General features: G+C 45.2%; 1 protein-coding gene across 1 annotated transcript; it reads right to left on the bottom strand.

The window, feature by feature from the left end:
• Positions 1 to 31,519: 31,519 nt before the first annotated feature.
• NR2E3 (nuclear receptor subfamily 2 group E member 3) lies at positions 31,520 to 62,667 on the bottom strand. Its single transcript, XM_086959855.1, has 8 exons — positions 62,509 to 62,667; positions 57,679 to 57,829; positions 50,922 to 51,025; positions 41,527 to 41,793; positions 36,399 to 36,577; positions 35,071 to 35,311; positions 33,951 to 34,056; positions 31,520 to 33,000 (listed from the first exon to the last, which is right to left on the bottom strand). Exons 1-8 carry the CDS (start codon positions 62,564 to 62,566, stop codon positions 32,868 to 32,870), a joined length of 1,239 nt encoding a protein of 412 aa, XP_086815981.1. The 5' UTR covers positions 62,567 to 62,667; the 3' UTR covers positions 31,520 to 32,867.
• Positions 62,668 to 72,089: the final 9,422 nt, after the last annotated feature.

The following is a 72,089-nucleotide window of genomic DNA, read 5'->3' as shown; positions in this document are numbered from 1 at the left end:
GAATGGAAATTACCATACACTCATTCTTGCTATAGTGACAGCGACAAAAATGTATTTCTTAGTGGTGACAACTGTAAACACTCACTAAGCGGTATACTTTTGTGTCAGGGTATTAATTTACACGGAGCATGTGATGGGAATTCAAACAACCTTTCATGCCACCAGCTAGTCACACCTGCAACTCAGATAGAGCCCTTCTTTATGCAACTTTCGAACGGGAGTTACATTCTAAGAACGGATCACAGGTGCTGTGGCCTCGCGCCCGGACTAAGTTATCTAGTAGAAGTAACGTCCATGGTCAAATGCTGTATGCAAGCATTGTTTCCGAGCGGGCCTCCAGACATAGTGACTCCCATCTGGCCTCGTCTGAATCTCTATTCTATACGAATTGATACATTAAGCAAAATGAAATCTGTGCTTTTACAGACAACAGTGCCTATAACGTCATCTAAAGAGACGTATGATCTTCTAGTCGCAAGGACGGCTACTGAGGTCCATGACCTTTTATCAACAAATTCCCCCGTGCATTTCGTACAAATGCTCGACCAACTCCTTAACATGTCTAGTGCTACAAGCATCCCAGGCATATTTAAGACAGTCTTTACGGGACTGCTAACACCCTTCCAGGCAATTTTGGGAATCTTTCCTAATTTTGTGCGCTCCATCTTTGGTGGTATTCCACTATTTTTGGGACTCATCGCAGGGATTCTATTTTTGACCCTCCTCCTTCGATATGGCAAGCCTCGGCTCAGACATAGCTCCCATGGGAATGGAAGAGACAATCCTAGCAATGCGCTACAGGGACAGGATAACTAACGTCCTCGGATTGGCCAGGCTGAGAGATCTAAACATGACCTGGTTCCTTTCATTCAGACCGATATGGCAAAATTGCATTTTACCTGTGCTACGGTGTATGCTTTGCGGAGATGAATGCGTGTTGGACATCTGTCTTTCACTTCCATCAGCAGTACCAATGGACGTCGATACCTTGCTAAGTCCAATAACGGCTCACGCATTGTGTTGTCCCCAGCGGCTACCAATCCTGATGACGGCATTCGTGGAGACTCCTGTACTACAGCCAAGTGGTAACAGTGGAGCGAGTGACAAAAGCAACATCATCCAGGTACAACGTGCTGTGAGCATTGCTGGTCCTGCCTTCGATGACAGCAACCATTCTCACACCTGCCAAGTTACAGCGCTATCTAATTTGGTTGAACTATCACCTGATTTTGTAGACCAATTCTTTGCGAGCCTGTCTGATACGATGTTCTCACCCACAGAGAAACAATAACTTTTTGGAAAGCTTTCCGACACACAGCGTTCCCATGAACTCTGAATTCGGCCTTCAGTTTTGATCAACAAAAAACTGCCAGGAGCTTTGGAAATCTATTTTCTTTGAATTGGACAATTTTTTTTAATATTGACCTTTTTTGGCACGAACAATTCTTTGCTTAACGTAAAAACTATTCTTAGAGAACAGAAGCTACACACTTCTATTTCTAAACACATCTAGAGACATAACAACATTACACCAGCCTCTAGCACACATGTTATTACAATGCATTTTTATGTGATGATTTATCTCGCATTTCTTCTGTCAGAGATACTTCATGTGTAATTCTTTATGCATAATCGTTCATTGATTTCATATGCAATAATTTTTGAATGATTACTATGTTTTAAAACTACGTACAGTACCTAAATTCCATGTATTACAAGTACGCCTATTTCGAATGCATTTATGTATTTTGGGGTGGGCTATGTTACACAATGTTACACATGCATCTAATTGCTTAGTTTTAGTAATTTTGATGGACATGAATTCGTGGAGTGGGTGTCATGTGCTTATCTAGGTTCCTGATCGATACTGTGACCTTATGCCCCTATTCGGCTATAAAGCCCTTTATTCCCTATATTGGCATAACCGTTCAAGTGCGATTTTCTGAAAAGTCATCTCTGGCCTCACACGAGCAGAGCCACAGAGCCACATTCCAGCATGACTCTCTGCTACTTCCTTTGCGACCAATTAGTGCAATGACAGAGCAGCAGTCACTATCTGATATTCCTAGATAACACTCCGAGTTCTTCAACAAGATAAAAACTTAGCAAACCTGGAAATCCCCGCTTGCTATGTTTTGATTAGTAATGGAACTCTAATGAGCAACTGATAACTATCACTTCCTAGTGACATCTTTAATTGACGTCTTATGTCCAGCAAACTTGCGTCAAACCCGGCACCTGTCAGGTATAAATATTACCAACGTTGCCTTAAGCAATGAGCGTTGCCTGTTGCTGATGCCAGCTGCCTGCATGACCAGTGTTGGTAACAACTAGCACTCTGTCGCTGCAGCCTGCTATCCTGTGGTGGTGAAGCTACTGATTACCATTATCGCCGCTACAGCGCGAACTGTGGTTCAGTACGCTTGAGGAGCCGTGCAGCCGTCCTCTGCGAAGACATCCAGCCCAGCTTCCCGCGGACGCTGTCACCCCTCCTTCCTCGACGCGCTGAGAGAAGCCGCTGCCTTTCTCGTGCAGAGAAATCCAGTCCCGGCGCTTCCGGTTTACCCTCGCAGGTGACTGGGATATCGAGAGAGACCCCTGAAGGAGATACCAATCCTCCATCATTCTATTCAGAGGTATGGTGTTGACTAAACCCTTAGAAGAGAATTCTTGAAACAAACCTTGGCAAAACCAACTTAACTTAAGCTACTTACTTACTCCCCTTCTCACGTGTTAGGCTTAGGTCAGGCACACCGGGGTAGGCTTAGTTAGAAGCACCAGTTGAGTATGTTAGCCTAATGTATATATGACTGTATATATGTTTTATTACTTTTAAACCATTGTATGGCTAAGAAACCATATCAATGCTTTTACAGTTCTATTTCGCAATTCTTATCTTACTGTACGTACTTTTTATAATAACAGTTATTGCAATTGTGGCAATACATTTCTCTTGTATGAGAAGAAAGACTGTTCAATAAATGTTAACCCTTTATTGATAAACGCCCGTCTCTCTATTCTCTACATACCGTGAAAGTAAACTGCACTAGACTGACTGAGTGAAATCTATGTCTATTGTTTCACACGACCCTAGAGATCGACTCTTGATCTGAGGAGCAAAGTTGTCATGTTGCACGGTTGTTGGAAAACTGAATCCCTTCTTGTCTGTGCCAGGGAAGCTGATCACTTCCTATGCAGAGAAGAAAGTTTCCAGTGACCTCTGAGCTAGTTGGTAACACAACCCAATTAAGTTTAGCATAGTCAGTGGAGGCCTGGAATATAGCCAGTTCCACGTCGATACTACTGTTTATGTTATTCCAATGCGCAGGGCCTAGTGGGAAACTAGGAACTACACTACAACAGAAGCTCATGTCAGAGTCATGTAACCTTGTCTCTGTACACATACATATCCATGATATGTTCCCTATGCCAGAGTAGTTAGAACACACACGTCTGAGACGTGTATCCCTGAGTGATACACATTTATTTTCATTACATAAAACCGTACTCTTGGATTGCATACCTGAACATCAGGAGCATATTACAGTATCCTCTTACTCCTCTTCAGAGTATTAAACATGGCCAATGGATCTTGCAATATTCCAAAATAGTACATATATTACACAGCACTTTTTAGAACATCCCAGGGTAATATATGTTCTAGGCACCTTCACCTTTGACAGAGTGCTATATATGTACATGTGTAAGGCACATGACCCCTTTCAATAGGTAAAATGTTGCTGCAATAGTAAAGATCGAAATAAGGATGAATGAAGTCCTAACTAAGTAGACAGTACACTCTTCAGTGCTAAGACGACTACATATTAATGTATTAATGCATGATTTAGTATGCTGTAAGGCGACTAGCCTACTTCTGCTTCTACTGCATGAGTTTGGCTTGAGAGAATACATTAAAACTATCTTAAAGGAATATTTGAGCCGCTCTGGTGTGAACACAGTCTCTGGAATGCGTGGCTCCGTCCGCAGTGGACATCTCCCCTCTGTTGCATATCACACTACCCACCAGGAATAAGAGATCTACTATAAACATCATGTTATAATGACCACTTGCACCTTCAATGAGCTAATTCACCAATTGAGCACACAAAGTGAAGAAGGATACCTGATGACTGAATTCAATGCCGCGTAGGTCAAGCAATCTCTCTGCAGCGTGCAACATCATTGAGTGCGACAATCTGCTGTTCGGACTGAAGGAGTGGCTAGAGCTATCCGGACATACCCTTACGTTGATTCGATTATTCCGCCAAAGTCAAACTCAACTAGTCCACATATGTACATCACAATCGCTCACCCTCTGAAAGATCACTGCTCATATCTCAAGGATCTGCTCTAGTACTCTAACTGGTCAAGGGCTACATTCGCCCCAAGGACAGCTGTAAGTTCAGGAGAGGGTCCACACAAATGTACTTCTGCAAACTGGCTTTGATTATATTCCACTATCAACCATTGCCTACATCATCTCAAGCATTGGAGGAAATAAAATCCTCTGTATGAATAAAGACTTGTTTTTGTTCCCACAACCATTACTGTGGCTGTCATACCTTCGTTGGTCATGTCTGGTCTCCCTGAGGCGCACCGCTAGGTGAAATTCTCCCACTATGCACCTCTGTTAGGCTCTTCACAGACCAAACTGTGTCCAGGCACCGCTCACTCAATCTCTGAGACTTCACCTGGAATGACAATAGTAGTACTTTTAGATGCTTGCCAGTGGGACCGACATTATGTAAAGAGTGTTACTCTGAGAATAACAGTAAAGAGGGGACTTGGCCAGGCAATTCAGGCTAGACTGTTCCTACTGGAGCAGGACAAAGGCGTGTGTGCATGTGGCTGGTTCCTGTCTGAGGTGAGTAGTGGGCAAAATAAAAAGCGGTATTTAGACACAAATCAGATATCGGCAACAGAAATATTGTGTACCAAAATATCTAGTCAAAAATATCGATTACACAAATATCATGAAGGCAAGTTTCTATTGGTAAGCAAAGTTTTACTATAATAACTCCACATCTATTTAACTTGACAATATATATATCATCAAGTTATGTAGATTTGGAGCTAAGCATATAAAATCTATACTTACCTATTTGCACTTATTTTCTCAATATGTTTGTCCTCGATACATTGACACGATAATATGTCCACACAATATTTCTGTTTCCGATATTCTGTCAGTGATCCGGATCTGAGTAGTTACCAGTGGCTGAGATTGATTCAAACACTCCACCCATAACCTTTTGCTGTCTTCACTTTGAGTTCCATATATGAGTTCCCACATAGAGCAACAGCATTGACCTTCTGCGGCAGGTCATCTATGGAGGGAATGGAAAGAAGTTCCACCTGCGAGGAGTTCATAACCTCTACAAGGGACATAAGAGAAGTGCTCCTTTAATACATCTGGGTTACATTGTTAATTACCTGTGAAATCTAGACAATTAAAAAAATGTGGGTCGGTTTGAGCACTGCTAATTTAAATGTGTAGGTTACACTTTGTTTACTGTGCTCCACGGTCCACTCCCCACTCTGGAGTGGGTAGTTGTGAATAGAAGTAAAGCAAGTCTTTGATCGGCTTGTCTCCCTGGGCACAAGTATAGGCTGGTTCTCCAGCCTAAATTAGTGAGACGACTGTTCAATTCTTCATTTCAATAGTTCCATTTTAATTATAATCCATGGTTTACAACAAAATCCATAATGTTGATTCACATCAATCAAAATATCTGAATTTTCATCAATATGGCTTTCCTTTCATTGTTGGCATTAAATGGCCTCCCTATGCATTTCGGCGCGAGCAGCGCCTTTATCATGGGATCTGTGGGTCAAAATGCGAGTAATTAGTACTACTTTACTATCGCCAACCAAATAGTGCTATAACTAGCTACCAACATCACATAATTGTTACTAAAATAAAATAAACTAAACCAAACTAAAGTTAGCTATATTCATGGCATACTGGTGGTATTCATAGCTTTACATGACATCTCTATAGTGATGGTAAAATTACAACATGTCCCATTATTTTTAAAAGAAGTAGTTCTATTACCCCTGCTGAACGGTTGACAACAATCTTACTGGTAAACACGGAACCGTGTGATGGGCGTTAGTGCGTTAAAACTGCATAAGCTAATGTCTGGGCGTATCTGATCTTCGTTCGAATGGAAACCGCTAGTAGCTTAGAAGACTGCGCATGGGCGTCCGCAGGGGGGGGGGGGGGCAAGGAGGGGCGCTTGCCCCCCCCTGGAGCGACCCTCCTTGCCCCCCCTAGGGACGCCCATGAAAACCATGACTTCAAGACGGGTTCTCACTCTCTTTCCTCTCCTTTCTTTTATTTGCTTCACTGTGAAATGGATCCAAAAAAGAGACGCTTTTGCTGGAAATGTTGCATTTTAATTCCAAAGTGCAGCATTGGGAATAAAAGGCTAAAAATATGAAAAATAGATAAATAACTAAATAAACTGGTAGCAAACTCGCAAAACTGACTTTATTCACACTGAAACACATTAGCGCCACTTTTACAGAGTTTGCCAGTGAAGCGCTATTTTTGTTTTCTTGTCTTTGTTTTCCCTGGACTTGGAACTAGTGCACCAATCCTGGAGGTACTGCAATGTGTGGATTGGAAAATAAAATGTGTGCTGCGGCTCTGTGTCCAGGGATGTGGTCTTTTTACCATACTGCTTACGTTTTGTAAGGATATAAGCAATGGCCATTGGAATGGGTCCATTCAGGGGCCTGTATTTGTGTCCTTAACTTTTCAGGCAAAAGCACTCACTGATTTCTGAATAGTGAGTGTAAAAGCATTAAGGTAACCATGTTGTTCCTGCTTACATTTCCCATGGTTTGCTAAATTTTGCATTCCCTATAAGTGTTTGCTTTTTCCAGGATGTTGTTACTTTTTTTTTTGTAGGCCGCATATTTCTCTTGTCCAGTGCGTAATTTAAATTGAGCTGCATCCAGGTGTGTTTAGCGGGTAACAATTGGGTTGTAGTTGAAGACAGTGGGAGTTTTTCTCAGTGGGGCAGTACGGTGTTCAGTGGGGGAGAGGATGTGGCACTATGGTCAGAGCTGCTGAATTTGGAACTGGGAACCAGGTTCAGCCTTAATAACCAGTCCTCCAGACCACTCTCCTGCGAGAGCACAATCACATGCTAGACCTTAGAAGGCTTCGCCGACACCTTAGAAGTCCAGGTGTCTTTCGCACAAGCAGGTGGACCCTAGCATGACAAGTGTAGGTTAACCTTCAAGGCTTGTCCACCAGGCCTATGAAGCAGCACACCCTAGAACAACAGTCACTGAGGTCACAGGACCCTTGAAGGGGCAGCTCTAGGGTGGTGCAACCAGTGTGACCGCACCGGGTACTGACTTTAGGTGGAGGCATCATGTTTGCAAGTATATTATGGTTTTAAAAATGCTTGCTGCCTCCTTCCTGGTCTCCAGCACTTTTCGGCAACAATAAAAATGTCATGATGACGCTGGTGATTAATCTTCTTCCTAGAGAGAGATCAGAATTTTGTCTAGTGGAAGTTTTGACTCATGGAAAGGTAGCTCAAAGGGTTAATGTACCGGCTGCAAAGAACATGCGCCATGCAGATCACAAAGTGCACATAATGTAAATAGGTCAGTGAGCTACTGCTTTTGTCAGAGAGATCCTTTTGTTACTTGCAGTTTATAAGGTAAAATCCTAACTTAGAACAGTGAGCTATTAACTGTCATCTAAGAGCTGCATACAAGCTGCAAGGTATAAATTAGAGCGTTATTCCCCCCCACCCCCCATTCCCCACAGACTTTGATTATCCTAATGTCCCAAAAAGTGTTCTTTTGGACAGAAATCAATTCTGATTATTAAGGAGAACCCCCAACTATGGTATTATGTTTTAAATTCCGGGTATTGTTTTTCTCCAGACCAATCACTATAAAACTATACGGGCTACTAGTATGGTTGTCATGTGACTCCAACACCTTGTAGTCCTTAGTCTTATGTAACATTTTCTATACAGTGATTTACACACATGTTGATTATCTCTGTGTAATGTGTGTGATGTAAAGTACTCTGACACCCTACAATGGTATAAGTGGCGCTGTAAATCAAATTAAATGCATCTGAGAAAGAGTGGTTATGGAGACTTGGGGGGCACAGTTAAAGGGTGGTAGTGAGGGAATCCATGGCAGAGGTGGTCATTGGGGGGCACTAACAAACATTAATGCACAGGACACCACCAGTGCTATGGCTGGTCCTGCCCTTGAGACCTGTCTGCCTCACCGATAGGTACCTCAATTGGCCTTGTTTCAGCAGTAGTAGCTGCAACTCACCAGGGAATGGCAATGCAGGATTTGCACGTACACCAAACTAAGTTCGCAAACTTCACAGTCTCCCTGCTTCATTCACATGCACTTTTAACATGTGCTGCCTTCTGTGGGGCCACTGGAATTAATTATATAGCAAAGGATGACAACATTATGCCGTAGTGTTGACTAAATAATGCACTATAACAAAGGCTGCAGCGTAATGCAGTATATTTTCAGATATTTTATTATTTTGACGTGTATACACATGCTAACAGTCTCTGGAAAGATTTTGCCTTATTAGTACCAGTGTAACATACAAACGCAGCAGTGAGAAAGGTGACCAGTCAACCTTTACAATAAGCCATCCAATCCGCAGCAACACACGTCACATTTTATATTAACTTTTGATATGTTTGAGCTACAAACAATTTATTAGTTTAAATTTTAAATGTTCAGATTATGCAGCAGATCTTGCATTATGAGGCAAATATGGCAAAGCCATAAATTTAGAGAAAACATTAGCAAACTAGGATATTTTGCCATTCATGTTTGAACTGCTGTTGTGGGAAAAGGGAGAAGTGCTGATGACAGAAACTCCATGGCTCGGAGACAAATGGCTTGTGTTTCCACATTTTATCGTATTTGGTACATTCTGCGATTATTAGAAGCATATCCCACTTTGTGAATATATTTTAATGTCAATAACTCATTATAACCTTAAATAATCATGTGTATCCATTGGTTGATTAAACTGGGCAGTGAAATGCCAAACAAATACTAGAAATTGGGATGTCTGTGCATTCTGGCCTCACCTCTGGCTCCACCCACAGATCCAATTCTTGGCTTATTCCCACCCTCTGATTCTCCGCCCACTGTTCCCCTACTTTTTTTTCCCACTTCGACCACTGTGTAAGGCTCAGCATCCCTGGACCTGTGATGTACCGCCGCTGCGGGCACCGCATGTGTCACACATTTACGGTGCTGGGCTTCTGCATAAGGGAGCTGGCCATTATTGTATCCCTAAACGTTCGCACGGTGTCAGTTTGACATTGACTACACGTAGAGGGACTCTAAGTTTCTTTTCAAAAATATAGCTAACATTTTGACCTATACATTTTATTTTGTATAAATTAATTGAATGTGTGTAAAATTTTGCAATGCCCGGGGAATTCTAGTAAATGGAGTACCCATTGGCGAATCACTAGCGTGTGTGATTGCTGCATTATTTATTACTAACTTTGACGTTGTGCTTTAACTTTGGATAAAAGTTATAATGAATTCTAGCACCAAGAAGCCAGTATTGGTGAATATATGCGCTACAAATAATCCCTAACATACACTTTGCATACAGTATATTTAATCTGTTTTAAAGTATTCTCATAAAAATCGAATCGTGCTGAAGACAGCCTTGATTGGTGTTGGATCGAGGACCCGGAAGTCTGCACACTTAGCAGACAGAGAAGTTTAGCGTTTTTCCTACAGGTGGTGTTTGTTGGCCTGTGGCAGGGTCAGTCACATGTCCTGGATTCCTGGCATTTAATTGAGTCTATTCTAGTTCTGCTCCCCAGTGTTTCTTGTGCCCCACCTGGCACACATCATGTCGGAGGATGATGATGACGTTAACATTTTGCCCCCCCCCCCCCCCCCCCCCCCGGAACAATTTCTGCGGACGCCCATGAGACTGCAGTATAATAGTGTATCTAACTGGCCCGCCAAAACGTTACAATCTAGCATTTACGAATTAAACGGGTGAAATCACATAGAGTAATGTCAATGCTAAAACGCTGCAGTTTACGCGGTTGCCGCTTACCGGTAAACACAGGTTTACTACGTGCCGCTCTGTCTGCTATACCGCTACGCTCCGTTTGAAATCAACGGGGTGGCGGAAAGGTAACCTAGGGGAATAAGTGGGTGGAGTGTATAACTACGCCTAGGCGCTAAGGTTGCTGGAACTTGTATTTTTAGAGCCACAGTGGAAAAAGTATGATAGAAATAGCTAACCAGTATATATCTACTAAGTTGTCTGTGCAAACTGCACTATGTGGGACATACAGAGCGCATACTCAATGAGCATAAAAGCAATATTAGAACGAAAATGCTCAAATCAACGGTGGCCACGCATTTTATGGAAGCCAAACATGAGATAACACAACTAAAGGCATGCATTTTAGAAATCGTGGATAAACATGAAGGCACCAATAACAAAACGTAGCTCTGAAAGAGAGAAAATTACTCGATTTATCGTTTAAAAACTTTAAGACCGGGGGGTCTAAATGAAAGAGTGGAATTTTTTTGTTATCTGTAATTTAATCTAACCTTTAATGTTCACAGGTTCCTTGACATGGAGCAACTGGTTAGCTATTTCTATCATACTTTTTCCACTGTGGCTCTAAAAATACAAGTTCCAGCAACCTTAGCGCCTAGGCGTAGTTATACACTCCACCCACTTATTCCCCTAGGTTACCTTCCCGCCACCCCGTTGATTTCAAACGGAGCGTAGCGGTATAGCAGACAGAGCGGCACGTAGTAAACCTGTGTTTACCGGTAAGTGGCATTCGCGTAAACTGCAGCGTTTTAGCATTGACATCACTCTATGTGATTTCACCCGTTTAATTCGTAAATGCTAGATTGTAACGTTTTGGCGGGCCAGTTAGATACACTATTATACCGCAGTCTTCTAAGCTACTAGCGGTTTCCATTCAAACGCAGATCAGATACACCCAGACACTAGCTTATGCAGAGTTTTAACGCACTAACGCCCATCACACGGTTCCGTGTTTACCAGTAAGATTGTTGTCAACCGTTCAGCAGGGGTAATAGAACTACTTTTAAAAATAATGGGACATGTTGTAATTTTACCATCACTATAGAGATGTCATGTAAAGCTATGAATACCAACAGTATGCCATGAATATAGCTAACTTTAGTTTGGTTTAGTTTAGTTTATTTTAGTAACAATTATGTGATGTTAGTAGCTAGTTATAGCACTATTTGGTTGGCGATAGTAAAGTAGTACTAATTACTCGCATTTGGACCCACAGATCCCTTGATAAAGGCGCTGCTTAATGCCAACAATGAAAGGAAAGCCATTATTGATGAAAATTCAGATATTTTGATTGATGTGAATCAACATTATGGATTTTGTTGTAAACCATGGATTATAATTAAAATGGAACTATTGAAATGAAGAATTGAACAGTTGTCTCACTAATTTATGCTGGAGAACCAGCCTATACTTGTGCCCAGGGAGACAAGCCGATCAAAGACTTGCTTTACTTCTATTCATAAATCTAGACAATTACCATTGAAACGCACAACCCATGCGCAAGAACATGTTCTTTTCAGGCCCTGGACCGGACACACAGTAGCATCCTGGGTTAATAGGGCTGATTATTAAAAATGCCAGCAAGTAGCATCGCCTCTTCGTCTTTCTGAAATACCATCAGCAGATGTTTACACCAAAACAACTAAATTGGATTGATAACTAGAATGGTAAGAATCCTTGTACTTGAAATGAGCTGGGACTGACTTTCCTTAAACAATCTAAAACCAGGATGGTTTCTGTGAGGAATCCTGGCTTTCCATTGGTAGTTTTGGCTTCATTGTCAGACGTCTCTCAGAGAAAGTGCATGCAAAGTAGTATAGTGAACCACCAAAAACACATAATAGCAAAGAAAAACAATTCTCGAATCAATATAGCAAAACAATACTAAATGTAATTATTAAAATTACACCAAAACAACAATAGAGGATCAGGAGTTATGATTTTCTTTTTAAGTTATAAAGCATTTGTAACAAACAATGGTGATTACACAAAGTCAGTTTATGGGGCATGGTTGCCGGGTCCTAGGAAGCTTTTGGGCCGACCTCAATGGAACGAGGAGCAGGTAAAACCCAACAGGTCACTGCAGTTATACCTTCAGACTTAGTATGCGAGATGGAAGTCAGAGTACTACCTTAGACGTGGCAGGTTGTTGGGACTAGTTGGGTCTCTTAGGCTGATTCGGTTAACCCGCTAAATCTCTGAATGTAGATACAAGGGGCCAGATGTAGGACGGCAAATACTGGTCGGTAACGTCCGATTTCGGCCGTTACCGACTGGTATTTGCTATATGACATGTAGGGGGCCCTATAGTTACAGAATCTGTATATTTACTGATTCGGTAAATTTACCGAATCGGTAAATACAGATGTAGGTGGCACTTTAAACAGTGCCACAGGCCCTTACCGATTCGTTATTTACCACCAAATACTATTTGGTGGTAAATAACGAATACCTGTGTACATGCACATCTGTGCATGTACACCTGTGCCATGTGGCACACAGACATGCCCTAAGGGCGTGTCTGTGTGTCAAATGGCACACAAGCCTGAATCAGGGGTGCCACAGGGTTTCAAAGTGACACCCTGTCCCCCTTGCAAAATCGGTAATTTTACCGAATCGGTATTTACCGATTCGGTATTTGACATTGATTCCTATTTGCCTCAATGCCCATAGGAATCAATGGCAATTACCGAATCGGTAAATTAACGAATCATACAGATTCGGTAAAAATTACCGATTTTTTACCTACATCTGATTTACCGAATCTAGAATACCGAATCGATAAAATTCGGTAATCTAGAGTCGGTAAATCAGATTTACCTACATCGGGCCCTAAGCCCCTTGCGACACTTTTACGCCGCTGTTACTTTTGTGATGCAGTGGCTGTGTAAACAATGCAGCAATTTACAACGTGGTGCATCTAGGAAGATGTGTCACTTTGTAGAGCCCTGCGTCACAGCATACCTGCGTCAGGTATAATGTATGTAATGTGTGCAGGGTGGGCGTTCCCCCGCAGCAAAGCCTTGTAGAAATGATACAGTGAAATCTACTAGATTTCACTGTGCTACTTCTAGGATGCCAGGGGGTCAAAACCTTATGTTTGCTTGAAGCAGGCATAAGGAGTGACACAGTACAATGAGTAAAGGCCTCCTCATGCATTGCTGGAGTTGTGTCGTGCTTGCATGACTTTTGGGGCAACAGATGCGTCCCAATTTCTGACGCATCTGGCAATCCTTGCACCATGGTGCGCTGTATTCTAAATACGGCGCATCTATGGTGGCACAATGGTATTACAGGCTGGGTCAGGGAAACTGACACATTTCTACAGATGCGTCAGTTTCTTGTAAATCTGCCCCCAAGAGTTTTGAATGGGATGAATAAGAAAAAGAAGTGGTACATTTACAAGAAACTGACACATCTGTAGAGCTGCGTCAGATGCCCTGCGCCAACCTGCGATACCGTACCGAATTAATACAACAGACAAGCACACAACCGTGAAATCGTTACCTATCATTAGTAAATGCATTATGTGGACTTACTCTGTGACACATAGACATTTTCCACCTGAGAAAAGTTAAAAATAAAATAAGTATTTAAATGTCTATTATTTTTGCCCAACTACATCACTGCTTCGCTATTATCAGTCATCTAATAACCCTGTGCTCCATTGTTGGTATTTCTAGTACATTTACCTCCGTCTTCCCTATGCAAACATATCCTATCTATGAAGCCTGGCATTTGTTTGCATTGCCACCAGCCCTGGCGACAGTACAAGTGTCACCCTTCAGGATGCCCACCCTGGGAGCCCTGATCAGTGACCACCTATGTCAGATGCTTCACAGGGTGGTGCTCTTCAAGCCCATATTGGACTCTCAGGGGCAGATTACAAGCCCCTTGTGACACATTTACGCCGCCGTTGCGTCACTTCTGTGACGCAGCGGCGGCGTAAACTATGTGCCATGTTGCGCTGTATTTACAACGTGACGCATCTAGGGAGATGCGTCACTTTGGAAAGACCAGGGCCACATGAAACCTGTGTTAGGTTTCATGTGGGATTTCCGGTGCTGGGTGGGCATTCCCTCACAGGTGCGCCTCGTAAAAGTGATGCCGTGAAATCTACAAGATTTCACGGAGTCACTTTTACGGCGATGCTGCGTCAAAACCCTGCTCCTGCTTGAAGCAGGCGTAAGGAGTGAAGCAGCATGTTAGGTATAGGGTGCCCCCGAGCCTTGCTGGAGCCGCGTTGCGCTTGCGACGCAACTCCAGCAATGTGCCGCCTTTACGCCGGGGGATGGGACACGCATCTGCCCATCCGTGCACCACGGCACACCGCATTGTAAATGTGGCGCATCAGTGATGGCGCACGGGTGATTTTGCATGTCGCATCTGTTCTTGTGCATCCCTGCTGATTTGCAGAGATGCAGCAGAACTCGTAAACCTGCCCCTCAGTTTGGGGGAACAGTTGTCATGACGAGTTCCCCTGTGGGTGTCTGCTAAGTTGTCAGTGTTTCTGAATTCACTACTCCACTAACAGTTTAAGTTGCTTCACTATTATTCGGAATTATGCCTCTCCTGCTTGTGCAGAAAATAACTCTGTTCTCGAGCCACGCTGCACCTTGGGGAAAGGGCTGAAGAGACCCGCGTAATCCTGAGCTGCGCAGCGACGTCAAGGTGCGGCTTCGAGGCACCTGCTGGTGCAGTTCGTGTACAGTAAGTACGCCCTTAGTAAGATCAAACATGGGGTTGGGACGTCGCGTTTAAAAAGAATAGATTATGTTCCTCAAATATCAATATATTGATCAGCTCCGTTGTGTGAGGGTTTGCTCTGCTGCATAGTGTGCGACTGCTGGATTAACTGCCCTTTTCTTTGGTGAATGAAGGGAGACGTGACTTACCTTGCATTTGTACTGATGTGTAAGGAGGTATATTGTATTCTGATGTGCATGTATCGAGTGAGCTATTCTGGAATATCCTGTGTCTGAGTGTTGGTGTCTGGTACTTGGTACCAGCTTGTCTTCAAACTGGAATAAAAAGGCTATTCTTTAACCGCATCGCTGCGGCGGCTTTTCCCGCTGTGCGCGGCATTTTTTTAAATACCGCGTTACATGACGAGCTCAGCTCGTCATCAGCATACGAGCGCCGTAGCTGATGACGAGCTCAGCTCGTCATCAGCAGCGAAGAGGTTAACACACTTTGAAGCTGTCCATATTTACCAGGTCACCAATAGGGTTGAACGCTACACTTTAAATCTGCATGAATGTAGTCTGCAAGCAAAAAACGTGTAATTGGAAGTGTCCTATTTTATCACAACCTCATGTCCTCTAGAAGGCCATCTCGATGCTGTCAACACATCAAATGATGCAGATGGGAGTGGCCAGTGCATGGTTATTCCACAGCGATTTCTTTTTTTAATTAAAGATTCTGACGTTTTCGATTTCCATTGAAGGTTACCATGCCAGCGGCGCTAGTCTGTAACAGAAGACGTATCGGCATCACACATTGAGCCAGTAAACTTGTTTATACCCCCGAAGTCGTTGTCGAGCAAGGAAAGAACAAACTGCCTTTGTAAAACACCAAGACACTTCAGAACAAAAGCGTTGGGCCTCATTTATGAAAAGTGACACATCGCTGCGTGAAAACAGCGTTGCGTCACTTTTCATTGTGCCCTCCTTGCGACATGCTAGATGCGTCATATTTACAGTACGACGCATCATGTCGCAAGGAGTTACAGACACGTCAGTATTTCTGACGTATCTGTAAGCGCAAAAATTACGCATTGCTGGAGTGTGTCACAAAAGGGACACAACTCCAGCAATGGGTCATTTTAGATGGGCAAGTCTCATTTCAAATGTGCCTGCGTCAGTCTTACGCCAGCTGTGAGGCAGGCGTAAGATATTGAAGCCATTTGCGTCCTAGAAGTGGCGCAGTGAAATCTCATAGGTTTCACTGCGTCACTTCTATGAGGCTTACTGGCGTCAGAACGCCCACCCTGCGTACATTATACCTGGCGCAGGAATAATGTTGCGCAGGGGTTTACAAAGTGACACTTCTACCTAGATGTGTCACTTTGTAAATATGACGCAACATTGCAAATTTTTTTATGCCACTGGTGCTCATCGGCAGTGCAAAAGTGACGCAAGGGCTCATAAATAAGCCCGTCAGTGTGCAAGACCTGAAGGCGCCCAGAGGCCGCAGCGCACTTCACGTGCTGCTAATAGGATAGCTGGAGACAGAAGACGGCTCCCCAGTGCTCCAGAGCTGCTTATCGGGTTATGTACACTTCAGATTTTCGACACATTCTCAAACAAGAGGGATAAAATCATCAGCAGAAAGTACTGTTGGGTTAGGCCGTTCCAACCCTACATCGCAAGCTCCTTTCTGTTAAGATTGACGCCGGAGGACGGACTGAAAAATACATTTGTCCCGGCTGCTTTACATGTGAAAGCGTGCACGCCATGCTGAATGTTTGTGAAGTACCTCATCGTGCTTACAGTAGTAGAAACTCATTAAAGAAAATAGAACATGTACCGTGTTACAACCAAGTAAAGGGGCCAGTAACCATGGGAGGCTACAAATGATGACACAGCTGTAGTAAGGAAGCACTAACAAGCTCATTTCAAAATCTGAAGCCAGCATTTACGAAGGACAAAGACACAAGCCAATTGAAAATATGTGCGGGGGAGTGGGCGGGGCTTCTCTCCCGTACTGAACTATAACAGATTATCTATCGTCAGAGCAGAGCTTGCACGCTGGCTCAAGTTCGGCCTAAAAAGGATGTTGTGCTCTAAAGCAAAGGTAGATGCCCGACTGCAACAATAGCGAAATAGGATTGGTTTCTTATAAGCAGGATTAAACTAAAACCGTTTGCTTTTCATACTCGTTTAAACAACTCCAGGACTTTAAATCATTGAAGTTGAATTGACTAGAAAGGGTACATAGCTATATCCTGTTGTGATCTTCATAAAGATATATTTAGTACTTTAAGATTAAGGATGGTATTAGAGTAAAAAGCGGTCCGATCCATTTGCTCACTTTTAACTGCTTGTTCGATAGAGAATGGTGCAATCAGTATTTTCAATTGACAAACATGACATTTACTATTTCAACTCATTTTAGATGACTATATAATAACAAGTGAAGATCATGCATTTTCTCCACTTTTCACATTGAATGGTGGAGCAAAACATTTTTTCCTTGTATTAAAAAATGTATTTATTGATTGTGGTTTCACAGTTGAAAGTCTCTATATTCATTCATAATATGATATGTGAACAAAAAAAGTGTTGTACATGTTTGGCAAGGTTTGTCAATCTGTCTTTTCTTTTCATTTTTGCCCTAGTGCAAACTCTTTCCAGAACGACAAATTGGGGCAAAACGTATTTACTACAGTCATTTTTAGGTTGAGCCTGGGCGGTGCACGCGCTGCTCTGTGAGGCATGCTGTATTCCGGTATGGACTTGAAGCTCTGCCCACTCTCCACCCATATTTGTAATTGGCTTGTCCTTTGTAAACTGTGACTTTTCATCGGTCAAAAGTCTTAGTAGTCCCTCCTTAGTAACGCCTTGTCTCATTTTGTGATTTACCAGGAGAACACCCCCTGTTACATGTGTTGTTTGCTTCTCGGTAGGCTTTAATTACAGCATCCGAGCACTATTCACTTAAATGGTTTTCTTCTGCCCACTGCTGCAGGCAGGACACGCTCTCCCACAATGCTTTAATTTTTTATTTTTCATAGCTTGGCACACCACGCTCATACATTGGCGGCCTTTGCTTTGGTGTATTTGCAGCACCGAACTCGCCCGCATGTTTATAAAATATTTATTAACTGCCCCATAATGGCGGCTGCGCCTCTTTCCTTGGACGAGCAGTGTCTAAGGAAAGGGGGCTGCTGCCATTAAAGTGAAAGTGCGGAAGGATTAGTTGCTTACCTGTAATCCTAGTTCTCTTCCAGGGGTATCCTCATCAAAGTCATGAGCATTAAAATATTCCCGCCCATGCGCAGGACCCCTTAAACACTATATTATATGTGCCCTACATATATATAACCATATATATATATATATAAATATATATATATATAAAAATAAGCAATTGCAGCCTAATAAACACTGAATCATGCTGTAAAGAATTTCCACCATATATGAATAACATGTATTAGAAACATGAGAAACAACAACAAAGTTTGTTTAGAAACTGTTTTAATGCTTAGAACGCAGTAGAAATTCTCATAAAACACTGAAAGCATAGAAAGCTCCCAGGCTGCATTGCAAACACACAGTCTAAAAAGACTGAAAAGCTAACCTGTAGCTGTACAGCAATAAACTGACACCGTGCCTTTAAGGCACTCATGACCCCCAGCTTCCCATCATGCCCCAGGGGTGACAGTTAGGTCAGTTGTTCTTTGCAGAGACTGAAAAACCATTGAACAAGGAGGTTAACAATCCTCAAATTACAATAGTCCTTTGCCCGGGGAGGCGGGAGGGTTGCTTATGACTTTGATGAGCATACCACTGGAAGAGTACTAGGATTACAGGTAAGTAACTAATCCTTCTCTTACAGGGGATCCTCATCAATAGTCATAAGCATTAGAATAGAATAGCGAGCCTCACCTCATCTCCCTGCGGGCAAAGGACAAAAACAGGCAGGTGAATGAGTGTTAATTGTGCTGGGAAGAAACACAAGTAAATCTCGAAAATTTGTTGAGCTCAAAGGAATAAGATCCTGGTCACACTCCACGGATCAAACACTGTGAATCTGAACGTAACACAGATGTAAAACAGAAAAGCAAGGGGTATATCCTGAGCTCCAAGATCAATTTTATAGTCCATCACTTCAAATAAGATGATTAGTCATCACATTTCATCTTGATTTATTTCAGTCTTCTTCAAACGAACACACACTAGCCGCCAACACGTGTTTCGTCTTGGTGTTGAAACCAAACGACTTCTTCAGGGCTAAAAAGATTACAATACACATGATCACGAAGTGTAAAACCCAAAACCAGTTCATCATTTGAGTAAAACTCAGACTTACTAACAAAGAATGTTACAAAAGAGAACCACAATAATCATGAAAGAATTCATAACAATACAAAGTGGCTTAGGTGTATGGAATCAGACTATCAATGCAAAAATCAGCAATAATGGTTATAATACAATTACAGATCATAATATCATAAATTAGATCAAACATCCTGAATCCAGGATGGAAAACCACTGTAGTTGCCAATCAGAGTTTAAGGCTACCAAAGTGTAAAATGAAGTGAGAGAGCTTGAAACACTAAGTGACGTGACCATGGAGGCAGACAAAGATTGTGTTAAGAACACCACATTATTTGGGAGCCTCACTTGATTCTAAAATGTAGTGGAAATCCCAAATTGATAGAAGTAAATTACTTTTAATTCAGAACAGTCGCCCCATATTAAAAAGGCATGGGGAAAGCCAGAATAAAGCTGTTCTCCCTGCACTTGAGGTGTACCGCGCTAAAGCTCAAGCGGCGGCCCTATATGGGGCGGAATTGTGGGGCCCTGCATGTAAAAAATCTTTTGAGGTGAAAGAAAACATATTCTACAGATCCCTCCTAAGGATGCCTGTACGTACTCCCACAACCCCGATGTTACTAGACCTGAAAATGAGGCGTACTGACCACCACGCAATACTTAGACCATTAATGTTTTGGGTACGGTTATGGACTACACCGGCACTCCTCCACTATAGAACAGAGTTAGAGGAGCTAAAAGATCTGGATACTTCAAATCGTATCACATGGTTCTCTCATATAAGAACATGGTTTGAGAGGGTAGGACTGTTACTCTTCTGGAATAACCCTAATGCATTAACTACTATCTCGAGAAGGACACTAAAAGCCACTTTTTGGGTCTATATGAACGATCACAGAACAAGTGATATATCAAATGGCTCTCTAACAAGAGAATTCCTGTCGTTCAAAGTAGCCCCTCATTACGAATCCTTCCTGAATGAAGTGAACCCTCCATTAGCTAAAACTCTATACCTCAAATTTAGATATAAAATACTCATGCTAAAAACCTGTGTTGCAAGGTGGAATAAAAACAGTGATGATAAATGCACTATGTGCAACGGAGGTGCGAGGGAGGACATTACGCATGATTTATTCTTGTCCTGCTTACAAGATTCAAAGGACAAAGTGGATCAAACCTCTCTGCATAAATCTGGGAATACGGAGGTGTAATAAAGATGCTGAAAGAATTATATTAACAGATACGCATCAGGTTCTTGTATTTGGCATAAGCAGGTATCTCCTTGCAGTGTATTATACAAGGAAAAAAGCGGGGGGAAAATTATGAACTGTAATAAGATAACTGATCAAAGTTGGCTCCGTTCAGGTTGATAGGAAATGTCTATACAGTGTTTTAAATGAACTTTTACATTTTCTTTTAAATAACAAACACATTTTTAACCGTGTATTGTAAAAATTCGATTAACTAAGACATAGGGAATGCCTGTATTTAGTGATGTTCTTATGTATATGATGTTTTTTTTGATATTTTATGATTGTACTCCTGTATTTATGAACTTTTATGATATTTTTATCGAAATAAAGTTAATTGAATTGAATTGAATTGAAACCGTGAATCCATATATTTAATGAAAAACACCAAAGTGTTCGATTATCAACGTTAAAGTGTTATATGTGCACTAGTGACCTGAGCCTCATAAGCAAGTGAAACCAAAGTAAAGAAGGAATACTAATTTGCAATATAGGCAAAAGGGCTCACCTATGGCTAGTTTCCGTATATAAAGAAGCACGAGTGATGGGATTTCTTGAATAAACACCAAAGATATCAGAGCAAACTAGAGCAGATAAAAAACGCAAAAGGGAAATCAAAATTATATCTAGCTTCACGCTTAATACCTCAGCGTTAAAGAAAATAAGCTAACCAATAATCAGTGGGAACCTTTTCTAATCTGAACATATATCAAGAGAAACACTCACTGTAAATGTAAATATTCCAATTGTGATACGGAGATCCAGTAATCATTCAATATTTGATGATGTCGTTCTCCAATCTTCTAATAATTTTACAATTCTCAGATATCAGTCTTGTCGTGTGAAGACATTCCACAAAAACCCAATGTTGTCAGCTTCCTATAAATACACAACGAAGGTAGGTCACTATTATTGTAATGTCCGTATTAAACATTACTTGAGTCCTCACCAAGGTCGTTAAACAACGTTAAATCTACATGCCCGAAACTGTGGGCGCATTAATAATTCACGGTTACAATATTGGTTACAAATAATAAAGTAAAAATGCCGATTATTTTACCTTAGTTACTTGTTACGAGGAAACCAGTAGCGTATTGGTTGCAACGTAAACTAAATTCTCAATTTCGTGAGCCGCGCAATAGACAAAATTGTATTTAAAACTCACCTCCGAGTATGGAAAACGCCAACTCCATGTGATCTTTCAGAGAGGGATCTGAGGTAAGCATGAACCAATATTTTTTGAGAATCTGATATATCTGTGTAGACCCTATAGCCTGAGATAAGTCTTATTGGATTCTTAGGTTCAGTTGATCTGGTTTTATGCTGAAGTGTATCAATTCTTTTTAATTTCAAGGCTCTGTTTTTAGCTCTATGCACCACATCATGTCTGTAACCTCTAGACAGAAATCTGCTCTCGATGTCCGTTCTACTGTAGTTAATGACTTTGCTTTTTTAGTTACAAGTCATTATTGGCATTAAAACTTACTGGCTTTTTCAATCGTAGTACCTTTGTATTTGGCCTCTTAATGTTTTATAATACACACATTGACACTGATACTAATTCAGAAATATACATCCTAAGATGGTGATTATGTTTTCCATACACTCCCCAACTAACCCTCTAGGATTACATTAGTCCTGTTTTCATGTCATTCAACATGGCGCGGATACAAACTACAGATATTCGAATAGTTGGAGTTGGTGTTTTCCGTACTTGGAGGTGAGTTTTAAATACAATTTTGTCTATTGCGCTGCTCACGAAATTGAGAATTTAGTTTACGTTGCAACTGATACGCTACTGGTTTCCACGTAACAATGGTTTGCACTAAGGTAAAATAATCAGCAATTTTACTTTATTATTTGTAACCAATATTGTAACCGTGAATTTTTAATGCGCCCACAGTTTCGGGCTTGTAGATTTAACGTTGTTTAACGACCTTGGTGAGGACTCAAGTAATGTTTAATACGGACATTACAATAATAGTGACCTACCTTCGTTGTGTATTTATAGGACGCTGACAACATTGGGTTTTTATGGAATGTCTTCACACGACAAGACTGATATCTGAGAATTGTAAAATTATTAGAAGATTGGAGAACGACATCAAATATTGAATGATTACTGGATCTCCGTATCACAATTGGAATATTTACATTTACAGTGAGTGTTTCTCTTGATATATGTTCAGATTAGAATAGGTTCCCACTGATTATTGGTTAGCTTATTTCCTTTAACTCTGAGGTATTAAGCGTGAAGCTAGATATAATTTAGATTTCCCTTTTGCGTTTTTTATCTGCTCTAGTTTCATCTGATATCTTTGGCGTTTATTCAAGAAGTCCCATCACTCGTGCTTCTTTATTAACGGAAACTAGCCATAGGTGAGCCCTTTTGCCTGTATTGGGTATTAGTATTCCTTCTTTACTTTAGTTTCACTTGCTTATGCGACTTAGGTCACTAGTGCACATATAACACTTTAACGTTGATAATCGAACACTTTGGTGGTTTTCATTAAATATATGGATTCACGGTTTCACTCTCTTATATATTCACAGGTGTGCTGTTCTTAACACAATCTTTGTCTGCCTCCATGGTCACGGCACTTAGTGTTTCAAGCTCTCTCACTTCATTTTACACTTTGGTAGCCTTATACTCTGATTGGCAACTACAGTGGTTTTCCATCCTGGATTCAGGATGTTTGATCTAATTTATGATATTATGATCTGTAATTGTATTATAACCATTATTGGTGATTTTTGCATTGATAGTCTGATTCCATACACCTAAGCCACTTTGTATTGTTATGAATTCTTTCATGATTATTGTGGTTGTCTTTTGTAACATTCTTTGTTAGTAAGTCTGAGTTTTACTCAAATGATGAACTGGTTTTGGGTTTTACACTTCGTGATCATGTGTATTGTAATGTTTTTAGCCCTGAAGAAGTCGTTTCAACACCAAGACGAAACACGTGTTGGCGGCTACTGTGTGTTCGTTTGAGGAAGACTGAAATAAATCAAGATGAAATGCGATGACTAATCGTCTTATTTGAATTGATGGACTATAAAGTTGATCTTGGAGCTCAGGATATACCCCTTGCTTTTCTGCGGGCAAAGGAGAACACAGAAAACGTGATCAGTAAGCTTAGTAAAAACCAAGCTAGGATAGAGAAAACCACTATCCGAACAGATTTTTCAAGGAGGCCTGGCCTCCTTGAGCATCCGCCCTGGAATCAGATTCTAGGCAGTAGTGCCTCGTAAAAGTATGAACTGATTTCCAGGTTGCGGCCTTGCAAATCTCTGACATAGGGACATCATGCAAGAAAGCAACAGTGGCCGCTTTCCCCCTGGTGGAATGTGCCTTGGGAGGTAAAGGTAAGGGCCTTTTCGCCAGCTGGTAAGCTAAGGTAATGCATGAGACAATCCATCTCGAAATGGATCTCTTAGCGGCTGGGAAGCCTGTTCTCATGCGCCATAATTAACAAATAATTGATCTGCTTTTCTTATTCCCTTGGTGCTTTCCAAGTAGAACTTAAGCACCCTCTTGAGGTCTAAGGAATGAAGCGATCGCTCAGCTGGGGTCGCTGGATTAGAGAAGAAAGATGGCAGGGAAATGGACTGATTGATGTGAAAATCAGACACCACCTTAGGGAGAAAAGAAGGATGCGCCCTTAAGACTACTCTGTTATGGTGGAAAACAGTGTAAGGCTCATTGGTACACAGTCCTTTCATCTCGCTTACTCTGCACGCTGATGTAATTGCTACCAGAAAAGTGGCCTTCCAAGACAAATGCTGCAAGGAAGCTGTGAATTGGCTCAAAAGGAGGGCCCATCAACTTCGATAACACCAGGTTCAACTCCCACGGAGGAGAAGGGTTTCGAACAGGGGGATACACCTTCTTTAACCCCTGTAAGAAGTCCTTGACCACCTGCATCTGGAAAAAGGAGGGCTGACTAGGTGACTTCCTGTACGCCGTAATGGCAGATAAATGCACTCTGATAGAAGCATACTTAAGACCAGATCTTGCTAGATACAGAAGGTAAGGGAGAATGACATCCTCCTGCCCCTTCGTAGGATCAAAGTGATGTTCTCTACACCAAAGAAAAAACCTCTTCCACTTAAACGCGTATGACGTTCTTGTGGAGGGTCTTTTTGCTTCTTTTAAAATATGCATACAATCAGGAGGCAGATTTAAATGACCGTATTGCAGGATCTCAGGAGCCATGCTGTCAAGTTCAGTGAGAGAAGGTTGGGATGAAGAATCCTCCCGCCCATCTTGGTCAGCAGGTCCGGCCTGCAAGGTAGTCTCCTGTGTGGAAGTACCGACAGATGTAGAAGGTCCGGGTACCACCACTGCCGTGGCCAGTCTGAAGCTATCAGAATCATGGTCATGCTGGATCTGAGTAGCTTGGACACCACCTTCAGGATCAGGGGCAGAGGAGGAAAGACATAGGCAAATGTCCCTGACCAGTCCATCAAAAGAGCATTCCCCCTTGTCCCTGGACGGTGGAATCTGGACGCGAAGGCGTGGCATTTTGTGTTTTCGTCGTCCGCGAATAGATCTATTTCCGGACGACCCCAACAATGGAAAAGGTCCGACCCCAACGATGGAAAAGGTCCGCCACCACCTCGTCGTGTAGCACCCAGTCTGGCTGGTCTTCGAAGTGCCTGCCGAGTGCATCTGCCTTGACATTTAGCTCTCCTGGAAGATGCACCGCCACCACCGAGAGGTTCTGGGTGAGCAGCCAGTGCCAGATCGCCTGTGACTCCAGGGAGAGAGTACGCAACAAGTTCCACCCTGCTTGTTCAGGTAGAACATGGTCGTTGTGTTGTCGGTCTGGAATAGGACTAAATCGGACTCGATTTCAGGCAGGAAAGCTTTCAGAGCCAGATGGACTGCTCGTAGCTCCAGCATGTTGATGTGGTAGGTCTGTTCTTTTGCCAACCACCGTCCTTGTATCTGAAGGCACCCCATGTGTGCCCCCAGCCTTGCAGAGACGTGTTTGTCACCACCAATTGCACTGGTAGTGGCTGATGAAAAGGGACTCCCACCATCAGATTCCGCTGCTGAGTCCACCATGAGAGGGAGGATCTCGTCGCCTGGGAGAGAGAGATCTGATCCTCCCAGCGACCTGTCGACTGATCCCACTGATCCTCCAGAGTCTGCTGCAAAGGACGCATCCTCAGCCTGGCGTTGGGAATGAGAAAAATGCAGGACACCATGGATCCTAGCAGGGATGCCACCTGCCGGACTGTCGGATTCTGCACCTGGAGCAGAAGCCTGCATCTCTGTCTCATTGAAGACAGTCTCTCCTCCGAAGGATACGCTCTTCCCACGCTTGTGTCCAGAACGGAGCCGAGGTAGTGGATGGACTGGATGGGCTGCTGCACTGACTTGTCCATGTTGACATGCAGCCTGAGGTCGTGCAGCTGCTGGAGACAGAACTGGAAGTCGTGACTCACTTGCAGTGGGGATGGACCTTTCAGTAGCCAGCCGTCCAAGTATGGATAGACGAAGAGACCTTTTCTGTGAAGAAAGGCTACCACCACTGCCATGCATTTGGTGAAGACTCACGAAACAGACTTCAGTCCAAAGGGCAGGACCTTATACTGATAATGTTTGTGGCCGACCACAAACCGCAGGTACTTCCGATGACGTTTTGTAATGGAGATGTGGAAGTATGCATCTTGGAGGTCCACCGAACACATCCAATCCCCTACTTGCAGATGTGGACATATTTGGTGATGGGCCAACATGCAAAACTTCTTCTTCACTATGACCTTGTTCAGAAATCGAAGTTCCAGAATTGGTCGAAACTTGTCCTCCTGATCTTTTTTGGGGACAAGAAAGTATCTGGAGTAAACTCCTTTTCCTCTTTGAAAGGGCAGAACCTCCTCTATCGCCTGCTTTTGGAGAAGAGCTCTCACCTCTTTTCGAAGCAGCTTTAACTGGTGAGGACGAGACTTTTTTGGTGGTATGTCCTTCGGAAGAGCACGGAAACGTAGCGCATGTCCATTGCGTAGTATATTCAGCACCCAGCGATCTCCTGTGATGCTGGCCCACTCTGCTAGATGTTGAGAAGCACTTCCTTCCACTGGATGGGCAACGGCGGCAGAGGAAGCCACTGCTCATGACTTCCCACCTATCGTTGTGGTAGAGGACTGCTGTTGGTGACCATTTCTACCTCTGTTGGACTTTCCTCCTCGAAACTGGGTTTTCCCCTGGTTCTTGTTCTGGGACCACTGAGGGGGTTGAACCCTCTGTTGAGGCCCCTTGCGCTGGTTGGATTTGTAGCGGCGCTTAAATTCCTTCTTCTTCTCCAACCCAACCGCCTTGATAGTGTCCAACTCGGTTTTCATCCTCGTCATCTCTTCGTCAGCGTGCATGCCGAAGAGAGAAGAGCCAGACAATGGAAGGTTTAGGATTCTTTCCTGTGCATCTGGCTTCAGTCCTGTTAATCGCAACCAGGCCGACCTCCTGGCGCATGTCCCATGCACGTAGGAGTGCGCTGATAGCACTGCACCATCTGACGCAGTGCTTATCATTTGGTTAGCCACCAAAGATCCCTCTGTGACTACTTCAGCGAAATCCTTTTGGTCTTCCTTTGGGAGCTTGGTTTTGAAACACTCCAAAGAGTCCCAGAGAGCTCTGTCATACCTGCCAAGCCATGCAGCCACCCTGGAGACTTTAAAGGATGCAGCAGCAGAAGTGCAGGCCCTGCGACCCCATGAGTCCTGGGACCTGCTCTCTTTGCCTGGTGGAACAGAAGAAGTGGCCGAAACAGCATGCGTCTTCTTCGCTGCGGCCACGATGACAGAGTCTGCAGGAGGATCCGCCTTGACGAAGACCGGATCAGAGGCAGCCGGCTTATATTTCTTCAAGAGACGAGCTGGCACCTCTTTAATGGTTGCTGGAGTTAAAAAAGTGTCCCTGACTGGGTCAAGGATCCCAGGAACCAATGGAAGCAGAGGACAAGATGCTGTCTTCTGATGGGGAGTCTAAAAAATCACTGTTGTCGTGACTCTCTGCAGAACCTTATGGTAGGTGCTAATGTCATCTATGGGCGAGACCCTGGAAATTGGGCTGTCCGATAGTGTGGGGGAGTAATCCCTCCTGGAGGATGGGGTAGAGGAAGTCGAGGAAGTAGATGGTGTTCTCCTACTTCGTCGGTGTACACTACACCTCCTTTCACATGTATCTGCGCGTTCCTCACGTCTCGGAGAACGCGATCTGTAGTGCCTTCTCTCTGGAGACCACTCCTGCCTGTGTCTAGGAGAGCTCGGTCTGTCCACTTCGTCCACCAGTCTCTGAAGAGGAGACCTATGCACAGAGCTGACATACTCCTGCATTCGCTTTGATGCTCCAGTGTCCCGCCAGTGACTTAAGGGCAGCTGCCATCTTGGGGACAACTGACCTGCAGCAGGAGGTCTTGAAGGGGACTTGCGGACGTGTGTAGCAGGTTCCGCAGTGGCTGATCTTGCAGAAGCCCTCCTGGAAGAATGAGAGGACGAATGGCGTGATGCTGACTCCGTCACCAGGACCACTGATCCATCCCCAGACCTCACTGAGGCCTGTCTCGACGTCGAACGTGCTCTCGACATCGAACCTGCACGCACTCCAGACGCCGATCTAGGCTCCTGCCGTCTGCTCGACGTCGAGCGCCGTCTCGACGGCGACCAGTGCTGATGATAAGCCGTTGAGTGCTCTCTCGACGTCGACCGGCGTTGAGAAGCCTACGACGGAGGATTTTTGTCTCTCGAAGCCGAGTGTCATATAGACTACGGCGGAGCTGTATCCACTCTCGATGTCGAAGGTCTGCAAGATGACGGCGGAGGGGTTTTTCTCACCCTCGACGCCGAACGCCGTCGAGACGGCGGCGGAGATCTCATCCTCGATGTCGGTCGTCGCAGAGTTGACAACGGTGGAGGGGTCCTTGTTCTCAAATTTGATCGCTGGTGGGACTGCGATCACAGAAGAGAGCCTGTCCTCGACGTTGAATGCCTTGCCGACGCCGACGGAGGGTCTTTGCACCTCGACGCCGATCGTCGCCGAGTTGACGACGGCGGAGGGGTTTTGTTCCTCGACGCCGATCGTCGCCAGGTTGACGACGGTGGAGGGGTGACACTCCTCGACGCCGATCGTCGCCTGGTTGACGACGGCAGAGGGTCTCTGCTCCTCGACGTCGATTGTCGCTGGGTTGACGACGACGGAGGAGTCTTGTCCCTTGACGCCGATCCTCGCCGAGTTGACGACGGCAGAGGATCTTGAAATCGACGACATCGACGACATACCTCTTCTCGGCGGCGAGCCCGCTGTGGAGGGTCGTTTCTTCGATAAATGACCCACCTGAAGATCCTTTTTCAGCGCCGAGCCCGACGCTGAAGCAGAAGGACGCGAGGACTTACTTCTAGAAGATGTTCTAGGCCTCTTGGAGCCCTTCCTTACTGGAGACCTTCCTCTAAATGACTTATCTGCCAGGCCATGAATGCAAATTCTTTTCCTGTCCTTCAAAGTTCTTCTGGACACGTTCTGGCAGTGAGGGCAGGTCTTCAGATCATGATCTTCAGGTAGACAAAGAATACAGACTCCATGAGAGTCTGTTTTGGCCTTCTTTTTACCACAAGAAGGGCAAGAGTCAAAAAGAGATGGCATTTTCAGATAATCAAAATGCCCAAACCTGTCAAAAAAAGACAGCCTCTCACTTCTACAGATGAAAAAACGTCGAAGTGAGGAATAAAAGTTGTCAAAAGTGAAAAGATTTTCTGAAGAAATCAGAACATAGTGGAGCTGTGTTGCCGGGATCCTTCCAGAAGGAGCCGGAAAGAACAACTGACCTAACTGTCACCCCTGAGGCATGATGGGAAGCTGGGGGTCATGAGTGCCTTAAAGGCACGGTGTCAGTTTATTGCTGTACAGCTACAGGTTAGCTTTTCAGTCTTTTTAGACTGTGTATTTGCAATGCAGCCTGGGAGCTTTCTATGCTTTCAGTGTTTTATGAGAATTTCTACTGCTTTCTAAGCATTAAAACAGTTTCTAAACACACTTTGTTGTTGTTTCTCATGTTTCTAATGCATGTTATTCATGTATGGTGGAAATTCTTTACAGCATGATTCAGCTCTGGTGTTTATTAGGCTGCAATTGCCTATTTTTGTATATATATATATATATATATATATATATATATATATATATATATATATATATATATATATATATATGGTTACATGTATATGTGGGGCACATATAATATAGTGTTTCCGGGGTCCCGAGCATTGGGCGGGAATTTTCTAATGCTTATGACTTTGATGAGGATCCCCTGGAAGAGAATGGGCGCTTTTACAAAAAAAAACATTTGTCCGTCAACTTAACAAACAAATTCTTTTTTTTCTAAAAGTGCCTCATTCCGCACTTTCACTTTAAAGGCTGCTGTGCCATTTTCTTTAGACGCGGCGCGTCTAAGAAAAGGGGCACTGCCGACATTATAGTGAAAGTGCTTCATGGGCGCTTTTACAAGCAAGAATGTAATATAATAGGTCTTGCATTTACAAGAGGTTCGTACATGTGAGATCTATTGCATTGCAAATGCTTGTTACACAAGCAACAGTGGAAACTAGCTTTGACGATTTTAGCAACAATGGTGAAAACAAGCATGTGGCTTGCAGCACCTAATCAGAGGCTCAGAGAGCAGCAAATGAGACTCAATGACGGTCCTCCAGCACTGTAACAAAGTGCAAAGATCAATGGTGACAAAACCAAAAGAAAAATCCAAACAGGTTCAACTTAGCCAAGCAGCTCTATGCAAAATGCCGTCCTGTTCTGCAACCACCAATCATTCTGTAACCAACCATCATTCCGTCTCAAGTCCCAGCCTGCACACTTGGGCTCAGATTTACTAACCCCTTGTGTTGCCATTAGGTTTTGCAAGGCAACGCAAGTGCTTAAGTGAAATCTATTAAGGCACACACAGCCACTTTGTGCGGCTCTACGTGGCTTAGTAAGTCCAGAGTATGCAAGGCTGTGCAAATCACTGCCTTGAGTGGCTCTGCTATGGGAAGGCATCCACCTATTCATTTTTGTGCATTCTCAAATTTTCTAAGGGTAGGAAACCTGGTAATGTTCCAGAGGCGTAACGAGAAGAAATAAGGTTATTTCTCCTCGTTATTTTCTCTTTCTAGTTGTTCTGCTTACTGCAGCACACATAGAAAGAGGAAAGTGCCTCTGGTGATTGTTTTTGTATTCATTCCTGCACAAAACAATCCTGTCTGTAATGCTGGCACCATTTTACCATGGCGTATGGGTGCCTGTGTTGACGCTAGAGAGAAAGAGCAAAAGTCCACCATCTCTTTGTAAATATGGCGCATTCCTGCTCCCACCATTCGACGCAGAGCTGCTCAGCAAGTTGTCTTGCTGCGTTGCGTCAAGATTTAGCAAGTCTGACTAAGACAGGATTTATTAAGGAAAGTAAATGTTCCTTCTGAAGATCCCCAAGGATCTTCTATTTCAAAATCAAACAATTAATCATCTTTCTAAAAACAGATGCAAAAAATTATGATTTGCTCCTTTAAGAGCCAGTCAGAAGAGGGATCATAAGAGACCTCATTGGTCCCCCTTTCAGGCGCACTCTTCTTGATGTGTAGTCCAGATTTACCGAATAATTTTTAATTTTGTCTACCTTTATGTTTTTACAAAAAAAAAAAGCCTAAATATTGAACTATTCAGAAACGCTTTTTTTCTGTGCCCATCACATCTGGCGGTAGCTACTGACAAATATCAGAGCGGGGCCTTCCCAGTGCCGCTTGGACTCGAGCTGGCCCATCACAATATCCAGACTCCCAACCACATGTGGCGCTATGAAGCGATGCGCATTACTATATAAAATCCCAAATCAAGGAAGTTAGTGATAAAATCATATGTTTGCAAATGAAAACAACAGCTTTGCAAATAAATGTTTTAAAACTGCACAGAGCAGTTTGATACCAACGTTATAAATTGTGAAGACAGAAGATGTGGGGATTGATATGGCCCACTTTCTATTTTCACTGGAAAAAGTACTTCAGGTTGAAACCACACAAACGAAAACCAGTTGCAGAGAACATTTTTAATTAAATAATACAGCCAAGGGTTCCAAACTTCCACGGCCCGCTCCCCTCTCTCTGGTAACTACAAATGCCACCAGGGAGCAAAGTCTGAAAGGCCTTAATTAATAGTGCCATTCTCAATTTGTTTTATGAATAAAACTGGCAAGATGACTCGACCATGCCTGGGTTGAGCAGCAGCCCATGGGCTCAGACTAACTCGTGCTAAGAGGTGCAGTGGGCCTAGGGGAGGATGTCCTTCCACCATAGACTGCATGCTACATGGCTGAAAACAAACAGTGCAATATCTACACCTCTGATGAAAGCGCCCTTTCTTAAACGCGTAAGTTAAGTGACATCTCATCACAAATAAATTCATTACAGTCAAAATGTTCATATTTAGTTGTACAAACTGAACCCCACCCCAAAAAAACTCCTACAGTGACACAAGATACACTTAGAGATGGATGACATTATTTTATCCTTTCTCAGTGTGAGGTAAATACAAGATACTAAAATGGACACTTCATTGCAGTGTGCTCTGATCCCATTTTGCACGTGTCAGAGAGGACACAGTTCTTCTGCAAGGATTTTTGGTGCTAAAGGTGGGGTGAAATTGAGCTACACCCCACCAGCAATGAGGCCCATTTCATACTTCTAGGACTTATTCCAGACCACGGGCCCCCGAGGCACCTTCATAGATTTGCTGTGCTGTAGTACAATACTGTCAGGACACTTTAGGGGTCATTTCAGTCCATAAAATAGAGTGTTGTTACCCAGGTTGCCTCATTAAATCTTTTCCTATTGTCCTTAGCGGGTCAGCAGGTCATGACAGCATGGTCAGTCAGTCCTTCGTATCGCTTGATCTTTGAAGTTGGACACGCCCTCTAGATTCCATGTCCGTTACCTTGACTTGCGCTAGTGTGCATGCGCGGAATGATTCTTGGCCCAACCGCTAGTTGCAGTAACTCATATCCCAAGAGGCAGAAATATGTTACATATACATAGACACTATGTCCTTATCACCATAAGCACAATACTTCATTTTCTGCCTTGAGTGACCTGCGAGTCCGGAGCAGGTACTTGTACCCTCTTCTTGTTGATCGACACATAATACTGACTACAAAATAGCAATAAAGATCATCTCTCCTGGGTGGTGTAGTTTGCAGGCCGGGCTGTGTCATAACAGGGTCACAGTTTAAGATGCACAGGAAAGCCTGCTTCTCCTCTATACTGAACAAGCTATCACGCGGGGTGGGCTCCTGAGGACCTCCGCTGCACAGAAGGACCGCGATGCTGGCACAGTCAGGAGGCCATGTTGGATTACCTACTGAGTCCTCTCCACCCAGAGAACTGAGAGTAGGGCAGGATGGATGGAGCACTGCAAGGGGTTTAGTGGAGCCGAAGGCAGAGAGCAAGCAGCATGGTCTAGTTCTTGAACATGTCACAAAGCAGTTTCTCCATCGGGGTATTGCCAATGGTTCTGTGAAAAAAGAGAAGCTCGATGTGGTCAGAAGAAATGAACCTCAGTGAGGGGAGTAGAAGCAGCAACTTCCCAAACCTGGAAGAAACAAGAAAGAGCGAAATCCAGTTACCCTCTAGCTTTATTTTTTAATAGGTTGGATTAAAAAGCTGTTTCAACCTGTTCATACCATGAGTTAAGGCACAGAGACGTCAGATGCTAAACTCACAGGTGGATAAACTCACTCTCAACCCACACACCTGGCATTACCCATGGTTTCACGATGATTTATCAGCCTCTAGCATCACCAGCATGATTGAGGCTCACTGGATCCATCACATGAGCTAATAACTGCAGAAAAAGGTGCCCGTGTTCTTCTCCCGCAGTCCCTATCAGCGTAAAGTTACTTTGTGTTATACTGCAACGTAATGTAATTCTGAGTGACTGAGACTAAGAGACCTCTCACCCAGAGGCTGACGTACCCTTAGTTCGAAATCACAGCTTCTCTATCTGGTCCTATGCCATTGAAAGGAAACTGCTTGTGAAAGGCTATCAATAAAGAGTGATCGGCTACCAAGACAATCAATAGCACCAAGGAGCAACAGCTTAAGGGTAACTGATCAACAGAATATTCCTAAATCAATAGCTAGTTATTACCTACCAAAAACAGTGTAAAAGACCATGTAGAGACATTACTAGTATCTACTATCAATTCATAGAATTTATTACCCGTGAGCAAAAACTGTTTTTTAGTTTTCCCCTTCATTGGTTTTTACAAAGAGGGAAATATCAAATCCTAGCCCACAATTAGTAGGAGGAGGATGTCTGTCTGCTGTCAGATGTTTCATCAGCATATTCCAGGGCAGAAGCAAATCACATGGTAAGAACAAATGTGGGGAGGAGGAAAACAATGTAGTCAAAACCAGCAGACAGCCCATTCCCAACAAAGCATGCATCAGCGACCCTGGAGTGAACATCAGAATACCCGTGCCTGGTACAGTTCGTGCTGATTATCATGCAGGACTCAACAGAGTCATTGACTGTGTTACCTGACAGGCTGGTTTGGGTAGTGTGCCCGGTCGTGTTGCCCCAGCATCATCTGTGACTGGTCCTGCAGATTTTCAACTTGTTCAGGATCCTTCAGGCCTCGCGTTTCTGCACCAAGGTAAGTACATGTTTTAAATTAAACTTATGACATTTTAATGTGTGTTTCCCAGCAGAGTTTAAAGTATCTAATAAAGCTAGGAAGTAAAGGAAATAGTGGAAAAAGCAATAGTGCTCAAATGGTCCGAAAATCCCCAGCATAGCACATTGTTTTATATATGTTACAGATCAAGTTTTCCAGTGAATGCTTCACTCTGGTTTCTTGATACGGAATCTTCATTGAATTGCATATGGTCTATTTTCTCACCCACCAACTCTTTTGGTCACGTATTATCAATATAAGCTAACAGTGTATTTATGATTCTGATTGTTATTTATCACATTATGAACTTTATAAATATCTGTAATAACTGTTGTGAAATTTTCGTATCAAATGCAAATCAGTACTAAACCATGACATGTGCATTGAAAGTTCCCTAATATCCTAAAACGAACTGAAGGAACTATTGAGTACACAATTGTTAATAATCTTTTAACATTGTGACTCCCAAATAGGGACTTAAAAAAAGCCTTAATCCAAAGGGTAAGATTTGTGCGATTTTAAGATTTTCTCATAAGACAGCATGAGATGCTTTATGTCCTCAGATGACAAGCGTGAAGTGCATATCTCTTTGGAAGGCACTGTGCATATTTGGCCTTCTGTGCTTTTCCTCTAAGTGGGGTTTAATAGAAGAGAACCCCCTACCGAACCGCCCATGATCCTGATTTGTTCATTCCAGACTCCTATAGGCACTGTTTAGTTGCTAGCTAGATTTGACCAATAAAGATCCCATTACATAATCACAGAGCGCCACACTATCTCTTCACTTAACCGAAAGCATAATATACTCAACTACGTCCCTCAAGGTTTTAAGTGTGTATTAATTTTTAGCTGTTAAATAACAAGAATGGTTTTCATTGGGTAGGATGCATTACTTCTACCTAGCTAGAGGAGACAGTATATTTGACACAAATGGAGGCATCCCTTTAAAATATTTGCATTGAGGGCTTGAATGATGCCTGTACCTGGCTTGAAGAGCACTATAGCTTTCATACAGGCGAATTCTGTTGGATCCACATTGATAGACTTGAAGCGTGCAATCGTTTCCTGTAGGCTTCGAATATCTATGCCCGATGACACTGCTTTCCCATTTATGCTTGGTGAGAGTTCAGGCACAGAGAGTAGCGGACAGTTTTCCAAAGGCATTGACCACTGGATGGCGCATAGAAGGAACAACTCACTCCAGGCCTCTTCCAACAAGATCACCTTGAAGGGGGAAGAAAGGCAGAGAAAATGGACATTTACCCACAAAACCTTAATTCTTGTTTCATGAGATATCTCTTCAATTATAGAACCCGGTCCAACACCCATACTGGTAAAAAGCTATTCAATGAAATTGTGTCATACTGCTTAGCACTGCACTGCCTGGGAGACAGCTGATTATTATCATGCTATTTATTATTGTAATATAATTCATGTTCTTAAAGCCGCATCTTTATCTCGCCCTTAATTCCTAATTCAGTTTCAGCTTTAATTGTGAGGCAGATCACTACCCAATTCTCAGTTCAACCTGCAATAAAAACCCACAGCCTTTAACTTGTGCTCAGTCTCAAACTCAGCCTAAACCACTGTTTCCTAACTTTCTTATCAACCCGCAACCAAGGGCTGGCTGCTTTCGTGTCATTATCACCTATTTCAGACTCGACTGGAATCAATATGTACTCAAACTTCAGTTCAAGACCCAGCCATGAATGTCCGCTCGGACACAAATTGACACCTCGATTCATACAAATACTGTTTAGTTTGTAAATCAGATACTGACTTAAAACCTAATTTCATCTCCACCATCAGCCTTGTTTGAAGGTTTAAATCATGACTGCCAACATGGGCAACTCAAAGTCAAAAAATCTAAATCCAGATAAATCTTCAATAAAATAATGTCGCAATTGAAAATTCTGACATCAGTCAAACTGCACAGCTCACTTCACTTCACCCCAATTCTCCAGCCCAAGTCTTGATTCCAGTCTAACCATGTCACTAACTTGGTGCTCCATCATTTGCCCAGTTTTGATTTCTGAGAGATTCTCAGATGAACGTCAACCTGATTACCAACTTCAGGATTTGTTTGAGACCAAGGGCCTACTTCCATGTCAATACTGCACAAGCACCAACTACAGGTAATTGTTGTTCCAGGGGGCCAACCCCATCCCAAACTCTAGAAGCTCTCAAACCACATCCCACACAAACCACCTCGCCGACAGAATCCACAAATTCAATGCCACACTATCTGAAACGTTAGAGGAGCATTTAAGGTCAGATGCCCTCTCACCATCCTACAGAAGGCATAGTTTACCTGGTCCCTAAAGGGAAGGTTGGAGAAGACGGGGAGGTTTTTAGCCCACTTGACCGCCATGAAAAGGAGCCGAGCTGACGTCTCGTAGATGCTCTCAGGACTGGGAGGGTATGTTGACATCTGGTACTCTGTTGAAGAACGCTCTGGTTCGTTGCTTGTCACATCAATGTTTTCATCGGCTGACGAGAAGGAAAACATTCTGTCAAGGCTTTGTCGAACCGTCTCAAGAAATAACATTAAAGCGAAAGACCTTTCAGACCCCTGATCGCTGCTGTTCCTCGAGGCCTTATCATGGTTTTTTAGGGTCTGGTGGAGGAATGGTTCCACTGTATCCGTGTGGGACAAGAATATTTTGGAAAATGTCAGCATGATGAAAAAAAATGATGTTATTAGCCTATCAGCACACAGGATTTCCAAGAACGCCCTATGATATCCCATTGTGTGTAGTTGCCATTTCGAGCTCCATTTTACCTCCCTGAACAGCATGGGAAACGGCACTGCAACTTTCCATTTAGGAATCAGCTGTGGACCATTTTGCTAAGAATGAGCAGAAAGAAATGCATTTGGTTTGTTTGTTATTTTTGGCATCTTTCAAATCTACGAAGTATCCAAAATTAGTTCACCTCATTACTTGTTATGAACAAAAAAAAATGGTGCAAATTGAGTTTGCCACATTTTTCCCGATATTTGAACCCATCCTTTTTTATTTCACAAGCGGCAAAAATAGTGCCGACTAATCTGCTCCATTTTTGCCAGGTGCAAAACGGTAGATACTATTGTCGAATGTTTAAATACCTTTACAACGTCTATAAGAAAATATTTTTGCTTTTATTTAATGAGTAAATATGTTGCTCGTTAGTGTTTCTTACTTATTTGAAAACTGTTTTAAGCAAAGTGCCTTGACACAATTATTTGATGTCGTTTTACTATCAGCTAGTGATTCTTACTAAACTGAAGCTTGTTTTAATCAAAGTGCCTTGACACAACTATTTACTATTCGCCTGCCCAAACTTGCTTGAGAATAGATTTTTTTGGCAAATGTCCTATAGAAGGCTACCTGCGACATTTTATCGTTTTAATTCCATTACCGGATGGTAAAAAGCATGAGTATACACAGACAGTATTCACAGTAAGGACTCACTTGTGAGGATGCGTTACAGAATGCCATTTATGTGAAATTAGTCTGGACTTTACTGGAAAGGCATTTATTATGCTTATTGATTAAAATGTGTCGTTGGAGGAAGATGAATTTGGGAAGCAAGTATAAGACCTGTTGTCTGATGTACTTTTTAGTAGACATATTTCCAGGAGGCTTTGGAGTTAACATGCAGGGGCATACATTTTTAATTGGTCAGGTTAAAATGATGGACCCTGATGCAGTGTAAAAAAAATGGTAATGTAGTTTCTTATATAGCACACGTATCACCACAAAGAGTATCTCGGCGCTTGCTTTGCGAACCCGTCCTGGTTTTTCCCTGTGGGATAGCCCAGCTGGGCACCCCCAAGGTGAAAGCCAGGCATCCCGCCGCGGGGGCCGTAGTGGAGATTGAGCAAGCTATTGCCCAGAGTTGCAGAGCGTGAACCCCTGATTCAAGTAGGCACCGAAGCGAGAATTATCAGGTCCGTGGACATTTGGGCTCCAAACCCTGCCGCGTCGGGAATTGAACCCTGGTCCCGGGCCGACCTCTGCTTCTGGGTCTGCCTCCTCCAACCGGTGAGCCACACTTCTCCACTTCTCCACTCCACAATGTCTTGTGGGGACATTGGGTTGTCTTTGGGTATTATTACTGAAATTCTAGACTAGAGCTAAGGCTAAGATTGAATTAGCTTTCCAATGGGGTGACATATACATTGAAAAGTGTGGGGTCGAGCGAGGACTCCTGTGGGACCACGCAAAGGAAGAGAGTACGAAATTGTCCAGTTAAACCGATTGTTCACGTCCATGAAGGAACGAGTTAAGTAAGTTCCATGCAGTGCCTGAGATACCGATGTGAGCTAGACGAGCCAGCAGTCTTCCATGGTTGACGGTGTCAAACGCTGCCGACAAATCGAGTAAGATCAGGGCTGCCCTGCCACCCTAATCGAGGGAAGTCCTGATCTCTTTTGTCACTTTAATTAAGGCCATTTCCAAACTATGCTGCAAAAGCAGAAGCCAAACTGGTTAGCATACATTAAATTGTGGACTTGAATAAACTCAACAAATTGAGTATTCATTACTTTCTCAATAACCTTAGCAGACATAGGTAGACGTGAGATGGGGCGATAACTATTCAGGGTTGAAGGGTCCGGGGAAGGTTTCTTTATGACAGTGATCACTGAGGCTTTCTTACATATAGTTGGAAAAGAGCCAGACTGAAACATTAGATGGAATATATATTCCAGCCAGTCAGTGTCGGAGAAATGGTATTCGCAAAAAGAGCAGTAACCTTGAGTGGACAGGGGTCCCCAGGGATCCAAATCTGGTGGATTTAACCAACCTTGTATCCTTGTCGATGGAGGCTGGAGTGAATACCGTAAAGGTAGAGTCAGCCCGATTAAAGCTAGGGCAGACAGAACTGAAATGGAAAGGAGCATTCATGGTGGAGAAAGTGTTGCAAATATTTTCTATTTTCTGAAGAAAAAAGCTGCCAATGAGCTGCAAAAAGATTGACTGGAGTTCATAGATTGCTCAGCAGAATCAGTTGTGAGCTTGAGCACAGGTTGGAAAAGTTCCTTGGTGGAATTTGTAGCTGATTCAATTCTATTAGTAAAATAGGCATATTTTACCGTGAGTATTTTCCCCTTGTAAATGCTCAAGGACCTTTATACTTTACTTTTCCAACGTCGTTGTACTCTAGTCTCTATTTTTTCACTTGCTTCCTGCCGCTCTACTTGAGAGCCTTCAAGTCTTGTGAGTACCAAGGTGCAGGGACATTATTTCTCTTATATCTGTCAGTTTTAGGTGGAGCCAAGGTGCAGACAGCAGTGTCTACCCAATGTGTATATTGAGCAATGGCCGAAATCATCTCATCGGAGAGGAGGAGTATAGAGTCTTCTAACCATTTGGAGAATTGTTCCAAATCGGCTTTGTACTGTGAATGTTGTACTGGAGGAGGCTCTAAATGGTGATGAGGGGCTATGACTACAATATGAAACAGGATGGAGCTATGGTCTGACCAAGCTAAGGCAAGAATATTTGTAATGCCCAATAGGGTGTTTATGGTAAAAATACCGTCCAAGGTGTGACCCGCCAAGTGAGTAGGGCCATAGACCAATAGTCACCCAGCACTGTATAATTAGTAGAAAGAATATTGGCTTCTAGAAGGCTACTGAATTCTGACTAAATTCCTGCAAGAAAATTAAACATGGGCCAGGTGGGCAGTGGCCCATGCTTCCCTTGAAAAACTTGAACTTAGAGAGTGAAATATTAATGGAGTGCGCCTCGCATGTAAGCAGTTAGACTTGTCAGGCTTAAGGTGGTCTTCGACCAAACTTTTTGCCTTATTTGTTCATTTTTGCTGGTCTTGTTTGTTGGCCTTAGGACACTCTGCACTTCTACAACTTCTAACCAGTGCTAAAGTCTGTGTGCTCACTCCCTATATGGTAACATTGACTTACGCCCAATTTGCACATTCATTTTACTTTAAATGCTACTAGTGGGCCTGCAGCACTAATTGTGCCACCCACTTAAGTAGCCTGTCAAACATGCCTCAGGCCTGCCATAGCAGTCTGTGTGTGCAGTTTAAACTGCCATTTTGACCTGACAAAAATAAACCTTTTGCCAGGCCTAAACCTTCCTTTTCAATACATATGTAATCCGTAGGGTGGCCCTTAAACAATCCATAAGGCAGGGTGCAATGTCTTTAAAAAGTTGGACATGTACAAACTCTTACATTCGTCTTTCATTACTGCAAGGCCTCCCACTCCCATAGGATAACATTGGGGTACCTTATTACATTTAATAAGTGCTTACCTTCAATTGGGAGCAGGTAGGAATATTGAGTTTAGTGTCTAAAGAAGTGTAATTTAAAACCCTCTTTAATGGTAAGTTGGATTTTAAAATCACAATTCCTAAAATGCCACTTTTAGAAAGTTGGAATTTTCTTGTCCCAACCATTTAGTGCCTGCAGCCTAGGAGAGGATGTGGCGTAAAGAAACTGAGATGCCGACTTTGGAAACAGTGGGAGCTAGGTTCGAGTCTCGGAGTCGGCATCAACATCCTGTGAATCTTGGCAAATCACATAATCTCCCTGTGCATACAATTTAGCTCCTTGATACCCTCAAGGGTGAATTGCCACACTGTACAAATCTTGGATTTATTTATCCTGGGTCATTTGGCTAGGTGCAGATGGCAGTTGAACTTTGTGTATTGCTCCAAGACAGTGCGACAAAGGGGGAATAGGTGTTGGCAGGATGTGCCATCTCTGAGTTGACACAGGGAAAGGAGCTGTCACCTACCACACTTGCTTATCACAAAAGCTCTACCTGAGCACAGTCAGAAAGGTTTGGACACTACTCTTTTATATTACCAGACACGCTTGGGCCATGGCAGGGAGGTAGGACCTTCTAAACACCTCTTGGGGTGGAAACCTCCAGAACCTTCTCCTCCTTCTTAGCTAGAACCATGTATGAATAAAGGACCCTCAGACCCAACTCTTCAGGACACCTCTGGAAATGTGGATACTACAGAAGGACTGCAGTGCTGCTCAGCTGCCAGAAGGACTGCTAAACTGCTGCCCTACTACACCACTGTCTTGCTGCCCTACTTGATGAGAAGGAAGATTGGACCAGCACTCTTCCTCCCAGGCTCAAATGACTCCAAGGGTGGGCTGACTGACCTCCTGGCCTGAGCTCCAGCAGCATAACAACCCACAAAGGTTTCCCTGCATTTGCTAACCTGACCTGCTTCCTGCACCTGACTGAGCCCTGCTGGTCTCTGCTGGAGTGAGTTCATGATCCCCCAAGAGATGCCCCTCCGGCCCTGGACTCTTTATGTGGCATACGTTGAGCTCCCTCTTCAAGAAAAGGAGAAATCCTCAAGTTGTGGGCTCTTTCCTACTCTGAAGAGGCTCGTTCGTGCCAAGACCTTGCTCATGTGCCACCCACCAACTCGTAGCTCCGGTTATCTTGACAATGAAATGTAACTCACCATCTTCAGGCTCTAGCTTCGCGCAGGTCTCAGCTGTCATCAAGCTAGCCATGAAGCGGTGGTTGTTGGGAGGAGTCTGTGCCCTGGTAGCCTGGGGTCTGGATATTGTTGCAGAGACTGGTAGCCTCAGGTTTTGCAGTGTAGGACAGGAAGGCAGAGGAGGGTCCCGTGTTGTAGCAAGATGCTCAGATCTGCTGTCGGAGTCCAGTTCGATGCTGTCAAGCCGGACCTGCGCGGTGCTCCGTGGCTGACGCTCATTCTGGACCGCTGTGGGATAAATCACCCGGTACACAACAAGGGTGAGAGAGAAACAGGAGGAAGGAAGGTAAAGGTCAGTTGAGTTACGTGATCTGCAAAGTGGCCAGAAATACAAAGCAAGATACACGAACAATGCATATGGTCACTCAACTGTCAAAATCCTATGCCTGCAACACGCCACATACAGAGAATGCAAAAGGTTATTGGGGTTGCATCAACAATATCATTTGGGGAAAGTATATTTGAAATTCGTTAAAAGCAATGCAACAAACGTTTTGGAAGAGGAAAAATGTGGAACTAAGAATTTTGGGGTGGAGGGCGGGAGGCGGTGACAGGTAGTTGAAGAGACAGCAATATATCATATCAACCAATCAGCATTTGTAGAGCGCAGCACTGTAACCCCTGGGGGTATGTTGGCGCTGGGGAAGAGTTCTCATTAGAAAAGCCTGGTCCTGAGGATATGGCGGAAAGAAGGAAGAAACCAGCAGAAAAAGGCAAAACAGAGGGCAGAAAAACAAGCGAGCAGAAAAGGCTACAAACAGAGGGTAGAAGAACCATTAGAAAAGAGAAAACAGAGCAGACGAGGGTAAAATAGAGGGCCCAAAAACGAGCAGAAAATGCCACAAAGCAAAAAAAATTGCAGAAAATGTAAAACACAGGGCAGAAAAGCAGAAATGCAAAACAGGGCAGAAAAACGAGGAAAAAATGCAAAACAGAGCAGAAGAGGGACAAACAGAGGGCAGGAAATGGAAAACCGAGGGCAGGAAGACAAGTAGAAAAAGCCAAAACAGAGGGCACAAAAAAAAGGCATAACAGAGGGCAGACAAACGAGCAGACAAAGGCAACACAGGGCAGTAAAACAAGAAGAAACGGCAAAACTGAGGGCAGAAAAACGAGCAGAGAAGACAAAACAGAGAAAGATATGAGCAGTGAAGGCACAAACAGAGAGTAGGAGATAGACAGGCAGCAGAGGGTAGTGGACTGTGGGAAAGCTGGACAGGAGAACTGTCGCGGGGGGGGGGGCTGCACGGAGGACTTCAGGGGTAGTGTGCCAATTTATGACACAAGGGTTGTGGGAATATCACACTTCAGATTTGTGGTTGGCTGTGAGTGTCCTGTGCATTAAAAAGACTAAAATATCAACGATTTGGGGGGCCTTGTGATAATAAAGGAGAGCTGTGTAGGGAGCTGTCATATTTTCTAAGGATTGCCTTTATATAAAGGTGACTTTCCAGTTGTCAGCATAGTTCTATTTCGTTGTGCAGGTCCGTGACTAGAAGCTTGTAAATCTATCTACTCAGTTACTTGCAATATCCTAAATGTTCAGAACGTGCACGTTTTTTAATCCTATATATAAAATATATGTCATACTGGCTGGACTTGTAAAAGTGATCCGTCCAGTGGCGGTGCGTCCATTGGGGGCGTTGGGGCGTTGCCCCCCCGCCCGCACCCTTGACGTACTGCTCTGAACTGAAGTAAACTCAGTTTATTTCAGTTCAAAGACGCCGAGGGACAGTGCCTGTCAGTCAGCATGATGCAGACCGCCCACCCCCTTCAGAGTCTGAAGGGGGTGGGCGGTCCTGTGTCATGTTGACTGACAGGCATAAGGCATTGTCTGGGGCAGTGGCGGCTGGTGACATTTGAAAGTGGTGGGGCGTAAATACTGCACTGTGGCGAACGCAGCGCAGCGAGTGAGGCCGAACCACCTATGGGGGGGTTGGGGCTTCTCCCACGAGAACATTTTGAAAAAAGTGGGCAAATGGTGCATTCTCAAGCACATTTGAGAAAGAGGTGGCTTGGCGAATACATCTCTGGGAGTAGCCAGACAAGTCTCTTTACACTTGCACAGATACATCTCTCTCCCTGCATTCATATAGGCACAGTCACCCTCCACTCATAGACCCATCACTCACCCTTCCCTGACACATCAGTAAGCCAGCATTCACCCATCCACATCACTCACCCTGGCCTCACACAGGCACCCTGCTTACCCTGCACTCACACGGACATCACTAACCCTGGACTCACACAGGCAAACTGCTCACCCTGCACTCACACAGACATCACTCACCCTGGCCTCACACAGGCACCCTGCTCACCCTGCACTCACATGGACATCACTACCCCTGGACTCACACAGGCAAACTGCTCACCCTGCACTCACACAGACATCACTCACCCTGGACTCACACAGGCACACTACTCACCCTGCACTCTCACAGACATCACTCACCCTGGACTCACACAGACATCACTCACCCTGGACTTACACGGGCACACTGCTCAACCTGCACTCTCACAGACATCACTCACCCTGGACTCACACAGGCACACTGCTCAACCTGCACTCACACAGACATCACTCACCCTGGACTCACACAGGCACACTGCTCAACCTGCACTCTCACAGACATCACTCACCCTGGACTCACACAGGCAAACTGCTCAACCTGCACTCTCAGACATCACTCACCCTGGACTCACACAGGCACACTGCTCAACCTGCACTCACACAGACATCACTCACCCTGGACTCACACAGGCAAACTGCTCAACCTGCACTCTCACAGACAACACTCACCCTGGACTCACACAGGCACACTGCTCAACCTGCATTCACACAGACATCACTCACCCCGGACTCACACAGGCACACTGCTCAACCTATATTCACACAGACATCACTCACCCCGGACTCACACAGGCACACTGCTCAACCTGCACTCTCACAGACATCACTCACCCTGGACTCACACAGGCACACTGCTCAACCTGCACTCTCACAGACATCACTCACCCTGGACTCACACAGGCACACTGCTCAACCTGCACTCACACAGACATCACTCACCCAGGCTAATTCTAAAATGTGGGAACTCATTTTAGAGATGTTTATAAATAGTCACAAATTAGCATTTCCGTTTTCCCTTATGGACTTTGTACAATTTCTGTGGAAAAATATGCCCTGTGGCGAAGACTCAAAGCACTGGAATGTCAAATTTGCTGCCTTGTACTGTCAAGCCACCTGCTAGTCGAGTGGTGTTTCTTTAAACTCATGTGTAAGTAAGGATACATTAGAATTGCTTGATATTAGGCTGCATTTCAATAAACTGATGCGATAATGCGGTGTCCCATAAAGCAAGTAAAAGATTCGTAATTGAGTGCTATGCTGCGACATGGATGGATGGTGACACTTCACAAAATTATAAAAAACAAAAGCTTAAGCTATAAAACTTCGACACAGGCACAGCAATACTATAATTATTAAAACATATAATATTCATGTCGTACTTCCCTCTAGGGTTAAGGGCTGCTGTTGTAAATATCCCACAAAAGAGAATCGGGGGGAGGGGACAAAAACAAATGAAAGAGTCATTTCCCCCATTTCATATAGTCTCTCTGTATAAATAATTATTGCGTGCTACACCATGAATCGGAAACTCCCGAGTATGTGATCTAGGACTGTGTCTGTTAGTAGAGTGCAAAATGGCATACGGGTTGTTTTTATTTGCACACTATTCACACCTCTCGAGCAAGCAAACGCTTGCAGGCAAGGTGGCGCTTGAGGATGGGGGCGTACCACTGCTGGGCATCAGAGCACCAATGCATACCTCCAATAAGCCATGCTACAATGACAGACACCTTTTGAGCAAGGGACATATATATACCCCAGCCCCTCTGTAAATGTGCCTTCGTTTTCACGTGGAGGAGCCGTCATGTTTATATATCTACTCGTGCTTAAACATGAGCATCTTTTGAAACAGTTCTGAATTCTGAAAAAGGTAGAACTGTACACTCCAGTCCAGATGCAGAAATAAACTGATGGAAGTGAGGTTTCTGCCTGAACTGTGTAAGTCAGGCCTTCAGGGCCACATTACGTGAAGTTTGGATTCGAAACAGCCGAAGAAGCCGCAGATTACAGAGTGTTTCGCAAGACAGAAAACAAAATTAGGACTTCCATTAGATCTCTGATGCAGTAGCAGGGCTACTTTTTTTTTGTTTACAAATCACTCCACCTTCTTCTGCCACAGGCTAACACACCTTCACCTTAAAACAATACAAACATTCCATGATTCAAAGTTTTTCTTTCTAAAAAAACACTCTATATTTATTAAGCGTCTACTGACTCTGGATATTTTTATAAAACTCAATTGTATTAATGTATTTACTTTCAAATGGATACTCACCTTGAACACGTCCTTTCCCCACTCCAGTCACAACATTTATTGACAGTCGGGAGCCGGAGGTCACAGTTTTGTCTGGAGCACCGGTGATTATGTGCTGCTGCTACACCTGTGAGTGCTGGGGCAAGCTGGGAGCGTCTCCGAGAAAGTGAAGGAGGGTGGGGTGGAATAGTCAGGAGCCTAGAGGCCCACGATGGTGAGGACTGAAGAATGGCTACAGGCACGCAGACTGGAATACCAGAGGCCTGCCATGTGAGAGAGTGCGCGCAGGCCACCAAACACATTGCAGCATGTCTCCGTCTAATGAGGGGGCTTTCTCCCTTCTCCCTCCATCCGCTCCACTTGCATGCCCTCGACACTGCAGCAAATCACGTCTTCGGTGCCAAGCGGACTACACCACAATACTTCAAGGCACTCAGAGTGAGAGATGACTGAGGCACCTACAGAGCTCTGGGACAAGTAATGGGCAGAACCCAATGAACACTGCGAAGTGACCTGGGTGACACAGGAGTTTGAGCTCAGTTACACTGCACCACTTCAGGCAACAAGACAATCTGCAAGACAGAAGACCACGTCATCGGGGTGAAGACAATCTGCGTGTGGCCCTGCACAGGAGGATAAGTGCGAAGGTAGTCCGATTTAACTGGGGGAACACCGACAGCTCGCATGGGGTATTGGAGTGCCTGCAGGCAGGCGTTGATGAAATAACCCAGCAAAAAAAAAACACCCCAGAAGACCCACCTGAACATTACTTTTACCCACTGTACACCATGATGGGAGGAAAAGGTGTACGTTACGACTTACGAGAGATGTTCCTACGTAAAAGTAAGGGTGAGGGAGGGATGTAATTAGTAAATGCTCACAGAGTGACTCACAGTATCCGGCTACCGGCTTTGATGTCCCCAGTTTCTTCAGCCCGTCCAAAGGCAGCAGGTCGGCTGGGTCATTGTAATTGTGCATGAACTGCACCAACTTCTTTATCCTCCTCCTCTGTTGCTACTTGCTCCCTGATCTCGGCCTCCTTCCTCTCCGAGTCCGACAGCATGCCCGGCTGCCCGAGTGGAACATCTGGGTGGCGGACCCCAGGGGGGCATACACTTACAGCGCGCCGCTCTCTCATCCATTGTCTAAGCTTTCCTTAACAGCTCATGCCACCCGCCCGCATTATAAAGCAGGAGACTAGGTCGGAATCGGATCTCACCCAGCTGGCAGCTCTACCGGTACGTACTACTCAGAGAGTTTAGGCGGGGCCGCGGGAGTACAGTTTGGCTTTGTTTTTTTTTTTTTTTTGTTAACTTCAGTGCCACATCGGGGCTTGCCGTGCCCTGTCGCTCATCCTGGTGGTGGCATCCTCAGACTGTTCTGGTGGTCGTCTTGCAGGGCAGCTTTCATGAGCTGCTCACTGACTGACACTCGCAGGCGCAGCAATCTTCCGGGCATCGCTGACGCTGTGGGACACCCAGCGCTGGAGATGCGGCCGCAGCGCTCCTCGTGCCTGTGGTGGGCCTAGTTTAAATTCTAGGGCTCGCGCGCGGCGGTAACTCAGCCAATCCTGGCGCAGCATAACATCACCACTGCGCCAGGATTGGTTAACGTGCAGGGCTTATACTGCCCATAATGAGACCCGGCTCCCCCGGGTCTCTGCCTGTGTTCCTGCTAGAGGAGGAGGAGGAGGGAAGGGGCTACTGCGTGTGTGCGCATGCGTGGGCAAGTCAAAAAAAATGACTTGTCCTAAATGCGCACACACTGCTGCTCTCCCTGACACGCTGCTATCTGCCAGCCTGCCACTCACTGCCACAGGCCCGCCCCCACCCTTCCGCCACGCGATGAGGTCACCACAGTTAGTGACTCACACTCCGGAAATAATTCATCATGACTGTCGGCGCTGGCCGCGCTGCGCTCGTAGTTCAAATTTTTGGTATGCCCTGCGCAGTGTCAGTGACGTGACGGTCGTCCATGGGCCATGGCTAGTGGGGCAACGCCCCAACGCCCCCAATGGACGAACCGCCACTGGTCTGGGGGCAGGCAGCAACACACAGGTACGCATATGTGGGGACGGAGGCACATTTTTCACCCTTCCCCACGCATGCGTACTTGTGCCTGCTCGGCTGACGCATGCCCATTAGAAGAGCGAAACCTCGCTCTCCTAATGTGCAGGCGGGCAGAAAGCAGCCATGCCCTGTGTCAATCCTGGCGCGGAGCAGCCCCAGGATTGGTTGAGGACGGAGGTCGGGGTTTCCGCTCCAGCAGTTGAAGGCGCCAAGGTCCCAGAAGATGCGACGCTGACCGGCGGTCAGGTAAGTTTTCTTTCTTAAATTCCCGGTACAGCATGTAATTGCATTTGCTTTTAATTCTAGTTCTGATTAAGTGCGGATGGCACACTTTGCAACAAGGCGCACACGGTGCATTTTATCGTTATGGGCAGCGAAGAATAAAACTCGAGTAGACTTTAAAACAGCGAGTGATATTGCAGCAGAGCATTATGCGGAGCTTCGCGCAGATCTCCAGGTTTGAAAGTGCCTCAGGTGACACGTGTGAATTCATCATTTTTTAAATTCTTTCCCGCGTGGCGAGCTGCAGGGTGGCGCGTGAGGAGAATACTAATATCTACTTGAGTGCCTTCAAAGACAGCTAGCATCATCATCCCATACAATTCCTCTGCTACTGATGGAAAGCTTACTATTAGCTTAAAAATTGTTTTTCTCTGTTACATTGAATGAAATGCACACTTCATAGCAATAGCCACAAAAGGCCCGGCTTCAACAAAATCTTCCCAGCGCACTGATTCAAAGGGCACAATATTTGCATGGTTCGAAGGAGCTTCTTATCAGAGCCCTGTGCGATAGGATTCAGAACTGAACAGCAGTTCAGATTTTTTTGCTTAAAAGCTACAATTTTCTTCAATGGGAAAGAGATTTTCGAGGACAGACAGGGTCAATAATTTCACGAGTTTGATAGAATCGTTCACCCCTAGGTTGCACTGTTGAATCCGACATATTTTGATGGTGATCAAAGTAATTTCTTAACATTTTTGGGGTGATGGCGTACGTGGGATAGCATACACGCCCCTTTCAATTCAGTCACAACCAGAATCACTTTGAGACATCGCAGTAAGGGGCCAGAAAACTGAATGGGCATAAAAAAGATCAGCTTTTCTTTGGAATAGTTGCTTACAGATATCGCCCAGTCACAAGGATAGGGGTGTAAGGTAGGGGTGCGTGGCGTGTCACCTCGGCTACCCACAATCCATGTGAACCAGTAGTTCGGCCTAGCAGATATGGATCGAAATCACAATTGCATTTACACACAGAACATTGTTTCATTGTTTTCAGATGCACTTTCTCCTTCTTGGGCTGCCTTTCCCATTCATTATGTGTGTCGCCCAGATGTTGGCAATGTCACATGTTATTGCACAGATTATATTTTTTTAATTACCCATTATCTGAACTCTGACGCAAGGATAACGCAGCATATGTGAAATATACATAATAATTCAAGGAAAGTTATTTATAGTCGAGCCGGGTACCTTCTCCCTGATTTCGGTTCCTAGAGAAATATAAGTGGAGCTTTCATCGTGGGGCTGGGATTTATGGCAAACAGGCCGAGTGACATTAATAACGCCGCACAATCCCTTTCTAAACATCCCTGAGAAAGAGGTCGTACTTTGCCGTCTGTGGTTGATATTTGAGGTCCGTGGAGTTGTAAACTGCTTAAGAGGCCTTGATCTGCGAACAAGCAGCTATTAAATGCAGATCAGTGTCATGGGCAAAATCTACCTCTAATGTTTGAAAGAACAGAATCTGTGTGTCTAAGGAATTGCTTGGTGAATGGAACGTGAAGGCTTTTACACGCACGCACCTTTACCCACACCTCTAACAAGTGACTGCATTTGAACGCCAGAGAACGCGCAGATCGAGGGGATGGCGGCAGCTTCATCCAGACCAGTGGTCGGTCGTGTGGGTGTTTCTGTTTTCGGTGGTTAATTAGTCGAATGGACGGTTTGAATAGATTTCGGTTTGCAACTTGTTCGGCTGACTAGTCGTGTGAGAGCTGCTGGGCTCATGCGACTGATTGTTTGATGCGGGTCGCGTTGCGTGGCAGACACGTCACAGAGCACTTCTTGAGGGGGTCGGTTACTGCTTGGACTTAGACGCGGCTTGGATTTGCGAAGGTGTTTGTTAGGCATATGTTAGTTTGTGCCTCTTCTTTATTAATGTAGATGGTTATTATGAAGGCTTGCCACAGTGCACAGTTACATAAAATGTACGCCCCACCACTTTCAAATGTCACCAGCCGCCACTGGATCCGTCTCCTTGGTATTATGATGCTCTATTGCAACACGAGCTAATTTCACAGCAACATAGTATTTTGCAGTTCGAAAAGTGTGTATTTCTTTATCTTAAATGGAATAAACAGACTATATGTAGTTCGCCTTGTAGTCAGGGACTGTAAATCGGCAGGTTTACAGAAAAAATTTGCTATTTTACAAGTTGAGGCATGTTTGACAGAGGCTAACGCGTTAGAACATAATTCCCCATGGAGACCAGTGCTGGTCACTTCACAAGAGTGCATGCCACCTGAATATTCAGGGCAGGAGTGTGGGGCATAACTCTGGAGGAAGTCTGCTTTCACTCAAACTCATGCCTGGTCTGGACTCAGAGTCCTCCTGACGTCTGTTCTCAAAAAAAAGTCCTGCCAAAGTCTAACTTCTTCATCCATGGGCGTCCCAAAGTGTAGCCCCACATCCTAAAATGTGTTCTTTCACGTATCCGCCCACTTGCTGAGGTTCACACACATACAGACTGTTCCTGAATCTGTCTTTTCACCTCAATGTGCTAAAAACTGGCCTGTCCGGGACCCACTCAGATTTGAATCAAATAGCCTTGTGCTCCCAACAGATGACGCCCACGTACATTCCATGAACCCCATGGTTTCTGTAGAGCCCCCTCTTACCATCCTTGTTCATGCCTGCCTGGAGGCACTTCTTCAACCTGCAGGCTTGGCACTGGTTTCTGTGAGCTTTATCCACCGGGCACAACCCTGTACCAGCCTGGCACCTGAGAGGAAACACAAGCCCTTGTTAGTTAATGTCAGCCCTGGTGATAAGGGGACAGGGTCAGGCTGTGAACAGAAGTCAATATGAGGTAAAGGACGAGAAAAGACTGAAGGAGTCTGAGGAACCAGAGAAGAGCACTTAGAGGACTGAAGCTGGAAAAGAGAGAAAAGGATACAAAGAGGCAACTTGTGGAGAAAAACACGAAGGGCGGAGGAGAGGCCGGGGTGCCACAGAGCACACGTGTACACCGTATAAGAGAATACACCAGTAAAGAAGCAAACCGAGACCCCGTTAGGTCCCTTACACACCGGCCATTCCTGTATTCCAAGTGTTCATAACATAAAATGAAAACCATGACCAGGTAATCAGCAGTGAGAACAGCCCATAGGACAATAACTACTTCTAAACAAAAAATACTTCAGTCACACCTATGATGAAGGTGCGTTTGTACAATCATGAGAAGTTGTAGCAGAAGTCACTTTTTATTTACAAGAAGCGACCGTACCCTTGTGGTTAGCACGTTGTATATATGCTTAGCAGATATTGACTATTACCTTAATGTGTTGTATTAGAGATCGTTTCTAAGTGTAGTGCTCGTTTCGCTTATGGGCGCAGTTTACTTTAGTGATGGCTTCTCTTTCCACCCTGGCCTGCCCATAGCTAACACTTGTGATACACGCCAGACAGTTGCTGTGAAGACTAAGAGGCGAAGAGATCCTTAGATGGTGGTGTGTCCCTGGGATTGCAAAATGATGGTTTTATCTGTTCAGGTACTTACTGAGCACGACGTTTGCAGTGATACCACAACTGTGAAGATAATTGTTTATTATAGAACTAACACAAATTGTTGCTGCTGATTAGGGATCTACATTCCTAGAAGTCCTCTGTTTTTTTCAGTATTGTCATGAGTAATTTGCACTTGTCTAGCAACAATGAAAAGGTTTGCCAACGTGGCCTTGCCTTCAAGCATTATCACCCTGAGGTTTAGACTTCAAGCGTGTCAAAGGAAAACTGATCACTTTGCAAGACTCCCCTAAATACAATCTGTTATAGGGTCAACCCCACTTTGAGATTAATAATTGTACAGCACTCCATCTTTCATGACAGCTGCCTGCCACCTGAATGTAGGATCACACTATACCTTGGCCCACCGGGTGTCTGACACAAATACAACCAGGATTTCTATGGAGTAACATGGGCGCACAATGGTAGGTTCCCATCCATAATAGCAGTTTTTGAAGCCTCCATCACATGTGAAGTTTCCTTGAGAGTTATCATTCTTCTTAGAGATACAAGAATTATCTTTAACAAAGGTGAAATGCTTATCCTATAAACACAACAAAGTAAAGGGAACCCATTGCACACTTCTACGTTCACAGGATTCGCCTCACCGGTTAGGCAAGTGGTCTTACTCATGGCCACCCTTGATGGTGGTAAAAGTTCAAGCGGTGATAAGGTGCGTTCTCAGTGAGTTTACATGCACAATAATTAATGTCATTCCTTGCATTCACAGAACAGTAGATTCCATTATGTGTTGGCATTTGTAAACTTTACAAAAGTGTTTTCGAGAGACACCATGTACTTTTTTAAAGACCAGTATTTCAAGATTCACATCAAATTGGTATTTTATGTCGTGATTCATCTGTGATTTTCTCATAAAAGTATTGAATTTCTTTTAAATCTGTAGGGCAGAACTCAGCCAACATCTATTTTGCATTGAACTAGTCAACTTCAGTGCTACAAACACTGAACAAAAATATAAAATCTTAAGCTAAATGCAAAAATCTAGAGAGCTATGACTCTGTAATGTTCCGCATTCAAAATCCTGAGCTTAATTAAAATGAAAGGATACTACAAAAGATGTGTGCTTAGTCAAAAAACACACCGTATCCTATATAGCATTTGTGTTTAGGTTGAATGTCCCTTGTTGGTAATATTGTGCATCATTTACATAGACTCAAAATTTGAAACAAATGTTGAAGATACGGGGAGATTATAGCCAGAATGAAAGTCTAAAACTAAAAGGAGGGTAATTTAGAAAATCAGCAACAGAAACCAAAGAACAATATATAGGTAAGATTGGATTATATTAAATGAAGTGTATGTTTTGCATAAAAATAGGTAATGTTAATATATATGTTTGCCAAAAATATGTACAAATAAACTAAATAGAAGGACAGTACAGAATATTTTAATGCAACCAATTAAATGCTTGGAGCAGGTATAGAAAATAAAAAAATTGTTGACTGCTTACTGTGTCTCCCTATTAGGGCATTGTTGCAACATTAAATTCTTTTTACAACTTAGATATTGATAAATGATTTATAATTCTGCGGGCATATGTGTATTAAATACAGGGCTATTCACTGTAAATACAAATAATCTTTGGGATAAGTTAAATAAATATGGAAGTGATACATACCATAATCAATATGGTGTGACTATTTACAAAGGGAAAATTTACCAAGACATTCGGTGGCTGATTTAAGACTTTGGTAAAGTTTAGGTCGCTCATGACTGTGTTGGCTTCGACACTTCGCGCCCCTTCCATCATAATACACTTTTTTGTTGTGAGAACAGTTTCTGTCCAAAGCCCCACATTAGACTCTCTTGAACTTCATTAGTTTATCGGCCCGGGTGTTATGAAAACCAGTGACTAAGACTATTTGCTTCTAGCTTCTACATCAATGAGTAGGATCCTTGAGGGAGGCATGGACTGTATCAGGGAACAGGGTGGAGGATGGTACAACTCAACAGCAGCAGGGTCTTATGTAATCCATCTTACTCAGTGCCTTGCATAGCAGGGTGTTTTACTTATACGAAAATCAACCCAGACCACAGGCAAAGCATGCTCTGTTGCAGAATCGGTCTGCTCTGGTGGGCCAGGTGAATGATGACAGCCGATACCCACTTTTTGGGAAAATGTTAAAAGGCAGAGTAGTACCATGGCTTCATCGGTTAAACACTCACTGCTGACATTTTCTGTGATCTGCAGGCCATCTTAGCCTTGGCTTCCTCTATTCTGAGGTCCGTAAATGGAGTACTATTAAACTGTGTAAAACTAACATCTCTTATTTATAGAACTTAGAAATGGCAGGAGTGCAGTATGAAGGGGTAGTGTCATTACTACGAGTCATGGCGCCTTGTGATTCCTGGTACCTGCTGCAAAGAATGCGCTTTTCCCTTTCAACTATGCCGGAAGATTCATTCTGTGAACCAGGCAGTAGTGTGACCTGCTAAATTCACCAAGAACAGAGTTGAGTAGAGAGCTGTGCAGGTGGTAAAAGAGAAACACACAAAAAGCAGACAAAGGTACTCAGAAAAATGTGGACCTAGGTCGTAGGAAGTCTGCTGCAGGGGGCGCCCTGGGTTTGGGCCCAGCTCGCTCATGCTAGAGGCCTGCACAGGACCAGTAGACCAGAGTTTTAATTCTGGCCTCCGTACTCGACTAAATTGTGTGATCCTATGCAAATCGGTTCAACTTCTTGTACTTGAGTTCTTTTTTGTCGAAGTTCTGCCTCTTCACAAACATGGTCAACACCAGAGTTAAGTTGTCATGTATGTTTCCATGTCCAATTTGTATATAGTGAAGCTAGCTAAAGGGAGGCTGAGCTCTACACAGGGTCAACGACAATCAGTGATTGGAGAAGAAGTTGGACTTTCCCTTCGTTGTGATGTATAAAAGCAGAGCTTTAAATGGGATGAAAAAACTGAGGAGTCTATATTAGGGGCGGGGCCAATGTAATTAAGGGCGTGGCTCAAAAACAAGTAAGCTAAAAATATGTACCTACCATAGTGTGCTGCCCGATTTGTATTTTGCAGTTTCTGTCATTGCATCCAGATATATGATACAACAAGTAACATCATACTTACAAGAACTCAGGACTATTGGCTTTGTCAATGGTTGTTAGTTGCATAAGTTAAATAAGCAGCAACTATGGCTTGTATATAATATTGAAAAAGCTTCCACTTAAGGCCTTGGAGACACCACGACGATGTTGCTGCTCCTGATTTTCAAAAAGAGAAGGGAAATCCAGAAAGAAAATGACTCCCTTTAAAGGATTTCCCTTCCCCTACAAATCTCACCTGACATGACATCATGACATCATGCAGTAACTTCTCAGACCCTCCAGCTTTTCGCGATTTCGCGATTCACGAAAAAAATCGCGAAATCAGCTGAGAAGCAAGATGGTCGCGATATTTACTATTTCGGCCGCGAAAAAGATGTCCCCGCTGCAATAAAAAAATGGTGGCTGTTTTCATCTCGTCCTTGCATAGGCTGAACCACGAACATTTCCAACACTCCCTTTTTTTCCTGAAAACCTCTGAGCCTCGCACCGCCACACCAGTAGTGAGCGCTCAGAGCAAGATCAGACGTGTTTGTTGTTCATCTGTTCAGACCACCAAACCCTGGCAACGCCGTTCCTCAGAGCGCTTCATTTTCCACAAAAGATGTGTTAGGCCTCCTCGGACGGACTGCATGTGCTTCAGGCTGCTGCTCAGGTAGGCGTCGCAATTTGAGAACTGCACCGCTTGTCACTAACAGCTACTCTCCCACTCCCCTACTCCTCACTCAGACCCGCCCGCTTATAAAGGTTTCACTGCAGAATGTAACTTCGGGGTGAGCAATCGGATGCTCGAAGTAGTGTAACAACCTGATTGATGGCAGTATCTCTCTCACAATATTTAATAGATTTTTCAGGGCCATTTTCAAAAGCTGTTACTGTCTCTCTCAGGTTAATGCGTATTGAAGGGAAGGGTGTGTGGCATAATGACCTGAGCTGACGAATTTGGATTTGGGATGCCAGGTTTGAATCTCGGCATGGAGCGACATCCTGTGATTCTGGACCAATCACTCAATCTCGCTGTATCTTAAAGATACACCAGCAAAAAAAGCTGGTGCTCATGTAAAGTGCTGCCGGTCGAGTTCGAGAAACATGTAAAACAAAAAATAACTGAAATGTCTGTCTGGAGTGTTGCTTACTTTGAGATAAACAGGGGCAGCCAGGGGTTTAGCTGTCAACAGAGCAACAGGTGCAGTAGCACAGGGGCCAAGAAGTGTGATGTTCCCTTTGCACCTTAGTTATGGCTGATTTTTCACTGTGTACCACAGGTTGTGGGCTCCTGTTTTCCTTATATTTATTAGGGTCTATGACAACTTTGCAGCACCACTGGAGAAAGACTTGAGATGTTAGTACTGACACATCTCAAATCTGGAAGTCCTTATGAACATCCATAAAATGAAAAATCGCAAGGTTTGAAGTGAAAAAGAAAAGAAAACTGTGTAAAATAGTAATAGTTTAAAAATTAGCAATAATTTACGGACTGGTCATCTGGCACTGCTGAGGAATTCTGATACTACCCGGGATCCTAGCTGGGATTCTAAGACACCATGTAGAAGGTCAAACTAAGAAAATCTTGTAACGCTGACAAGACAGTCAAGAAAAGCTCACACTGCAGGTATCCTACAGCATGAGAACCTACCTGCGAGTGGAGGAAGCTAATAGTTCCTAGGATCACAAAAACACAGAAAAGGCTTTCACACAGGGGCGGTAGCTACCATTGGTGCAACAGGTGCAGTGGTACCAGGGTTAGAACCGTAAAGAGGTGGGATGTAAACTGCACACACATCACCTGTAAGTCACATTGAGGTGGGGCTGTATTGTATAAGGGGTCACACCCACCCCCATGCCACTGATCTGGGTAGAGCAATATTTTTTTATTTTATTTTGATAATCTTTTTATTGGTACGCAAGATTACTGAACTTACAAAAAGCACGCACATTGCATACCCCCATCTCTTTTTAAGATTAGAACAAATCCATCCTCTAGAATATTACAATAATGCGATATTAACTAACAGTGAACAAAACATTACACGTTTTCCCATCTACAGGCCTCAGTATGTCTGCCATGGTATAGAGCAATATTTAACATCCTTACATTAGCCGTGGCAATGCACCTCCACCCACTACGATTCTGTGCCCTAGGGCACCGGAGGAAGAGGCGTCTTGCCTCATGGGTCCAGGAGGCAGCGGTGCCCCAGAAGGGGTGGGTACATGGGTGCTAGAACATCCCTGGGAGAAATAGGACCCCCTCAAACAAGGTTAGGATTGGAGTTGAGCTTCCGTAGAGCAGAAGAACTTTAAACATACCTATTTTAAAGTGGAATACTCTGCTGAAACATTTTCTATTGATTTAAGGCTGAAAATTAATGATTATGAGTAAAATGAAGTGCCACAAAAATGCCGCTAAATTTCCATATTTATGCCGCTAAATTTCCATATTTGTGCCGCTAAATTTGCTAATCCATGCCGCAATATCCTGGGGGGTCTGACTTCTCCACTGGTGAAAAGGGAGCAGAGTGAGCAGCGCACATCGATGTGCCTCTGTCACTGTAGTCCGGGGAAAAAACTGACCACCTGTGCCAGGGCACAAAACTGAGCTCGATAGAGACCCGTTTCGAGGCTCCCTTTCAAAAAAACTACCTGTGCTCAGCACCTGTGAGACCAGGCCCACTTAAAGTCTAAAAGATAATAATAACACGCACTGCCAGTTTCCATCCCTTTACTGTGTGCCCCAACTTTGCGTATACGTATGCTTATTGTGGCAGACACAGCGCGGTGTATTCTGGGAGGGCTCTGGGCCCCTCACCTGTAGATGAGCTTCCTGCGCACGCTCCTCTTGAAGAAGCCGCTGCAGCCGTTGCAGGCGTAGATGCCGTAGTGCTTGCCGCTGCTGCTGTCGCCACACACCTTGCACATCAACACGGGGCTGAGGGCCTTGCCCGGAGAGGGACTGAGAGCTGGGGAGAAAGAGGCAAGCATGTTAGAACTGACGCGTCGTGGAAATAATGGTGGAAGCAGGTGCTTGTATGGCCTAGCTATCAACTATACTATACCGATCTCATGAGAGCAACATTTGTATTTTTTTCTGGCTTTTTAGCCAATATCTCTAAGCATGCTGGGACTTGTAGTTTTCCTTTTTCCCATCATCAGCCTGCCAATCCTTGCCTGCTTACCTAAATGCTGTCAGGAAAACACCCTAATGATAGATGATCATGGTCAAGCATAGCTCTGCAAACCCAACCCCTAACATTGATTTCTGGTTGCGGGAGCCAGTCAACGGGGATTGGCATTTTGCTACTTCTCTCCATTCTTCCAGATATCTAACTAAGGCTTCCTCTTTACGGATTTTTACAGATAAATACAGACAGAAAACAATGTGTTTTCTTTCTGCATTTATTTTTAAAAGTGGATAAATACAGAACGTTGTGGATCTTTAAAGTGACTCTCCGTGCTGTCTATCATGAATTATAGGCCAGCAGCTGAGCAGATGGACAGCTTGGGAAATTAAAAAACAGGGTGAAATTTCTTTAAATAAGGGCATATGTCAACATACATGTATGGTATAATGCTAGTATTTACCAGTGGATGTATTTTTATGTAAAATGTGACAGCTTAAATAGCTAAAACACAACAGTCTTCAAAGTAGGAGTATGCATCTATTAGTTAAATAATTATGGAAATGTACAGTTTTTCAACTTCATTTATACGCAAAACCCAAAATAAAAATGGGTAAATACAGATAGAGTGGTCCAAAAATAAATTTAGATAAATACAGGCAGAAATGATAAAAAAATAAATACCGTAAGACCGGGAGCCCTATATATAACACAAGTAACATTACACCTACAACAATTTCCTCCACGTTTGCCCTATATAAAACTGAAAAATTAGTCTATTTGAAGTTATATCAAAAGCAATTTGGGTAGTACTAGCAGAGTTAAGCTTTTTTTCCACCCTGAAGGTAAAAATGGAAAGCCCGATAGGGGCACGTTTTGGCACCTGCTTTTAAGATCTGCTGGTGCTGAGTACAGACAGGACCGGGCCCACTTAAAGCCCTGGTTACCACTTTCACGTATGAGGTCACCTTCCCTCTTTTAATAGCCACCAGTGTCGGAGGTTACACCACGATATAGGAAGATGTAAACTTCTATGGAGTGAGATGACAGCCCTCTAGTATGAGATGTGAGCCACCTTGAGTCAGATGTCAGCCCCTCCTGCAGAGGTTTGCCACCCTAAAGACAGATGTCAGCCCCTCCTGCAGGAATAGCCTCCCCTGGTCAAATGTCAGCCCCTCCTGGAAGAGGTTAGCCACCCCAGAGTCAGGCATCAGCCCTTCCTGGCAGTGGTTAGCCACCCCAGATTCAGTCATCAGCCCTTCCTGGCAGTGGTTAGCCACCCCAGAGTCAGGCATCAGCACTTCCTTGCAGAGGTCTGCCACACTAGAGTCAGAGGTTAGCCACCCTAGGGTCAGATGTCAGACCTGTCCTGTAGAGGTTAGCCACCCCAGAGTCAGGCATCAGCCCTTCATGGCAGTGGTTAGCCATCCCAGATTCAGTCATCAGCCCTTCCTGGCAGTGGTTAGCCACCCCAGATTCAGTCATCAGCCCTTCCTGCAGTGGTTAGCCACCCCAGAGTCAGGCATCAGCACTTCCTTGCAGAGGTCTGCCACACTAGAGTCAGAGGTCAGCCACCCTAGGGTCAGATGTCAGACCTGTCCTGTAGAAGTTAGCCACCCCAGAGTCAGGCATCAGCTCTTCCTGGCAGTAGTTAGCCACCCCAGAGTCAGGCATCAGCCCTTCCTGGCAGTGGTTAGCCACCCCAGAGTCAGGCATCAGCCCTTCCTGGCAGTGGTTAGCCACCCCAGATTCAGTCATCAGCCCTTCCTGGCAGTGGTTAGCCACCCCAGAGTCAGGCATCAGCACTTCCTTGCAGAGGTCTGCCACACTAGTCAGAGGTTAGCCACCCAAGGGTCAGATGTCAGACCTGTCCTGTAGAGGTTAGCCACCCCAGAGTCAGGCATCAGCCCTTCCTGGCAGTGGTTAGCCACCCCAGATTCAGTCATCAGCCCTTCCTGGCAGTGGTTAGCCACCCCAGAGTCAGGCATCAGCACTTCCTTGCAGAGGTCTGCCACACTAGAGTCAGAGGTTAGCCACCCTAGGGTCAGATGTCAGACCTGTCCTGTAGAGGTTAGCCACCCCAGAGTCAGGCATCAGCCCTTCCTGGCAGTGGTTAGCCACCCCAGATTCAGTCATCAGCCCTTCCTGGCAGTGGTTAGCCACCCCAGAGTCAGGCATCAGCACTTCCTTGCAGAGGTCTGCCACACTAGAGTCAGAGGTTAGCCACCCTAGGGTCAGATGTCAGACCTGTCCTGTAGAGGTTAGCCACCCCAGAGTCAGGCATCAGCCCTTCCTGGCAGTGGTTAGCCACCCCAGATTCAGTCATCAGCCCTTCCTGGCAGTGGTTAGCCACCCCAGATTCAGTCATCAGCCCTTCCTGGCAGTGGTTAGCCACCCCAGAGTCAGGCATCAGCACTTCCTTGCAGAGGTCTGCCACACTAGAGTCAGAGGTTAGCCACCCTAGGGTCAGATGTCAGACCTGTCCTGTAGAAGTTAGCCACCCCAGAGTCAGGCATCAGCTCTTCCTGGCAGTAGTTAGCCACCCCAGAGTCAGGCATCAGCCCTTCCTGGCAGTGGTTAGCCACCCCAGAGTCAGGCATCAGCCCTTCCTGGCAGTGGTTAGCCACCCCAGATTCAGTCATCAGCCCTTCCTGGCAGTGGTTAGCCACCCCAGAGTCAGGCATCAGCACTTCCTTGCAGAGGTCTGCCACACTAGAGTCAGAGGTTAGCCACCCTAGGGTCAGATGTCAGACCTGTCCTGTAGAAGTTAGCCACCCCAGAGTCAGGCATCAGCTCTTCCTGGCAGTAGTTAGCCACCCCAGAGTCAGGCATCAACCCTTCCTGGCAGTGGTTAGCCACCCCAGAGTCAGGCATCAGCCCTTCCTGGCAGTGGTTAGCCACCCCAGAGTCAGGCATCAGCACTTCCTTGCAGAGGTTAGCCACACTAGAGTCAGAGGTCAGCCACCCTACGCTCAGATGTCAGACCTGTCCTCCAGAGGTTAGCCACCCCAGAGTCAGGCATCAGCCCTTCCTGGCAGTGGTTAGCCATCTTAGAGTCAGACTTCGCCCCTCAGGCAGAGGTTAGCCACACTAGAGTCAGAGGTTAGCCACCCTATGTTCAGATGTTAGCCCCTCCTGGATGAGGTTAGCCATACCCAGAGTGAGGCATCAGCCCTTCCTGGCAGTGGTTAGCCAACCCAGAGTCAGGCATCAGCCCTTCCTGGCAGTGGTTAGCCATCCCAGAGTCAGGCATCAGCCCTTCCTGGCAGTGGTTAGCCACCCTAGGGTCAGAGGTCAGCCACCCTAGAGTCAGTTGTCAGCCCCCCTCTAGGCAGAGGTTCGCCACCCTAGACTCAGGTGTCAGCCCCCTCCTGCAGCGGTTAGCCACCCTAGAGTCAGACATCAGCCGCTTCTGCAGAGATAGGCGCCCTAGAGAGAGATATCCCCCCTCCTGGCAGGGCGTGGCCAGCCCAGACTCCTTACTGGAGTCTGAGGTCAGTCCCTTCTGCCGCAGGTCAGACCACCAACAATAAAATGATAAACCCCTCCCGCCTGATGTTAGCCCCTAGACTCAGATGTCAGACACATCCTGTTAGCTCCAGGAGTTTGATGTAAGCCTCCCCCCTCCTGTCAGAGGTTACACCCCCTTTAGTAAGATGTCAGCCGCCTCCTTAGTGGCGCGTCTATAGTAACTGCCCCTCCCCCTCCCTACTTGGTCCACCACTGGTTGGCAATCTCAACCAGTGAAAACAGACATTACTCTCTCGGCCTGAGGACAGGGATGTTATTTCTGTTTCCATTACACGTTTCACTTAATCTTCCATTCCCTAAGATTACCTGCTTTTTCCATGATGTTATGTTTCTGTGGTGATTTCATGGAACAAATCACTCATGTATAGTGCACACCATGAAGAGTCGCCCCTGTGTATCCGAGTTCATGTTGTAGGTGGGTGTTTATAAAATATGTGTCCATCCAATCCTTGGCCTCTCTGCAGATGGCAAAGAGCAATGGCCACGTGTGACAATTGTAACTGTGACTCTATAGGAAAGAGTGGGAAGAAGGTTCTCAGCTGTCGAAATATTGACAAGGCGAAGGTTAAAGAAAATGCAGTGTTTACAGGGTAGTGGGGGAGTGACTGACAACTCGCGGTGCACTAAATCGCAACTCGTGTTCGGAAAGCGCGTTTGCCAACCGCGCGGTTTACAGCACGTGCAAATCTTTCAACTACTGCGAAGAAACAAGGAAGCCGCACTGTGGGGAGTTGATTCCACTGCATTTTATTGCATTCCAGCAACCACTTTCGCAACGCGTTTCCAGTGAATTCTCAGCCTTTTTCACAGGGTTATTTGGGGCCCGTGTGTGCTCTTCCCCTCACAAAAACGAGACACGTCATTGTACCTCTCATGTTCATCCCCAGAAGAAGGTGGCAACCACCTGCTGTCAGATGTGCACCACCCCGAGGACCGCTGACCCCGTCCACCCCCGGCCCCGCACCCCGTGGGTCCCACTCCCGCTTTACCTGCCTGGCTGTCGTCTGCACTGCTGCTTGGCACAGAGTCCGAGGGGGAGGTGGTCATACTCGACCCGCGACGGAAGCGCGAACCCTCTGCTCGCTCCCTTCCAATCCGCAGCCGCTTGTGGCCGAGGGTCTCGCTGACCAGCGCTTTGCACCTCGAGTTCGCTGCATGCGGGTCCAAGCGGTCAGAAGCGTGACTCCCCAGCCTTTTTGTTCATATCCAATGTGTTTGGAAACGTCATCGGTTTTCCAGTTTTCCCAGGGGAGCTCCGCTCATCGAGATGACTCCGGGATGAGGTCTCACGGTTTCTGGTGAGGAGAGAGGTCCATGTCCTGTAGGCCCCGTCAGGCGGGAACCCTGTGCTGTGTTCAGTGAATAGCGACCAGAAGCACGGCGCCGCCCCTCCTCCGGGATCTTTACAGACTTTGAACAATTCTGCAGATTTAGGAAGCGGTTGGTGGCCCAAGTCTCTCAGTGGGCCTGTCGGATGAGGACGTGTGTCCTTGTGTGTCTCTCTCTGCCCGTCCGCTCTGCCCGCCTCGCTGTCCTCTTTTCCGTCCCCGGCTCCCTTGCCTGCTCTCTTCAAGGCTTCTAAGCGCAGGCTGCAGATTAGCTCTTTGCGCTGTGTAAGCAGATGCCTCATCCTCTTAATCTTTACTGTCTCCAAAGGTGGATCAATCAGCCGCACCATGAAGAATTAACAAGGTGCGGGGCTTCACCCGCGAGCCGGAACGCGGTAACATGACCCTTTGCCCCCGTCCAGCCCCCCTCAGACACGAGCCACTGACAGATACGGCCGAAGCAGCCACTGCGCACCCACACACATGCACGCCCGCTCACGAACACGCACCCACAGAGACATCCACAGACCCACACACAGACCCACGCGCACCCGCAGACCCACACACACACAGACCCACACACACAGACCCGCCACGCACACCCACAGACTCACGTATGGGTGACCAACTGGCATAGGTGCAAATTCAGGACAGTGAGTGTAAAAATTCAGGACAAAGAGTCAAAATGCAGGACAAAAATTCAGGACAGAAGGTCAAAATTCAAATTTGGGACAAAAGGTACGTTTTCAGACACATCAGAGGAGGTCGTGAAATAGTGTATAAGTAAGTAAATAGACAACCAACATAAGTACATGTCAAAATACGTTTATATTAAGTTGAGACAATCGTCCACCTCACCATCTTGGTATGTGCACAGCTTTGAGCAACTCTGCAGGTCTTTTTGTGGTATTTCATATGATATTTTGTTTACAGTTTGGGGTTCCTTTGAAGTGTTGTCCCACCTGCACTGCAGGGAACACAGAGACCATCAGCCTTCATGACACACCCTTCACCAAAGACCTCCCTCTGCACAGATTCCCTCATTATCAACCTCCTATGGTGCCCCTCATGTCTATATAGATGTGTATTTCATTTATTTTACAGTGTTGCTCAGCCCAATGTAGGGTGTTGAGCACTTTAGCTCATACACTTATTGTCCAGAGGCAATGACTCATATAAGTATGTACATCTATGCATAGGAAATGTTACTAAAGGCAAGGAGGGCTACAAGGTGTAGGAGTCACATGGCATCCATACTGTTAGGTACTATATGCAGGGCCACTGGAATTATGCAGCAGGGAGGGCCACATTATGCTGCAGGGTTGACTAAATTATTTGGCAAGAAAAGGGAATTTATGAAGCATAATTCTGCAAATTTTGTCATAGTTGTGGGAAGTTGGCCTGGTATATGATGATCACTATTCTAGTGAGCACCTTGCACCAGTCCAAACGATCCTTATGGTGATTGGTTGTAAGTAAACCTTATAGACCAGCTATCCTAATGTTAGCATGGACAAAAGCAGTCTTAGGCAAAACTCAGAGGGCATGTGAAGCCAGCTGTTTTACCATATGCAATCCTTTTAACAGCAAATGAAAGGACACCACACAAGTTATATATTATAAAATATATGTATTTATTACTAGAATAATCCCCTGTACTCTTTATGAGGACAGAAGCACAAGCGTTAAACAAAGAACTTCATATAACATACAAAAGTTGCACAAATATGGATAAGCCATGGTGGCCACTCAAACCATATACTAAAATAGTGGTATAAGAACCACGTCACGAACAATGGTAAGGCCTAGGGCCTTGAGAATCGCTGGGGCTAAACTGGACTAACAAAGGTTAGGTCGGGGGAGGCCCACAGGATGCGGGTGCAGTGTCTATAGGCACACGTGTTTACCATTAGAAGTCAATGGTGCGTAAAAGTTAGAGAGTTACTGATTCGGGAGTCTTCCGACTGGACTAGAACGTAACCACTTAAAACTAGGACACCAGAGGTGTAAACCACTACAGGAGCACCGGAGTACTCTCGTTACCTCACCCACAGGAAGCGGGTGCATAGGTGTCAAAGTGCGTTGGGTTTCGTCGTGGAGTTATATGAAGTCTGGAGGAAAAGATGCTGCAGGCGACCAGGAGAGAAGAGTCCGGTTGGATCCAAGGGTGGATCGAAGATGTAGAGTATCTGAAAGCAGAGGGGACAGAGTCAGGGTCACTAGCCAGTGACCAGGAAGGAACCAGGAAGGAACCAGGCGATGTGTGTGTGTGTGTGTGTGTGTCTTGTAAAGCGCACTGCTACCCGGAGGCGTCCTGGCGCTATAGACCGCTGGGGAACCCGTCCTGGCTTTCCCTGTGAGATGTTCCCTCCTGGGTATCTCCAAGGTGAAACCAGGCATCCCCGGCTTTTGTGGGGGGCCGTTGTGGAGATGAGGTAAGCTAATGCCCAGAGTTGCCGAGTGTGATCCCTGGTTAGAGTAGGCACCGAGGCGAGAATTATCGAGTCCGCTGACCTTGGTTCACGACCCTGCCGCGTCTTGAATTGAACCCTGGTCCCGGGCCGTCCTCTGCTTCCGGGTCTGCTGCCTCTAACCAGTGAGCCACACCACTCCTGATGTCGGGTTGTGATCAGGTGATGTCGTGAAGCTTGTCTCCGCTGCCACGTGGACCAGGAGGTATCGACGATGACCAGGTGGTGGACACGGACTGTCCCACAAAGGCTCTCGCTGTCGGCGGTGTCGGTTCTCGAATCGGAGTCAACAGGCCTTGGCAAATGCAACCCACGCAGGAATCGAAGATGGCTTCTGGATCAGAACAGCAAGGTCTGATGGGCTGCTCCTTTTCAGGGGAGCAAGGGCCAGTCTGGAGCAACCAAACCTGCGGTGAAAATTCGAAGGTTCGTGGTCACAGAGGCCACTAGCCAACGGGCAAGTGACCGGACAGCGCGTCAAGCAGGAAAAATGCAAAAGGGCTGGGGCTTCTCAATCCCCAATGCACAGCTTCGAGGGTGCCTCGGGAGCTGCACAGGAAGCACTTCGCTGGCTTTCCAAGATGGCCGGTCCCACATCTCACGGCGCCTTCATGGGTCGCAGCTTTGCTGGGACTGTGGATCGGGCTGTTGGAAGTCTGGAAGTTCAGGTCTTGTCGGTCTCTGTCGTTTGAGCTCCGGCGGGAGCAACAACAAAGAAAACCTTTGAGCGCTGATGGTGCCTGCTTGTGCAGGGTGGTCACTCCTTGACCACAAGGGAGATTCTTCAGTCTTCTACGTCGAGTAGGATGTCGAAGGGTCCAGAGTTTCATATCAAAGTTTCAGTCAGGATGATCTAATGTCTAAGAGCACAGCTCCTACCTTTATTCCAAATCAAGGGGCTGGATCACCTGCTAGGTCCCTCCTATGGGTGGGACCCAGGAAGGGGGTGGTTACACCCCTTTCCCTTTGTCCAGTTTCGCGCCAGAGCTGGGGCTGGAGTGCCCCAGCACCGATTTGAACTGGACTTTGCATGGGACACCTTGTGCGCCCCAGGCAGTGTCTAGTTTCATTCAGCCCTCCCTGCCCCAATCCACTATCTCCTGTCTGGGTGGTGCTAGCACCTCCCTGTGACAGAAAAACTTTTGTCCAGGCCCCCCCCTGCCGGAGTTTTGGTCAGCAGCAGGAGGCCAGACTTGTGTCTGTGGCAGCAGCATCCATTTTGTGATGCTGAGGCTCTGGTTAGATTTAACCACGTTTAAGGAAAGTAACATGTCTTCTCCCCCTAGAAGGGTGGAATGCTACCCCGTCACCAGACTGGCGAGGTGGTAGTATTCCAAAGCGTATAACACCTTACACAACATGTTTTGATAAAGCCAAACCAAAGATAGCATTGAACCGCGAGGTTCATAATGCACTTAAGAGTATATGGTATGGCAAAATCCGAGAACAGCTATAAGGACATGGTTCCGAAAGCTGCAGACAGGCTCAGCTCATGCTAGAGCACCATCTCACATAAAACCAAGCACTCTGCCTCCAGGATTGTTACGGCCTGCCATAGGAGTGACTTATAGGTGCATATGTGTCCAGATATAGGGTTAGACATAGGTATACTATATCTAAGCAAGGGGTGATTACACCACCTTGCCCCAGCTGAGTGATCAGCCAGTTGTGTCAGTTTGGTAATGTACCTAAAGTACATGGTTGTGAATTTAGAGAGAGAACAGCAGGGTTGTGGGTCTGATTAGCAGGCCCACAGCCACATTAAGTCGAAAACCAGTGAAGCAAAAGCAAAAAGTGGGGTGACCATAGGAAAGCAGACCCTACTCTCCTACACCGGGCCTCCGCATACTCTTCCCCGGGTCCCGCCCCCACCTCCCTCACTCCCCCGCCACTCCCATCCTACTGGAGCGGCCGGGCTTCATTTGTGGTCCCGGCGGGGAGACGCATGGAGCGCTCCCCCGCCGAGCCTTCTTCCCACCTGCCCCCGGGCCTCTCCCTCCCCAGCGCCCCCGAGCCCCGACGGCAGCACCTCCAGGGCCGTGCTCTTTGCATACGTGTGGCCCTGATCGCTCACCTGTTTCTTGGAGTTTTTGCGGGGGTCGGGCAGGCCATTACGTCGGCCGCCACACCCGCCGGCGCGCCCCTAACGGGGCGCGAACCGGCCGAAGGGCCCGCCACCAATAAATCCATGCAGCCAGCATCACTGAGAAGGCGAATGGCCTCGCCTCAAGCACTCTGAAATCCTCGCTGGACATGCTCAATTAACACAATAACTCCACTCCACTCCATGCTATAAACTAAGCATCCAACCCACACCAGGCTTCCTGACAAAACCCTATCACTACAGCGCTCCCAGCCACCAGGTCACCAAACCAAAAATGGTGGCTGGGAAAGCGCGAAATCCCCCTAAATAGCTTGGGCTGCTAACTGTAAATTGGGCAAATGTAGCCCAAGCCACAAAATGGCCACGCCCTGCTGGCCCCTCCTCCTCCCAATATGCCCGGGGGCAGACCTCGCGGTTCTCGGCTGCCCCCAAAACCCCCATGCGGCACATTTTATTTTAAACTCAAAACGCACAGTGGGAGAATTTCGCATTAATGTATAAAAAAAGCACGTCAAATGGAGCCGGGTCGGCACAGTGGGGGGTTTGCCCAATGAATTCCAGCATTCGCTCACATCACCGGGATCAGCCGAGCTTGGCGCTCGTTACTGAAGGACAACTTCTGGGCGCATGATTCCCTGGGGGCAATACAAGCCAGGGGACTTTCTGCTATATTATTGGCAACCGGACTAGATAAAAACATTTAATATTTCCCTAAACACGCTTACGTCTGCATATTGACTGAAGCAGTCTGCCCATTCTTAGACTGTCACCTCGATTCAAAGCACACCAGATGAAGCCGCGTCGGCACAGTGGGGGGTTCGCCCGATGACTTCCTACATTCGCTCACACTGCCGTGACCAGCCGAGCTTGGCGCTCATTTATTTAATGCTTATTACTGAAGGAAAGCTTCCGGGCGCACGATTACCTCGGGGCAATACAAGCCGGGGGACTTTCTGCTATATTATTGGCAACCGGACTACATACAAACGTTTAATATTTGCCAACGCGCTTGCGTCTGCATATAGATAATATTTGCCTAAACGCATATATGTCTGCGCATTGTATTGTATTGTAATTGCATTTATGTAGCGCTTACTATCCCTGACGAGGCGTCGAAGCGCTTTTTCGGCGGGTAGCACGCTACTCCGGGACCCATAGAGGATTAGTGTTTTATTAGTATAGTGAAACATGCAAGTACATTTTAAGTTGTGGATAGGTTAGTCAGTTATTTGGATTTGGAATGATAGCAGAAGGATAGAGTAGGACAAAGGTTTGTATTTATTTATCGCTTGACGCACGTTATTCAGGAAGCCTATAAAGGATTAGTGGTGAATTAATATGGTGAAATATGAGGTAATTTCAGTGGTGGATATTAGTCTGTTACTTGGAGTGAGAAGGATAGCCGAGGGATAAAAGGGGAAGAAAGATTTGCATTCATATAGCACTTGTTACCCCTGATGGGCGTTGAAGCGCTTTTCAGGGGAGTAGCACGCCACCCATAAAGGATTAGTGTTGAAAATTAGTATAGTAAAAATATGAAGTAATTTGAGTAGTAGATATGTTATTCAGTTCTTTGGGCAGTATATTAGTATAGTTAGATATGGAATTTGAGAAGTGAACATGTTAGTCTGTTAATTTTGATTGAAAAGGATAGTGGAGGGGTAAACGAGTGAAGGATTTTTTTTCTTTTCGGTCTCAGCAGTAGGAAGAGGCTTTTGGATGAGTAAAAAGGAGTTGGAGGGGAGGAGTCAGAGGGGCCAGCTTAGAAAGGTTTGTTTTAGGGGATCGGTGTAGTAAAAAGAGGTGTCAGATGATGCAAGGAGGGGTAGAGCAGGGAGAGTCTAGAAAGGGTTATTTTTGCGATCATAGTAGTGGTATGGGGTTTGAGATAAATGAGAGAGTGGATGCAGAGGATATATTAATAGATGTTTAGGATGAGAGATAGGGTAGTGCATTGGAAGGAGTAGTAGAAAGAAGTTTGAGATGAGTCAGTAGGTTGGGCTAGAAGATATATTGAGCGAAGTATAGGCTGAGAAATAGGGTAGTGCATTGGAAATGTTAAATTAGAAAAAAGTGATACATATAATGATCCATAAGTACATTGAAAGTATATAGATACATAAAAGAAGTAAGTATATTTAGATTAAATATATTGATAGAGGCACAGGATGAGAAATAGGGTAGTGCATTGGATATGCTTTTTCAGGAGAAAAGTAACAGACACACAGATTCTGGCCCCAGTCCCGCCCAGTCTCGAACAGGCTCAAACAGGGATCTGCCCTTGTCCTCTCCGCCCTTAAAAGGCTCAAACAGGGAACTGCCCTTGTCTTCTCTGACCTTAACATGCTCAAACAGGCAACTACCCTTGTCCTCTCCGCCCTTAGCCTCGACGCCCGGGCTGAGACGCCCTAAACCTGGCCTTTTATAGCCCTAGTAATCAGGTGACCCTTTCAGCCAATGTGAACCCTAGCCCTAACACTATCCAATCACAACACTCGCCCTAAAATCTAGAACCAATAGGAGACCAGGACCTTACAGCCAATCTTAGCCCTAGTCCAAGCACCCAATCAGTTCAAAAACCCTGATCTCTACATCCAATAAAGGCCTTAGCCCTACCAGTAGTCCCAACACAAGTCCAAACAGCCGATGGTACAGGTAGCCCTAGTCCCTACTTCCAATAGAAAGCCTAACCCTACTTTTAGTCCCACAGCTAGTCCACCAACCAATCACACCAGAAGCCCTAAATAGCTATTTCCATTTAAAGGTCTAGCCCTAGTCCCACCTTACTCCCAACAACCAATAACATAGGAAGCCCTAGTCCCTATTTCCAATAGAAATCCTAACCCTAGCCCCAACCCTACAATGATTGAATCACAGACCCAGAAACCAATCACATCCCTCAAATACCCAACCAATGAGGATATTAACCCTAACCCAATAGAAACACCAGATACAACCACCAGTGTACACATGTGCCAATCACTAGCAGACCATATAAGGTCCCAGCGACCTCAGACAAAGTTCGCTGGCCAGGGAGTTGGAAGCTGCTTCTCCTGTTCAGAATCTACTAGGAGACAGACAGGCTCAATCCACACTCCAGACTTCTGCAGGTAATGGCCTAACTAACTCGAAATCCAACCATACTGCTTGAATAGAACTTTACTCCCCCTGCTGGCCAAAAAACAAAGTGCACAGGCCCCAGCAAATACATTCTAAACAGCTCACAGAAGCACCCCAGGCTGTAGAATATTGTATTGTATTGTAATTGCATTTATATAGCGCTTACTACATATCTACTATCATATGTCTACCTACCTACCTATATCCACCTCGATTGGCAAAGAAAGTCCTGAAGCAAGCCGCTGTCGTCAATGCGCTACCGCCTTGTCTCCTTTTCTGATGGCCCTTCTGGACTGGATCCTATGATCCACGGCTTGTTTACATAACACGCCTACTTAAGATAAGAAATTGCTTCACGACAGCCGTGAAGCAAACGATCCAGTCCGGATGGGCCGTCTAAAAAGGCGAAAGGGCGGTAACAAAGAAGCCTCATTTTCAATGGGAGGCTACCGTTTACCATAAACGATGATGCCTTCCAATGCAAATGTGGGGTGGGGCTTCAAGCCCCTTTCTTAACTTTACTCTCTCACTATAATCCTCGCCAAGCGAGCAACGCATGCGCTGCAACGCTAGGCGAGACTTAAAAAAGGGCAGCGTCGACGAATAAGTAATACGTTGAAACATGATTTACTTTTTCCCAGCCCTTCTGTTATTCAGGAGATTATGGTAGTCTGGACATCTCACATAATCCACGTAGGACAGTCTCCCTCCTAGGGCTCTGGGGGTTCTGGCCTTTGGAATAAAAATGCAATGGTGACCTTGGCATGCATCCTACCCATAGAGGTGTACACAACAAAGGGACCATTTGTATGAAAAACGTGAAGACAGGAGACCAAAACAACCACCCTGGAAACACTGTGCTCTGGTTAATTGCTCCATGCTTCTTCAGATGTGCTCTTGATTGGGTAATGACCAATGGCACTGACATCCAATAACTGTCACAAGTTGTCATATAGAATCTAGACAGTTTGAAAGAAATGTACTAACAGGAGCAGAGGACGGGGCGAGGAGGGTGAAGAGGAGAGGCATATGGATAACCCACTGTATGATACTGAGCATATAGCAGGTTGATGGCACGTCTGGGGGAGTATCTCTCGCTCCACAACTGCTGCAAGCCCCAGGCTTGCTGAGTTGTTCATAGTGTTTGGTATTGCCTTGATTACTTGAGGTAATCCCCATTACTCTTAGTCCTACTCGTCCTCGACCCAGTCATAACACATGAGGTATTCCACCCGACAGGAAACAAAACAGGAAACGCTTTTTAGACTCCACCCACCCTCCTGTCAGGTGCTATATTACACCTCACCACCAGAAGCAAATCCTGATGTACCAAGCACCAAAGGCCCGGCAAGGGAGGGCGGGCGGGTTGTATGACTGGGTCGAGGACGAGTAGGACTAAGAGTAATGGGGATTACCTCAAGTAATCAAGGCATTACCTCTACGTCCCTCGTCCTCGACCCAGTCATAACACATGAGGCATACCAAAGCAACCCCAAAAGGCCTTTGGCACACCACAACCAGAAAACAGAACAGACACAAAGGAGTGC

The sequence above is a fragment of the Lissotriton vulgaris genome, chromosome 2_2 (genome assembly GCF_964263255.1).
Source record: "Lissotriton vulgaris chromosome 2_2, aLisVul1.2, whole genome shotgun sequence".
Classification (NCBI taxonomy): domain Eukaryota; kingdom Metazoa; phylum Chordata; class Amphibia; order Caudata; family Salamandridae; genus Lissotriton; species Lissotriton vulgaris.
This window is presented reverse-complemented; position numbering and strand designations above follow the sequence as displayed.

Bases quoted from the DNA above. Each gene is read 5' to 3' on its own strand.
- NR2E3 (XM_086959855.1), bottom strand. From the start codon at position 62,566: ATGACCACCTCCCCCTCGGACTCTGTGCCAAGCAGCAGTGCAGACGAC. The intron at 41,794-50,921 runs GTAAGAGGGGGC...TTTATCCCACAG, and splicing joins GGCAGGCATGAACAAGGATG to CGGTCCAGAATGAGCGTCAG. The intron at 36,578-41,526 runs GTGAGTTACATT...CCTTCTCGTCAG, and splicing joins GAAGCTAGAGCCTGAAGATG to CCGATGAAAACATTGATGTG.